Below are 72,089 nucleotides of genomic sequence, written 5' to 3'. Positions count from 1 at the left end.
AACTTTATTATTAGGCTTAAATAGACATTCTTCTGCCAAGGAGCACTATAACACTCTGTCTTTAACCTTCCTCACCCAAGCACCGGCTACCTGTCTAGGTCGTCAGTCTAGCGGGACAAATTAATACAAAATCTCTATGCACAGAAGTTGTTAAGTTTCTTTGTTACTTCTCAAAGCATTTTATAAAAAATTATTAATATATTATTATGAGTAAAACGCTTAGTAAAAAATCACACCATGTTTTTTCAAACCTCTTCAAATACACAAAAACATTTCCATTTCCATCAGCGAAATTAAAATATACCTGGAAAAGCGTTGTTTTTATAACTGTACCTACCTAGGTCACCACCCTCGTTGCCATGGCAACAGAACCAACAACATAGCCAGCATTCCACGAACTGACGTGCCATTAAATATTAAACTGTATTACGTAGCGCCATAACGTCCAGTTTAGTAGTGTGCGTTTAGTTTGGAGCTATTAGGGTGCTAGTGTTATCGGTCGGTAAAAGGTTTTCACAATAAAACACTTTTGAATATGAAGGTACCTACGTACTGGGGGGTTACTACCAAAGTCGAACGAACGAACGAGAGCGGTCATGCAATCGGAACGCTTAAAACAACGCAATAGGGTCATGGTTAGCGCTACGCTCCAAAGCTTATATGTATAGGAACAACACAATACTTACACATGAATTGTGAGCCTCCTCCTTTTTTCGAAGTCGGTTAAAAACTGCTGTGCTAACTACGGCTCTATCCCATTGAATTAAAGGTATCGATTGCGTGACAATTCTGGTTCGTTCGTTAGTCAATTAAAATTTAGAGAGTGTCCCCCTGATCTATAGGTATTAGTAGTAGTTACTGTTCTTATCTCGTAGTAAAAAATAGTAACTATATAGTTACTTACTTCATACCTTTTTTAGAAATGTAAAAAAGTGTCGTTACTTTCCCTGTTATCAAACTCTTACCTACTTTTATGTTATTTTATGTTAACCTTATATTATCAATACATATCAATACAACATGGTGTGTCACATACAAATACACATACAAAAACAAAATTCCGTAAAGTCTCTAAGCACGAAAAAAACAGTATATCAGATACTTCGACTACTTGACTAACTTCAACTGTTTCACTAATAAAATGCAATATTTTAGCATGAGTACTGAATATTTTAGCTCAAAACTTGAATAGATATAAATCATATTAATTATTGCAAATGCATTCGTTTAGTTAGACGTTAATAACCGTATAAGTTTTAACATCATGAATTATGCAAAAGTATTTAATGTGCATTAAAATACAGTACAAATGTGTGTTACTTATAAATGTGTTAACAAGGCAATTTCAGAACATGGGTGTTTGGTATTTACCATATAACACTCGCGAGCAATGAAAAAGTTCCACCTGCCATTGCCGTTTCATATGACGACCGAATGGCGTAGTGGTTAGTGACCCTGACTACTGAGCCGATGGTCCCGGGTTCGATTCCCGGCTGGGGCAGATATTTGTTTAAACACAGATATTTGTTCTTGGGTCTTGGATGTGCCCGTAAAATGGCAATAGGCCCGCCCCCTATTACATTGGCGAAAAGTGGGTGCAGCAATGCACCTCTGCCTACCCCGCAAGGGAGTACATTAGTACAAGGCGTGAGTGCGTGTTTTTTTTTTTTGTGAGAGTCACAAGCAATGAAAAAGTTCCAGTTACAAAATGTCGACACCAAAATTACTCTTTAGGAGTAATTTCGGTGCTGTGGAACTTTTTCATTGCTCGCAAGTGTAATATGTGTTATGTAGCTGTTGTTAAGTCTATGCTCTATGGATTTCAGTTGGATAAAATTTCCAAAACTTTTTTGACCTTTCTAGGCCTTCTATTTACTTTAAACCATCTTTAAACTAATTACAGTATTTTGTTGTTACAGATGAGAATACATTATCACTGAAGATTCTTCAGCACAAGACACACGTATGAAGGTATGTTTATTAAGCAAGATCTTAATGCAAATTTAAATTTAAATTGTGCATTATAAGTACCTAGGTATTAATATGTCCCAACCAACGTTTAAAACCGTATCTAAAAATGATTTTTAAACGTCATATAAATTAAATTTATATGACATTTAAAAATGACGTATAAATGTTGTACTGATTACTGATTTTCATGAGACATGGTTAAGAAAAGTCAGCGTAACATTACCTACCTACGACCTTAAAAAAACAAAACGAAAATCGGTTCAGCCGTTTGGAATCTACGATGCTATAGGCAGATACACATATACGTTATCTTATATACTTACTTACTTACTTAAATTATTCCACAATAATTAACATTGACCAACAAAAAAAATATAATACTTAGGTACTTAAGTTCTTTTGACAATTTGCTAAAGTAGGTAAGTAATAAGTAAGTAAACTATTTTCTAACGGGACTGGTTCATAATAAACTTTTTAAGAATGATATTCAAGCTTCAATGGTTTTGAAATAAAAACCCCTTACAGTTTGTGGTTAGCGGATGGGATTTATCAGAATAACTGGAGCATGTTCCTTTCGATTTTATACATCCGATTCGATTCGATTAATCCTAACTAATATTATAAAATGCGAAAGTAACTATGTCTGTCTGTTATTCTTTCACGCCAAAATCACTGAACAGATTTGAATGAAATTTGGTACACATATGGTATAGACCCTGGGAAAGAACAAAGGCTACTTTTTATCCCGGAATTCCCACGGGAAAACTTTTTAAGGCGAAGCAAAGCTCGCGGGAACAGTTAGTTAACAATATGCGAAAAGATGTTGTGTCACATACATAAACAAAGCAAAAAAACTCTCCGCGTTTACTGTAAGATCTAAGTTCAAAGTAATGACAACTTGTACAAATGTATAAAGTTACAAATCATCTAACCGTACTAGGTAATTCAAAAAAAATAAGATCTCAATGGTAGAAGTGGGGTATTATTTATCGGAAAAAAGCTTTTGCACTGACACTCCGTCTTTTTCATATATTGTTAATCTAAGAATCCAGAGGCATACTCTGGACTTAAATGTCAGTTATGAAAATTTTCCATATTGGCGGTAATGCGCCCATTTCCGCCTCTAAAGTTAGCTATAAAGAGTACAGCTACGTTGTATCGTGACTATTGGATGGTCTACTCTAACTTTATGACAAAACGGTGTCTAATTGCTAATTTTGCTAAATGACTGCTTAGTCTTCTCATGAAAAAAAAATAGTCTTATCTACTATGATCTACGAAATAAGTACTTATAATTTATCATCAGCATATATTTGTCCACTACTGGACGTAGGCCTCTCCCAAAGCACGCCGCGTGCTGAGCTGGTGTCTTTTCGACGCTCTGGACAGCAACCTTTAACCAATAACTAAAAGGTATTGGTGTCACTGGTACAGCCTATGAGATGTTCCAATCATATCTTACTAATAGGTATCAAATAGTTAAGATCGACAACTTTGAAAGTAATGCTCAACTCATCAAGTGTGGAGTGCCACAAGGATCCATTTTGGGACCTTTACTTTTCCTTATTTACATAAATAACATAAAGGATATTGGGCTTACAGGACAAACTTATCTATATGCTGATGACACATGTCTTTTTTATTTCGGCAGTTCTATTGACAGTATTATCAAAGAGGCTCAGGAAGACTTAGATAAACTTTCCATATGGTTTCAGTGCAACCTTCTAACTGTGAATACCTCCAAAACGAATTATATGATATTCTCAGCCAAAAATAAGAAAATTCCAGATCATGAACCATTAACCATCAACGGGGAAACCATTACTAAATCCAACCAGGAAAAATATTTGGGTCTAATTCTAGATCCTAAACTAACATGGAAACCTCATCTAGACCGAATAAAAACGAAACTGTCTTCAGTAAGAGGGGCTATACGAGGAATTGTGGGGTGTTTACCAACTAGTGTCCGGTACACAATCTACAATTCTTTGGTTAAACCTCACTTAGAATACCTGATAGAAATTTGGGGAGCAGCTGCCAGAACGAATCTTAAACAAATACAAATTGCTCAAAACAAACTTGTCAAAACTTTGTTCAATTTTGATTATTTAGAAGCAACACAAATTATCTACGAAAAAACTAAATTGATGCACATTAATCAACTATACACTTTTAAAACATGCATTTTCATTCATAAAGTACTTAATAAAACTACACATTCACAACTATCTTTCACTAAAAAACAACAAAAATACAACACAAGAAATGCAAATAATTTAAAGTTAATCTCCCACCGGACTTTGTATGGCAAGAAAAGTATAGCTTATGAGGGAGCACAGCTATACAACAAATTACCTAAAGACATCAAAAATGTAAAATCGCCATTTATATTTAAAAAATTGCTAAAGGGTTATATTTATAAAAATGTCACTGTTATAAAATAGTAATATAGCTGCTAAGTACTTATTATTTGTTTAGCCACGTAACCTACACAATATAATACAAAAATATTTAACTATAACTACAACTATTGTATAACTTTCAACAACTTGCATGCGCAAAAAATGTAAATATTATTAGTTAAGGACTAACATAGATACTTAAGTTAATTAATTAACATCTCATTTTAAGTGAACAAATGTATATTATGTTCTTATGAGAATAAACGTTTAAACCTAAACCTAACCTTTTATGTTATTCTTTGTTCTGTATTGTTGCTTCCTGTATTTTTGTTGTTGTCAGTGTGATAAGGCTGTATTTAACAGCGTGCGGGTTTTATCACGCATGCGGGATTGGCGCGGTCATACGTATGACAGAATACGAATTACCAATATGCACGCGAGTCGCGGGAAAATGGCGGACACCGCGCGTTCGTGATAAAATCCGCATGCTATTAAAACAGCCTAATTAAATATTTCTTTATCTTTAACTTTGAAAGCATTTTTTTATGTTATTCTTTGATCTGTATTGTTTCCTAATTTTTTTGTCGTCAGTCATATGTCAAATGAATCTTTAAGTTTTGTTAAGATTGTCGCAAAACCAGAGTAGGTCCGTTGTACCGTATGGCTAGTAGGTAACTGGTATTGCAGCTACTTGCGATTTAGCTCCGAATGACCGTGGTATAACGTAACGGTCTCTTTACACCTCTACAGTTTCATAGCATCGGAATTAGCCAGTCATGGCAACGACAGCCGGGCGGTGGCTAAACTGTTTCTAGTTTAAGCTGTTAATGTACAGACAGCAAAAGAGATATGCGTGATGAGACTTAGTGCCGATTTCTCCATAGTTGATTATCTAACCAACCAGGGTTGGTTCGTGAATTATACGTCATCTCCATAGTAAATTCTTCACAGATGTGTCAAAAGTCAACCATTAATACCTGGTTATGCTCTAACCGATCATGGAGAAATTGGCACTAAGGCGATCTTCACACTGCCCCGCATCATGCTGCATATTGCGTGTCGACGCACCTGCGCGCGTTCCTGCGGGAGTGCAGATCTGCATCATCGTGCGGGTTTTTTGCGCACTCACGCGTGTAGGTGCGTTTTGTAGATTTACGCACGGCGGCTCTCATTTATTCGCCGTTCTCTGTGGTGGTCGTGCAGTACTGAGCATCACGATAGTTTTGATAAAAATGGTTAATAGTGTGGAACTCATTCAGGACGCTGCCATTATACTAACTGTTTGGTTTTTGTACGGTCGAATTAAAAGAAATCGTGCCTATAGAAGATACTGGGTACAACCTTATTTACAAACAAGATCTTTAAATGGGTCATTTGTTCAAAATTATTGGGACCTAAATAATAAATCGATCGATATCGAGATCCATTTTCAAACACACACGTCACGCCCATTCAAAATCACGCGCGGCACTGCGGGATTCGGTGTGCCATACCTTGCGTCTCGCCCCGCACCTACGCGCGGGGGTGCATGTTTCTCCGCGTGTATGCGCGTGATCCGCATGAACGCGCGTGCATGCATTTTCTGTGTGTTAGACTGTGCGTGTTTTCCATACAAACGGAGATACTTACAAGCAACGGTAGAACACGCATCCACGCGCTACGCTGCATCATGCGGGGCAGTGTGAGAATCGCCTAAACCCTCTTAGCGCAAATAGTTAAAGTAATTTAAAAGATCCACTGATGCGTGGCAGGTGACATAAAACATATTTAATCAATAGAGCATTTGATTTTATCTACACTCAATAATAATACCCTGTAGTGCTGCTATTTTTTTAATGATTTATACTTTTTAGAGCACCTATTTTAGTTATATTTATATGTCTTAATTCAACAAAATTGTGAAAATACTGCAAGCTCCAAAGAAAAACCAGGAGAGAAAGAGAGAGAAACCTGAAGATGAAGAGTGGCAACCCTGTCCCTTGGCACTGGGAGAATTCACAGGAGTTATAAGAAATACCCGTGAATTTCCTGATGCCTTAGCTCAGGGTTACCAGTTTCTACGGGGGACAACAATCAAAGAAGAAAAATGAGAAGAAGATAATTAAATGCAAATTTACTATGACGATTTTATAATTTACTTATGTGTTTGTATGACTGTATGTAACTAATAATAATGATAAGATATAAATAAGATAAAAATAAAAGGCCTTACCACAAAAACTTAGACAGTATTTAACAGGTGTTTAGCGCTGCCAAACGCCTACAAAATCTGTCAAATTTTGTTTTAAACACTTGTTAAACAGTGTCTAATTTTTTTTGTGGTAGTACAGAAAAAGTCAAAATTGAAATTCGATCACAACGTCATTTGTAAACCTATTTTAAATTGACAAAAAGCTTTATGAATTCGGGTTTAGCAGTAACTTTTTTCAGTTACAATTAAATTACAATAATATGTATAATTATAGATTATCATGGTGGCGGTAGCTAAAATTACGAAATTCTTTTATTCTTACCGTTATTTTTATGAAGATTGTGTTAAACAATAGATAGATAAACTCTTCCGTAATAATTGCTAACTCTTACATAAGTGCCTACCTTTACCTATACTCTGTAATCATATCTGTATTGGATTACCCATGTATCCGTTACTGCTACTGTTACATTTATCTTATTGTCATGATGTACTATACATTCACTAGCTATGACAAATTTGTTATACCTTTAATTTGAATTTTGACCACTACTAAAGAGCAATGAAAAAGTTCGACTTTTAATAAACGTTTTATTTTAAATTTGAACACAGTATTTACTTTTTAGGGCTGAATGGTCAGATAAACCTTATCTGAGGAATACATTTGTTGCTTTCACTGTGTAATACAAACATTCAGATGCGACAGCATCAGAATTATTCCTCAGATAACCCTTATCTGACCATTGAAAAATCAGCCCTTAGTTGCGAATATTCTGATGCGCTGTTAAATGTATAAATTTCACTTCAATATTGCACAGTCATTAAGGTAGCTTTTTCTATTGCTATTATCAATGGAACTTTTTCATTGCTCGCAAGTATATTATTATAGCAGCAGTCGAGGCCATCTAAGTCAGACATAGGGGAGATAGGTCTCATATGTCTAATTAGACGTGAACCAGACTTACACAATAGCCTATTCTATCCCTGATAGCACTTTGATTAAGATTACCGTTTCTAAGGGAGATCAGATAGAGTATTGTGTAATATTTCTCATAACTACGCGGGTGAACTATCGCAAAAACGGTTCTGATATGTATTATAATATGTGGGGACATCTCACACACACGGCCATCCGACCCCAAACTAGGCAGACTAGGCAGGCTAGGCATTATTGTCATAAAATGCTCGTAGGGTCGGAAGTCAGTAAAATGTTCCTGTTATAATGTCGGTGACTAATACAGGAGCTAGACTAGTATTTAGGGCAATTTGTATTTTTTTTGTTCATAGCTAATTTAATGTTCAACCGAGTGGTACTACTATACTTACAAAAAGTTATGCGACTTTTTGTCTTGTATGTCGGGGTTTTTTATCGTTGGTTATATATTATAGCTAGTAAACCATGCTTTTACTCTTACAGCATTGACGAATGGAAGAAACATTGAACCAACACATTCTAGACGCTCTATTTACACATTTTAACATACTTAACTGATGAGATCGTACCTACAAAGTACTTCCACGCTTGGGAGTTAACCACCCAAAACGATATTAGAACCTCCAAACATTAAAGTGCTATTAGCTGCTATCAGAATATAACGGTTCTTAAGTGCATAGTTAGACAAAAACAGTGGATAAGTTACGGAAATCTCACGGTATTGTTCAGATGTTAGACTGTCTCCCATCCGTCAGCTATCATAGCTGGTACAGTGTGAAACAGTAGAGAAACGTGGAGGTAAACTAACTTTGCTGTTTTAACCCCCGACACGGAAAAAGGGGAGTTTACTATGCCTGTGTATCTGTGTGTGTGCATCTGTCTGGTAGCGTAGCTCTCTACTGAACTGATTTTCGTTTTGTTTTTCTACGGTCATATATAGGTAGGTTAAATTCATCACTAAAAGTCACATAACTTTTGAATGGCAAAACCGATTTTGATAAAATACGGCAAAGAACACTTGGAGTAACAGTCATTACCAATAACCTTAAAAACAAAACAAAAATACTTCAACACCCCTCTTTTTCCGTCGAGTGTTAATTAATTAAAACTGCAGAACATTCACTGTCTACCATTGTACTGTACTATTATGTGAGCAGAGCATATTCAACATGAAACTGTACAAGGTGAAAAAACTGCTAAATGTTAATAACGAGTTCTTGTGTCAGCCGCTGACAATGTATCGTTGTCATTCTCTTCCGGTTCTCGCTAGAAAAGTGTTGCTTTGATTTCTTATTGAGTACTTCGATTAAATAGTTGATATTTGCAATAGGTAGATACATTATTGTGATTAAATTGTAAATTGTAAATTTTTTCTTGTTAATTAATATTATGTCTTAATTATATTTGATTGTTATGAACATTAAATTTTATGTTATTATATTTAAGTTAAAATTCAAACACAATGTAATTTGTTTCTGAATAAATATACAATACAAAATGCAACTTTATTAGAAGTTGGGTAGGTAGTTATATCCGGCGTTAAATGGGACAAATATTTCAACTGTAGCTAGGTGATTGGCATTGAGCCTTTGCTGATGTTATTTTTTTTAAATAACTAAATAATTTATTAAAAAGAGATTGATTGATTTTAAACACGAATAAAATTTTCCTAACCTATAATAATATCTACATGCAGTTTCCTTGGAAAAAATATAAGGGTTATGTAGGAAGTTGATAGGTAGGTACATTTTTTTACAACTTGATTAAAAAAACAAAAGCATGCTTTAAACTGCTTAATTAACTTATATTTTGGTGTTCAGCCCGCGAACAAATTAGCATTTTGAAGAAATTGCTTCTGCTTCTAAGAAGACCTAATGGGTCAGCAATTTGACTCGTGCCGACCTACCTAAATGATAATTATACGGTTTAGATTCAGAGGAAACTGGCTTCTAGTGTTGCCAGTTACTTTGTTTTACCTTTTTCATTTAAGAAAATAGGTCGTACATACCAGCTAAATGCTCAGATTTGTAAATAAAAACTATATATTACCTTCATGCAATAAAAAATAAAGGAAAACTGCACATATTTAATAATAACTCGGTGTCAAGCACAGATCACCCCCAATAGATTCCGCCTAATGCGACATTTGCACTGGACCGAACTCACCAAATTTAGAGGAAGGAAGGGTGTGCGGGGAACAAACAAGCGGGCGTGTGATTGGCTAATTCAGAATCGCGCTAGAACGCATCCACGATCTAGTGATGCGACACCGAAATCACAGAGTTAGCAACTAATCGATAGATAGTCATAGCGAATCAATTCCAACGAAAGACCTGTGATTTTCCGAACTACAAATTTAAAGTCACAAAAATTATATAACAGTAAAGTAAGGTTAAATAATTTTTTTTTAAATTAGAAAATAAAAATGTTTTACTTGAGAAAATTATTTATTTACATAATCTTAATAATCTATATAATAAAAATGAATTGCTGTTCAATGGGTAGAAATTGTCTTCACTAAAATGCTTTGAGCAAATTACGCTGAACTTTGAGGGGAACCAAAGGTCGCCACGATGTGCTGCATCTATCCATTTGCTTTTTCTTTCAGGTCATTGCGGAAACCTAAAACAAACGATTACAATAATGTTCCGCATTAATCTTGCACTTTAAAAATAAGAAAATTTGCCGTGTAAAATCCCAACATCATTTTTATAAAAAACCCCCGACCCAATAAATATACTCTATAAACTAACAAGTTGTATTTTGAAGCTATAATTATTATTATTATCTTTACATGTTAATTGAAATATGTTAAAATGATCGATAAAAACTTGAGCGCGGAACTCGGCGCTACACAACACTAGTAGTGTCGCGTGATTTTGATAAAAAAGGACAGGTAATACTCATTACCGCAGGTGAGAAAGAGACATTTTCAAAAGACATCAACGCATAGCGTAAGTTCTATTATTAATAAACCATTATATATTGACCTTTGCTTCACTAACATAATAAAATATTTTTTTATGATTTCACTTACCGGTGGAAAGTAATTCCATCTTTTTGGAAGTTTGAAGTCTTAGAAGACTTCCCACACCACTTTACACCACAAAACGGCATTAAAATGTCATATGTTTTCGTTGGAAAAGATTTTTAACAGTTTATTATTCCACACTACGCGCGGGTCTGAATTTTGGTCAGAACTGAAGGAGCGCTGTCAAGCTTTGTTTCTATATTACTTATTGAGCTAATGCGTGGTGCGCGTCGCTTGCCTTGTAGGCGGAATCTATTGGGGGTGATCTGTGGTGTCAAGACACTTTATGGGATTATAAGTGCCAATTTCCCCAAAGTCGGTTATCTAACCGACAGGGATTCATTTATAAATTAAACGCCATCTCCATTTATAATTCATAACAGATGTGTCAAAAGTCAACCACTACTCCCTGGTTATGCTCCTAACCGACTATGGATAAATTGGCACTAAAGGAAGTAGTTTTCTTTCAATTAACAACTTACACAATCCTCATGTCAATACCCCGACCAGCTGTGAACCTCCCTGGCTCCAGCTGACAAGATTAGAGGATATCCGTCACACTCCGTGTAATTAGAGAACAAAACCAATCCTGTATCCATGGATACAAAGCTAATACACCAACATCCGCTCTGAACAACAGCAAAAAACTAACCAGAACTTTTCGCCCGTATTTCCAACGAACAAGGTGGTTTTTGTGCAGGTAACCAGTGTAATTTGGTTCGTCCTTGCGTGCTTTTTGCTCATAGCCGACGGCTCCGCAATTACTGGGTGGGCTACTGATAATTTGCGTAGTTAATAGGGTTGGCTGTTGTGTTATCGATAAAAGGTTTTCCTGTTCATCAAAGTTTGTATAATGAAGAATGATGCCGCTGGTGAGATCGGCTAAACTACTCTCCGTAGCGTATTAATTCTGTAGGGCAATTTAGTCTGCGCATTAATATTTCTGATCATCTTAGATTGATGCAGAAGGTTGCAAGTTGTTTTAAACTCAGGAAACTGAGATTTTTTCAGTGTCGAGAAACTATTAAATACATCCAATTTAACATTAGAGCTAGACTTGACTTTGGCACCGTGGTCCAATGATTAGCCAGTCAGATTCGCCTTAGTCGCTGACGAAGCAGGGAGCAAAAACCTATTTAAAGGAACAGGAGAAAATCCAGGAGGCTCCCCGGTTAGGTAATAGTATCTACCTAATTATAAAAATTATCGATATCGATAAATCTTTTCCACACGACTGTTCGGAGTATTCTGAAGGCATCGCGTGTCGCGGCGATAAAGCAAAGAAGTTAATAATAATAGTTAAACTTACACCGAGCTTAGAACTGGCACTAAGTATTCGACATGCTGCGAGTTGGCTGGCAACCCTCGACAGGTTGCCTGGAAGAAATTGTTCACGATCATTACATTGTCAATTTTAAACTAAGTATATGTCTCTGAGCAATGAAACCGTCTGTCTACAAGTATACAAAGTGAACTAAAAATGACTAAGAGACGTTTAATTTTGACTCTACCTTCAAGATGACCATGTAACTATTTAAAATATATTTAAAAACATGTTTAATAGGCTACTTATAAGAAATCTAAAGGAATTATTTTAAGGATTTTTTCAGGAATAATTAATTCATATTTTAGTGCCTTTCTATAAATTATCACAATCGGTTTGTCTTGCCTATCGTTCTAACTGAATCGGTCCATTGCATTTAACTAATTCAGAAGGGCTAGTACGGGGTGCATTTAAGACGTGACAAGAGTTTTGCATCGCGCTCACTCACATCGCGCAGCCTCAAGAGCGAGCGCGACGGAGAACTCTTGTCACGTCTTAATAGCGCCCCGTGCTACAGGGCCAGCTGGCACCTACCTACTTAGTAGCGTGACTTGAAAACGAACAAGTGTGGTCAGTTGAACTATTTCCCTAACACTAAGAGCTACTTAACTGCCTCATTACATGTTAAACACGGGTCTAATTTCAACCATAGCCTGTGGTTTTTATGCCAAGTGTAGCAGATTCGCCTTAGGCTTTCTTAACTATCCACCTTTAAGTCTCGAACCTATAGTGAAGCCAGGTATTTCTACTTATTACTTTGTTAAATTCAATAATACATAAGTATTATGCAGTATAATACACTCACGGGAAATGAAAAAGTTCCACTCACAAAATTCCGACGCCAAACAAACAATTTTATTTCAAACATTTAATTTAAAATTTGAATAAAATATTACCGTTTTTAGTTGGATGCCTAGTTACCTAATGCTTTGTTAAATGTACTTCAATGTTGCAAAGTTTAGAAGTAATTTGGTGCTTGGTGAAACTTTTTCATTGCCCGTGAGTGTATGTATCATAATAGGTAGGTACATATACTGGCCCGTCACCAAATAGTTAGGTACGTCCGTAACTACAAGATAAGTTTTGTCTAGACAAATTAACTTAATTCCCATACTATTAGGCTGAAAACTTTTGTCTACGCATAGAGCAAAGTAGTTTAATAGTCACGAAATGGGTATCATGAAAAATACAAGTTGCAAAAGTAAGTTCGTCCTCTTTGCAATTTGGAGGCGGGCGGCGCCTGGCACCCCGGGTAACTTTCAGGGCTAGACGTGTAAGAGAGGGGGTGGTTGATATGTAAAAATTTATAAGTACATACCTAAATATATAAAACTATAATAAGTACCTAGACCAAGAAGTCGTTCTAGCACATTAATTTAAAAAGTAGCTAAGGCGGTAGTGAAGCTGCTTCCGAAGCTGGGGGCCGCGGGTTCGAATCCCGCCCAGGGCAAACATTTGTGTGATGAGCATTTGTGTTTGTCTTGTGTCTGGTTGTCGTTTATATATTCAATATGTACCTATCTATCTATGTATATGGATATATCAGCTATCCGACACCCATAACCCATAACACAGGTTCTGCCTAACTTGGGGTCGGATGGCCGTGTGTGAGATGTCCCCACATATTTATTTATTAAATCAATCTTATAGTTGAACGGTATGACGTATACTTTCCAGGTTTACCATTATAATATCCAAAGTGTAAAGTTAAAGCGTAGGTGTACGTTTGTTCAGTAGGTGGAACACAATAATATACTGTCTACTGTTGCTTATAAACAATTAAGGGGAGGAAATAACCAGCTATAAAATCCGGGAGCGCGGATATTTGCATCGCCTTTGCAGTTCGCGTAATGCAGTTGCAATTTAGTAAATTTATGGTGGCGCAGAATTAAGGGTATAAACGGGGCGGGACTTGGCAACATCGGGAAGGCTCGCCCCGCGGCCTATTTCTTATAACAGTAAGGTGTTTCACTCTGTTATATCAGCCTACCTGCGTTGTGGCCGGGTTTTCTACTATGCAATAAATGGGCTTTGAATATAACCAACTTGCAACAAAAAAATATAAGGGCACCAAATTCATATGATAGAGTGGACGAATAGAGCCTCTGGACTCCAGGAAAAGCTAGTAGTTCATCATCATCATCATCATCTCAGCCATAGGACGTCCACTGCTGAATATAAGGCCTCCCCCAAGCTTAGCTATGTCGATTGCTTTGGTTCGTCTACGGATCTCTTTATTTCGTAGTTAGGTACAAACATTTTATAAATATAAATGTGAGCTTCATATCAGTATTCATTTCATAACTATAGCTGTATGTAACATATTCTATTCTGTCGCAAGAAACCGATCGTTCCACTACGTCCATAACAAAACAGCCAATCCTTTTTCGGCATTCCTCATTTTATAGGAGTGTCGAACATTAGCACGGCAGTAATTTGAGTGATACGAAATTCGTGTCTACCCGCCATTACGAGTTTCCGTAGCGCCCCCTACCGCGCCCCTGTAGCATTTGCGCCCCCTCGGGGCGCGGGGGTGGCGTTTGAGCTTTGTGCATCCCCTTAATATAGGTCGGTTTCGGTGTTCGCATAATGCCGTTTGTTTAGGAGCGTTGGATAGAATCACCTTACACTAGTTAGGTACACTATATTTTTTTTTTACATAAAAAGAGAGGTCGGTACCTACCTAGGTACCTATCTGAAAATCAGTCAAGTCTGTCTTATTGTGGATCTGTTTATTCCGTTTATTCTCACAAGTGACTTAATGAGTTTCTTGTCTTTCACATTTCATGCTTCCTTTTGTTACTATATAAGCAAGTTGCTTCTAAACCCCTTTAAATAATATCTTCATACAATTTAAACCTGCAAATAACCTAAATTCATTACGAAAAGACTCGAACTTATACATATGTTACTGCACACTAGAAAGAACCTTAACTTATGCGCAGAAGACACTTTTAGGTCCCCTTTCGCAACACCCTGTACCTATTATGAAAATGTGACTAACCTAACCCCCCTTTGCCCGCAGTTACCATGGAAGCATCATCATCGTCAGAATACAGCGACGAGGAGGTGGAAGTGCTGGCGCGGGGCCAGCGGCTGTGGGTGCGCGGCGTGCGGCCCGCCACCACCTGCGCCGACGTGGTCAGAGCCCTGCAGGGCGCTCCGGAAGGTAGACCCTTACACTGGTGACTTTAGGCCCTAACAGTCATGGCTCCCTGGTAGGAGCGGCGTGGTGCTTAAATATTTGGACGAAAGGCTTTTTCTTCTAAGGGCGGTCTGAATGCTGGAAAAACCGCCCCAACACTCATGTCTCCCTGGTAGGAGCGGGGTAAACACATAAATGCAGCGAGGCTGAAAAGACTAGCCTCCTTAGGTTAGGGCTGTATGAATGTTGGAAAGACCTCCCTAACACTCATGACTTCCTGGTAGGAGCGGCGTAGTTGCAGAGATACATCGACCCTGTAAAGGCTATTTTCTTTTAAGGTAAGGGCGGTATGGATGCTGGAAAGACGTTTGCTCCTGTTTCTCCAGTCCAGAAACCTGGTCTTTCTGGGGTTTCAGAGACAAATAGCTGACTAGGCCTAAATAAACCATACCTCGTTAGGATAATAGCCATAAGGCAGTATGTAGGCAATAGGCATAATAGCCTCATCAAAAGTTATCAATTCATCAGATTACTAAAATTTTGCCGTGACTCATCAAAGAAATCACGAAGATGACTACATAAGTACTACTTATACTTAGTTACAGGGTGTGTGATTTTATAGTTTTGAGGCGTGGGAGTCATAACTTTATTGTAGGTCAAACCCGACATTAAAAACTGAAACGCTACCTCGTAATGCCCGTTTTAAATAAGTAAGTAATAAAAGACATAAAATACGTTTAATGAGGCCATCAGAACCGATTTCACCCCTACTAACTATAACTGAATGTTCTTGGTCCTGTTATGATGTGAACTGTCTTCAAAAGGTGATCACGATGAGTTGAGAATTTCTTTCAAAATAAGCTTTAAAATAATTAGGGTCTTCAGTGCAATGATCAGTTTCTATAACAGCTGTGATACCCACCAAAGTACCTACCATCAGTAGCTTCCCAGAATCCTCACCTAAAACCACAAACATTGTCCACAGCAGGCGGCAGCGTAGTGGAAGGAGAGTGGGTGCTGGCCGAGCGATGGCGAGGCGTGGAGCGCCCCCTGCCGCCCGACGTGCCCGTGCTGGATGTGCTGGCGGCGTGGGGCGACGCTCGGCATGAGGTAAATATCCTTATTCATCATCGGGAAATAAAGGGTCTACAGCTGGAGACAGCCTGTGTATTGTGTAAGCTGCCAGCTCAAAGTTGATTCAATTTTGGTTCCGATGCCAAGCTATCAAATTGATAAAAGGTGAATAGTTGTTGGACCCATAGGTTGGACCTAAGCAGCATCCTTACTTAGTGTTACTTACTGCCAAAAGCCTCTGAATACTTTAATACTATTCATCTATCTACAATAACTATTTATTCATTACATATTTTCTATATTTTTGTTACATCCGGCGCAGATCGTCTAACAATAAATACATTCATGCAATATTAATACTATGGTGGGTGTTCTGTCATCCACTGAGTACGACCCTGTGTCTCTTGCTGGTTAGCTGCACACCTTTACAACATTATCAAACTAAAATAGGTAATTTTTCTTCAAAACAATATATTTTAAGTAGTTTTTTTTTTTTTGCTCACAATTTATGTAATTCGGCACCCTTGGAACAATTAAATGGGAGGTAACTGAAAATCAGCGGTTTGCTCCTGGAGTAAACATCCACGCTGAGTTACTTCACCCTTTTGGTCCGCTTCAACACACAACCTGCTAAGTACAAACCTGTCTTTATCATAGCTACTATTTACCTAGTTATAAGTACAAATGTGTATATATATCTGTAATTGTGATTTGTTGTGTATGTAAGAAAGTGGATCAAATAAACGCTTTATCTATCTATCTATCTATCTTCCAATCTGCCTTTCCAAGCCAAATACCCTAAATGACCATAGAATGAGCGGAGCATTTCGACATAATCCCATTCCCAAACCCGTTAACCATAAACGAAAGGCCCTATAAATTCCCCATCAACCAACCAGGTCCGCCTATCCCTGCGGCGTTTATCCAGCGGCGGCGAAGACGACAGCGGCCGCGACAGTGACGCGGGCTCCCGCACCCGCCGGCGGCGCCGCCGAGGCCTCCGCACCTCCACCCCTCCCCCGCCCACCAAGGATCCAGCAGCCAGGCTGGTGTCCGTGATACAGCACCAGACCAGAACTATACACCAACAGCTGGATAAGCTGAGGTAATTGAGTGTTTTTCTGTGTTTGGGGAGTTTTGGTTTGGGTCAATGATTTGTAAGAATAAATATGCGTGTTTTGTTACGAATACTTACGTATAGCGTCGGTAGGAGTAGGTACATTTGGGAAGGAGATATACATAGATACGTTATTTATGTTATCTATTCTACTACGCACACTAAATAGAACAGAATAATATGTTTTAGTTTACTCACAGTCCTCAGTCCATGCATCCCCGCAACAATCCCGTTAACAGGTCAAACATATTGAAATTAGCCATTTCGTTTCCAGGGAACAGGAGAAGATGATTGACCAGCTGGAGGACCAAACGCATAAGAGCCGAATGGAAAAACACGGGACCAACTACCTCCTGGAATCGTACCTTCGAGACTTGGGACGAGCCAACGAGGTCCAGGACAGCCAAGCTGGCAACAGCGACAGCGGAGTCGGCGTCGGCAGCGGCACGCCTCCCAGGAGACACACCAAACACAAATCAAGAAGAGAACGACATCTCATGAGGGAACACTACTTCACTAAGGAACTCACCGACATATGCCAAGTCAACTCCGAAAGGCTCATGCAGGCCCCGACAGACACGGATTCCGAAGCGTCCACCGACGAGCTAGCCAGAATAAGAGAAGAGATCGAAATGCTGGAGAAACTCGCAATCATAAACAAAAGACTACACAGAGAGGAAGAACTGGTTGTGAGACTGACGGCAAAAGTGAAACGATATATGGACGAGAACAAAGCAAACAGTTGCGAGAACGTATCTCAAGTGACAATGCTGATAGACAAGATAGAGCAGGAGTTAGAAATGTCTGCGAAAGAGATGAAAGACAACGCGGAAGAAATATCCAAGTCTGATCAAGAGATTGAACTCCGGCTAAAGTTACTGGAAGAGTTGACGCTAGAGTTTGAACAGGAGGAGTTGCAACATGTAGTTCTGGAAAAGCAACTGAATGAAACGTCTAGTAGACAACCGATAGCTCTGCAAGACAGTTATGTACCCATATTAGAGCCAGAAAACTCAGTTTTATCCCCCGAGCCAGTATTTCAGTACAGCGGTTCAACTTATGTTTTAGACACTCTTGTATGACACATTTTTAACCCGAAAGCAAATTTGAATCCAAAGAGTTTATATACGAAAATTACCATGCGACTAAGATTAAATTTGAAAGACAAAAGTGTTCGACTGTTCGTGCATGTTTTTTTCTTAGACTGAATGCATCTCACGATTATTTTGTAAGGCAATCATCATCGAACTTAAAATAAGCTATACAGTTGACTGTAAAGCACATAATTATTACCTAATACTTTTAAACATAAATTTTATAATATTATATTTAATATGTATTACCATAACGGTATATATCACCTGCAATTTAAACTAACTGGTGCTCTGTTTTATAACTTTACGTGTATAATTTTAGCTTTACATAGATAGGTATTATAATACTTAATCATTTTGAAATCATTAGTTTGATACCAAATATGGAATATCATACCACCAAGATCCGTTTTTAAGTTAGGCCTAGTCAAATTGCATCTTCCATTGTAAGTATCAACAATATGTAATTTTCCAAGCAATTCATGAATAAAAATATTTATTTGTTTTTATAAAAGAATGATGAATCTGATTGGTAGATAAATCTGATTGCAATAATTGAAGTGTAAATATAAAATTTTCTTGGCAAAATCTAAGTATAAAAAAATCTTGGTAGTGCCAAAGTTTGTACCTTAATAAATGTTTAAGATACTATCAAAACATTACGTTACGTATGTTAAATTTTACATATTATGTACCTACTTAATCTTAAGAAATGTTTTTATATGAATGTACAGTATAAATAATAAAATATATGGTTTAAATACTTTTTAAATTGTTTTATTTTGAAGAAATTATATAAAATAAGAATACCGCATATTATACACTTTCATAATACTGCCCTGGCCAGTACTCGGTCATTTTAAACTATTCTGAGAAAAAATATGAAAAGCCAAGCTTACTACATAAAGCACGAGTATTTGGATTAGGTAGCGATGCTAATTTATATCGGAAATAATAACATTAAAAGGCTTTGTTAATTGATTCAAGCAACCAAACGTGTACTCTGCCATTCTGAACATAAAGGTTGATTATGGATAGGGATTGATTAGTATTACTAATTTCCTCAGTCAGTATACTCATTGTTTCGCTATGATGATGCAACCCTATAGTTCAAAGCTTGCTTTCAACCCTCGATGAAAATAGGGGGAATAACAATGTAGTTTTTTGGCGAAATGGCTCTAATATATACTCATAGTTTGCCTCAAATTTTATCAAATCCCTTATAGCACAAAAGAACCAAGCACTGGCCAAGGCGAATCTTTAGGACACAAGACGGAAAGGGTGGAAATCCAGTAATGCGTATTCATAAACATACAGGGTGTGAAAGCCGATTTTTTCTTAGTAGATCTCCCTTCAGACGCGGCTTTATCCATTTCTGCAGCACCCTGTAGTCTATCGTCATCGCTTACTCCGTTTCCATGGCAACCTGAAACAAACAAACAAATGTTAGGTTTCATACGGTGAGGCAATATTGACTTTTAACTACGGGCAGTTTTGAATGTGTGTTTAATAAAGGTGGCAATTGGCTTCGAACGATAGGACGCAACGTCGCTACTGGTTTCTATGTATTTCTTGATTTGGTGGCTATCGGCATAACTTTTGAAGACACATGCGAAGCCTGTATTTGGAGTTTTGCAATTAACGTAAAGGAAAAAGTTTATGTGTTCTTCTGTCATCTACATACATTATACATTATCTGTCAAAAGTTTCAGAGAAAACTTTAACTTTCAAACGTAGGTATACTAGACGATCATAAATACGTAGAAACCAATAGTAAAGTTGCGACACGTCGCGTCGCTTGCTGCAACCTGATGTCGTCGGCAGCCAATTGGTACCTTAATGTATGTTAACATTAGTGCCAGTAAAAGTCCGATGCCGGACATAGATTGGGAATCTATTTTAGTCTATCGATTGGTGTTGTACATTTTTGATGATTGTGTGTTACTGTGTTGGACTTTTGATAGTTAGGTAGATGCCATGCCGATGCCATATCAGATCAGTAGGTACCTACTTTGAGGTATTTTTAATGACAGCAAATACGTTTGAAATTTCAATGTTTGCATTACGTAATTACCAGACAAGTTTCCACCACTATTTACTCAACAGTCGGTAGAAACCCTATTTCAATTTGCATCGTAGAAAATCTGTTTCTTTCTAATACATTTTTAATTAACCTCCATCGCCCGCTGCCGTCGGTGATAAATGTAAAGGCCACTGGCCTTGGGCCAGGCTTCTATTCTATTATTTATGAGGGTGTCAGTTCTTGCACCTTGTTCACCCGATTGGAACCTATGAGCATAACCCTAACGCTGTAAACTTTTCTATTTTAGAAAATAGACCCAAGACCTTGGACCATTCCGCGGGTCTAATGTGGATTTATGCATGAAGCTTATCTAGACTAGACTCCTCAAGATGTCTGATGTATTACCTTGATACATAAACCCCGAATTAATTATTTGTAATACACATGTCTATGAATATAGGACCTGCATATCTTATGTGAATATGAGTGCTCACAACACAACTAACGACGCAACTCACACTACATAGTGATTAGTAGCGACATCTACTCGCAAATTTGTTCATTTGCAGTTACTATCTACAACTCAGCTCGTCTCAGTACTGCCGTCAACCAATAGATGGCGCTAAAGAGACAGGCAGAGGGCCTAGTGTAGGTTTTGCTGAACCGTTCGCACAGTAAAAATCAGAGCATATTTGTATGATGCGGAGCTAGTGCAGCGCGTGTATCGCTAGATGGCGACTCCTCTCCCACCACCATCAGTTCCGCGCTATACAAACTCGTATATTGTAGAAAATGTTTATAGCATTAAGTCCACCCTTTGTACACTTATGTTTGTATTTGTGCAATAAAGGATTCAATAAGTATATTCGCATCTAATTCGAATGTTATACGAAGCGATGCATGTTTTCAACAACATCAGCTTCCTCCGTGTTTTCTGACTTTGACTGAAAATATAATTTGGTAAGTATACTTTGTAAAAGCATAAGCCCATTGACAAATCCTTATTCCAGGTAAAAAAAGTTGGCGTTCCTTTGATAACAATAAAAAAACTACAAATACAATGTATTTTTTTGACAGCCATAGGACTCATGCTATACAGGTTGTGCCAAAAAGGGTATTCTAAGCGGAAAGGGGCCAAATTTTCGTGAATTTTCAAAACTCGTAGAACAAAAGTGGTTCAGAATGACCCCCTGAGCCCCTGAGTCACCCTCTTTTTGTAACACCCTATATTTTACAGTATTCCACCTAGTAGCTATACCTGCGGCACCGCCGGCTCCTGGTCCGGCGGCGTGCTGCCCTCGCCCCCCGCGCCCCCCGCCGCCGCCCCGCGCCGCTCCTCACCCTCCACCAGCGCCAGGTAGCGAGCGAGAGTGTCCTCGTCGGCTAAGCGGAGAGGAGTGTCGGGGCCCACGATGGCTATGGACACGTTCTGTGGATGGGATAGGGGTGGTGGTTATTGGTTGGTGGTTAGATGGTACAGCAACGTGAAGATACTCTGATAAAAGAGCCAAAGGCCGCTGATTTATATGTAGAGACATTTTGTCTCAGGTCTTGAATGTGTCAGAAGAATAGACTCACATCCTATTCCCTGGGAAGTCAAAAGAATAGAAATTGCAACATTGATTGTTCTTCTTTACATTGGGACAAACATAAAACTGACTAAGAGACATTTGGTATATTCTGCTAGGGAATAAAGCACAATTTTGTGTGGTTTATATAAATATGAAAGATGATAAAAAATTACATACATTAGCCATAACGATAACTCAAGTTTTTAAAACGTGAAAGCAGGGAATCAGTACGATTTTACTCATACTTTAGCAATGTGAAGTAGCCATAATAATAGGTTATCAGTACCTTAGTGTTCAGATCCACTTCATTAGGCAGCGTGTCCCTCAGAGCCCTCAGCCCGTGGGCCACCAGCTCATTCAGGTCACAGTCGGGGAACGTGTTCAGGTGCTTCTCCATGTATGTGCGGGCGGACTGCGAGCGCGCCCCGATGGCCATGGCTCGGCAGTCGAAGTAGTTGGCAGACGGGCACGTCTGGTAGATGTGGGGGCCTTGGTCCTGGAATCAGGAGTTGATTTGTTGGTTATATGGTATTTGTTAGAATTTTTTTCAAAATATACCACAGCAAGTAAAGTCTAGGGTAAGTAAATATGTCCCCTTCAGATTGACAATGCCACTGAAGAAGTATAAAGTTTCTTTGCACCAGAATTTAATAGAGGGATCAGGAATGCTTTACAACCCCAGTAAAACAGGAGGCAACAGAGCTTGTGTATAATATCTATAGTTCTATACCATATTCTTCAGCTCTACCTTTCACCTGTAACTCTCAAGATCATATAGTTAGTTTTACTAGGCGTGTATGTATATGCTGTGTATGTATCCTATCCCTATTACAAAGGTAAGATAACCCCTAAGTAAATCAATATTGAAAAGACACAAAACTGCTTACATCATAACCAGCAACCAGCAGGCCGACTCCGAGTGGGCGCTTGTCGTATCTCTGCGTGCAGATCTGCATCTTGTTGCCCACCATGGTGATGAGGCGGCCCACCGGCAGCAGCGAGTCGTGCGCGTAGCTGTAGTTCAGGCACTCGGTGCGCATGAAACGGCTGGGAAACGTAAAGTTGGGTATTTTAGATTTATGGACTGACTTTGCAATGAGTAAGTATAGTCAAAGGAATAATTATCCATTCTCATCTTTATATTGACAACAACTATAGAATAGATATCTCTTTTGTCACTGACACAAAGTGATAAACACAAGACCTGGTTTTCTCAAGTGTTTATTTAGAACAGTGTCAGTTGATGCCTGCCATGGATAATGTCACTCAAGGAGGCTCTTTTCGTGTGTCCAATAGATATATTAGATACTCATAAGGTAAGACTATGAGGTAGTATTAACCATAAACTTACCTCAACATTCGAGCATCAGCAGTCAGCCCCGAGATGGAGATGCCAATGTGCTCATCAATAGGAATGATCTTCTTCTGGTAAGCAGACAGCTCGCTCACGGCCCGCTTCAGGGCAATCAGAACTGCAAACTGTTTGTTCTTGAGACCAACAGTCGCTGAGCCGAGCTTTACAGCCTCCATGGCATACTCCACCTGGTGCAGGCGGCCCTGGGGGCTCCACACCGTGACGTCACTGTCGTACTGGTTGCGGAACTGGAAGAATCATGACTCCTTTTGTTATTCATTTGTCTTTTTGAGGTTAGCATTTTATGATTTTTGTTGTTTGGTGATGAAATACGTTGAGGTATTTGGTAGGTGAAATGAGTATTAAAAGGCAATAGCTTGTTTTATAGTTTAAAACTTGGAGCAACTGTAAAAACAGCTAGAATCCTGTTTATGCACAGCAATGACTGTGCAAATAATGATACGCCGAAAACGCAAGAAAACTGTAGGGACAGATTTTATACACTAAGCGGAATGTATTATTTCACACATGCTTACCATTTTAGATTAGTTTTAGGGGTAATTTCACTAAAATCTAAAAAGAGTTGGATGAAAATGCAAAAAACCGGAATCAAAATCACAGAGTATGAAACTGACAGTTGAGCAGTTGACTAACACCCATTGACAAAGGAATAAAGAGAATAATACCGGTCGCAATGTTGTAATTTTAGGCAAAGACAAAACTACTGTTGTCCTTTTTTACGTAGGATAACACCAATAAGTTAAAAAGAAACGACGATATATTTTTAAATACCGATTTTTATGCCAAGTCCTCTCTTTATTCCTTTGTCATTGCTAACACCACAAACACTGAATGTCACTCGAATGTCATGACTGTGACAGTGACAAAAGAAATCGAGCGCTCGAATATAACTCAGAATAATAACAGTCATGAATCTCATGAAAAGTCACTTTTGAAAACCACCGTGCTCGCACCATAATACATATTATAAGTTTTCATTATTTTCTAGGGTTTTGTAGGTACCTAGGTACCTCAAAATTTAGGTACCTACCTAAAAAAAGTGCATTTCTGAGTGAACGTAGGTTAACTAACTAGTTATACCTATAGTTAAATAGGTAAGTACCTGTAAAGTACTTACTTACGTACCTTGTATAAACTCAGTAAGATATAGCATGAGATATTATTTTACGTAGGTAGTTAAGTAACTTTTATTTTTTACAAAATATAAAAAGTTAAGAGTAAAAATTATACAGGGTGTTGCAAAAAGGGTATATTAAGCCGAAACCTACATGTGCAGCATGGTAGGTATATCTAAGCCTGAAACTGATTTCAGAATTTGAAAATTCGCGAAAAAAAATATTAATTTTCCATAGAAACTATGTAGGTCACGTGACTTTTTACTATGGAGAATGAATATTTTTTTTCGCGAATTTCCAAATTCTGATTTCAGTTTTGGGCTTAGATATACCATGCTGCACATGTAGGTTTCGGCTTAGTATACCAATATTTTACCAAAGTAAGTACCTACCTACTTACTTACTTACTTACTTAACAGTTTGATCAGCAAACCATGTAACTACCTATCTGACTAGTGATAATAAATATGATAATACCTACTATAAGTACCTTGAACAAAAAACTTTGGTCCATTGTATTTAAAATCCTATATTATTCTCGTCACACATTTTCCTATCCACGCGCGCATCACAACTCTCGACGCCATTGTATCGTTGTTCCTTTATCTGACAAGCCATCGGTCATGTGGAGACAGGCCGAGATCCTGAGGAATGAGCCAGGATTAACTGGCAACGGCTGGGCACGTAGTCACGCGACGAGAGTCAAGAATTAATAACTTAGGTAGTTACAATTTTTTGGAGTGAAACTTACAAAACACTTATTAATTCAAGTAAGTAAGTACCTATACCTATTAATTGTTTGTTACCTACTTTGAAAAGGGACAAAAGTGTATCGTTAGCTGCTTATGAAGTTGCATTAGCATTCACGTAACTCTGGTACATGTCAGCGACTACGGGATTTGAATCCTCATATCCGGTGTGAGAGACGAGCGCTTAGGTACCCGACTGAGCTCCCACCGCTCTGCTTACAATGCAATGCATCTCATCGTAGAATAAAACAAAAGTATAACTTAAGAGCCATTAGACAACCGTTAAGTACCTAAAGAATAATAAAATGCAACAAAATGACCTAGATTTATTTATAGTCGTCATCCACACATAAAACTTAACGACGTCAAAGCTTAAAGTTTAAAGCATAATTTTATTGTAATGTGATTTCTGTATAAAATGCAAACGCTCATGCCGTGATAATCCACTGCGGCTACCGTACCACCAAAGACACATTAGCTATCAATAATCCTTAAACACTTCAATGACACACACATACACACATACACACACACACACACACACACACACACACACACACACACACACACACAAATCCCAATGTCTGTCAGATTCACAGAAGTTAAGTCAGATTTGACATATAAGCGATGCTTCTTATGAATTATTAATTGCTAATGTGCGATGGTGGTAAGGCAGTAGGCAGAACATAGGTTCTCAACAAGCTGGAATCCCGGGTATACAGGGTTTTTGGTAAGTAGACCGGATCCTTTCAGGAGGTGATAGAGGAAGGCATTTCCAGTCGATTGAACCCAATAATGCATTATCCTAAACTTTACCATTTCTAAGATATTTAAGGTTTTTTAATTTTTTTGCCAAAATTTTATGCTAATATTAAGGTGTTACTTATGCAAAACAACCAAAAAAATTATTGAAATATGATTGATTTTTTTTATTTTTGGTTTTAAGCATAAAATTTTGGCAAAAAAATTAAAAAACCTTAAATATTAAATATCTTAGAAATGGTAAAGTTTAGGATAATGCATTATTGGGTTCAATCGACTGGAAATGCCTTCCTCTATCACCTCCTGAAAGGATCCGGTCTACTTACCAATAACCCTGTATAGGTAATCTCCGCGGGTTCCCCTCATCTCGCCTAATCTTTATTGCCCTAAACTCGTTTCGCATAACTCGTAAGGTCTAAACTTTTTTGGTAGAATAATCACTTCGCCAAGACTTGTGTGGCATAAGACTCGTTTCGTCTAAAACTGTTTTGGCACAAACTTGAAACACCTAAGTCTCGTTTGCTCAAATTGTTCGTATTGGTATAATCTTGTTTCGCATAATAAATACATAAATACTAAGTAGGTAGGTATATTAAGTATGTTGTAAATATGCAAATTGTGGTATTTTTCTCCTACATCCCGAAATCACGATATTGAATGATCAAAATAACGAAAGTGAATGACCATTATAATGAAATACAAACGCCATTAAACCCCATGGGATCGAAACCTAAAAATAGGTGCGACGACGAGCAAAGCGAGGAGGAGCGTGTTAGGCTGTTAGGTGCACATTATCGTCAAAAGCAAAGCGGAGCGGAGCGTTTCCTACATAGCGGCCACAATACAATAAGGCACCATTTTGCGCTATGTAGGGAGACGCTCCATCAAAGTTAAAGCCAAAGTTATATTATTACTTTGTATAACCTATGCCATAGCATTATTAGGCTATTCAAGATTTGGCCATACCATTATTAGGCTAAACAAGATTATGCGATATTAAGATAACCTATTATTAAGATAACCTGTGTAAATTTTTTGGTTAAATAAACATTTTTTCATTTTTTTTCAAGATTATGGGAAATAACTTTTTACTAAAAGAGATTTATGCCATACGATTTTCGGCGAAACGAGACTTTGACCAAACGTTACTATGCAATATGAGATTAGGCAAATAAATCTTAGGCCAAAAAAGGTAGAACCATGATTCGCATAACATAGTAATTACTAACAAAAAATATATATGCTTAGTGGTGTTTCCGTAAAAAGTGGACCTTTCGCAAATATTATGGAAGAGGTTGGTTTAAGCTATACTTAACTACATAAACGGTCACATTCAAAAGGGTGATATCTGGCGCTGACCACATACCTATAAGATTGTCACAACGGCACTAATATTATATATGTATAAGTAGGTAACTAGCCTTTCCAGTGAGCTTTGTTTCACCGTAAAATGTTTTTCCATGGGAATACCGATAAAAATTAGACTAACTGTTAGTCCAGAGTCCCGCGGTGGCCATACATGCCAAATTCATAAAAAGTATAACTATTTTGTTTGTTAAGCTTAGAGTGACAGTGATGTGACAGTATCGCAAACTTCCATCCAAATAAAAATTTAGGTACAATTTTCACATCAGGCTAATGACGCTCGACAACATCGACAATGTAAGGCAATGAGCAACGCAACGTCACGTAGTCGGCCGCCAAATATCACCTTTATAGTCAAGAGCAGTAACCTTCGGAGACCTAACATAGCACTCCAACACTCCAACTTTTACCAGACACAAATGTTATGTTACTCTATGGTGCAAAAAGAAATATGATGATGGAAAAGTTTCGATAAAGTTTGTAGAAACACAGGAAAAGTTGCTTAGAAATATATTCGAATAGTGGCAATACAGGGTGAGAATTTTGTAATACAGGGTGTATGTAGTATTATCTAAAGTCACAAGAAATTGTGCTCTAAATACGGCTTGACATATAGGTACTGACTACACAATATAACTATGTATGTATATGACATGCAGATTGCAGCAATGGCTCAATTAAAATGATACTCTTTTAATTAAATCTAATGGAATTTCATGAAGAGAAAAACTCGGCAAAAGTATTTTAGAACATACCTATTATATAAGGTAATCATGACTACGACTATAGATAGGTACCTAATCTCCGAATGGTTAGTCAGGAGGTGGCTTAAATTAATTAATTTAGTACATGGCAGGATTTGAATCCACATCCTTTCGAATGAGAGGACTAGTCATTATCCATTACGGCACAAAAAAAATCTTCCTAATACATTTTCCATTCGCACTGATAAAAAGCTACTCTTATCAGGCGCCTGCAAGTCGTTACACTATACCCAATAACTTGTAAATTAAACACCATACAAGATTGTCTAGCCTGGCACCCTACAATTAACTGCTATAAACTATGTGATATTGTCCTAGGTTACAATTTCATGTGTTATTTGAGCTTGACCTCTACTTTATAGGTAGGTATTAATTTAATATAGGGGTTGAAAATAGATAGAGTATGTACTGACTGATTCTTTGTTTTTGCACCAACGAAAAAATTTAATCACCAAATATTTACTAAAACTTTATTAGTGTACAAGCATTAAAAAACTAAATAAATAAAAGACATTCACCGATTTCACCACCAGTCATCAAAGAGATAAGGATCCACCCGTAGTTTGATCTTAGGTCTGGCATAGACTAATATTAGTCTATGGGTCTGGTGAAGAAAGAAAGACAAAGTTCAAGATCATCTATTACTCGATTTTAATATGAAAGTGTTTGCTCTAGTGCAGGATACCTATCTCTTTTAGTGACTGCAAGTATCATCCATGAATACTTGCCATTCATAAAACAGACGACCGATCGCTACAGGGGGTCACTCTCTTAAATCTACGAACGAACGAACGAGAACTTGCACACAATCTTCGCGCTTAATACAACGAGATAGAGCCGCAGTTAGAACAGCGATCCGAAGGATAGGAAAAATAAAACTGCAGCTAACCACGACTCCATCTCGTATATCATCATCATCATCATCATCATCATCAGCCTATAGCAGTCCACTGCTGGACATTGGCCTCTCCCAAAGCACGCCACTGGATGCGAGCTTTAGCTTTCCGTATACATAATAGTATAAGCGTGCGGATTGCGTGATGATTTTCCTTTATTCGTCAATTTAGAGAGTGACCCCCAGTAACGGTTAAATCTTGAATGTGAACGTGTATGAAAAAGTACCTGGACATCCATCAACCCCAACACACGGTACAAGTTGTAAATACCATTGGCCACATAGTAACTTATAATTACTTACCTTTCACAAAGTCTTAGACAATGTTTAACAACACAAATGCCTTATAGGTGTTGCAAAAGTATTAATTCTTATAGTAAGCCGAAGCCATAGGGCCAACCACTGCTCAGCTCGTCATTCTGAACAACTTTTGTTTTAGTCCTTTTCACAGATACATTAAAACTCATGTGACCAAAGTTACTATGAAGAAGCATCAATATTGTTTTCATAAATGTGTCCAATTTCATTTTAAATACCTGTTCAACATTATTTAATCTTTTTGTAAATTCTTAATACAACAAGTTAGTAGAATATAACAAGTAGTAGAACATTGCGGAGTCAAGTTATAAAAAAATAAGTGTTTTAGGGCAATTTGTCGTTGAACTCTTTTACACGGCAAAGAGGCCTGAATAAATGAGGGTTTTCTTAATTGCAGCAAAAAAACATACGCTTACACTTAAATTAAGCCGAAACATTAGCCTATTTCTCTATGAATAGAAGAACTTTTCAAGAGTTTTTTTTATAACTGTGCAACCACCCCTGAATCATCCGTATCTAGATGCAGGTACCTACGCCGAAGCTAGGCACTACCCACATTATACACTGTTGCTGAAATACATAACAGACAATAACAACCCCATACGTTCACCATCTGCCCACAGCTTTCCGCACCCGTGACGTCACGCAAGCGAAGCTTAAAAGAAGTGGCGGCGCACCGCTCCTCTCAAAGCTCGATCTCTGCCGCTACGCCGTAGTCGTGCGAGCTTTCGCGCCGCAACTTGCTACGAAAGTTCACGCTACGAAGTGCTACGAAACTTTTTGCTACGGCTGTTGTGGTTCCTGTTTTTTAGTAAGTACGTAACTATTTTTTTTTGTGGTGTTTGGGCTTATGATTAGGACAAAAATAATAATAGGGAAGCGACTGTGTTTTTGTTTTAAATTAGGGTATAACGCCCTAGATTACAAATTTTACAACGAAGAAGTTTATAAAATATCTTAAAACACAGGCATAGTTCTTTATTTTGATAAGTAAACATACCTTTACAGGTCATTTATAGTTACAATTAAAAGTTTGGAGAATTTTATTCAAACTTTCAATAACATAGACGGCCGAATGGCGTAGTGGTTAGTGACCCTGACTACTGAGCCGATGGTCCCGGGTTCGATTCCCGGCTGGGCCAGATATTTGTTTAAACACATATATTTGTTCTCGGGTCTAAGATGCGCCCGTTAAATAGCAATAGGCCCGCCCCCTATTACATTGGGACTAACATAACACTCTGGTGAAAAGTGGGTGCAGCAATGCACCTCTGCCTACCCCGCAAGGGAATACATTAGTACAAGGCGTGAGTGCGTGTTTTTTAAAATTTATTTTTCAATAACATTAACTTATACCTTTCAACTGTCTTAATTTTAAGTGCCTAATATAAAACAAAATATATCATGCAATTACTTTGAAAAATAAGGCTTTCATTGCACAAGGACAAAGAAAGTGAAAAAAGCCACTGCAGTTAAAAAATCACGTAAAAATAATAATATACCTAGGTACCTCCTGATCCTTAACTAAAATTGCGATGTTTTTTTTTCACGACTGTTTTGTCTGTTCTTAAATTAAACAGTACGTAGTTTCAGAATTTGTGGCAGGTAAATGTTTACTATCATATACACTGAATACCTATAATAATTGTTTTAACTGCTCCTAAAACAGATTTAAAACTTTACTAAGCTCTAAGCTTAAATAACTTTATTGTGTACTCACTAAACTGAAAACTACAACTAATAAAGAAGCAAGTATATGTTTAATATTTATACGTACTAAGGATTTAATATTAGACTCATTTGACTGCGGAGTTATTCCCAATATTTATGTTTTTCGAAAGATTCTAGCCCGTTTTAGTGCGCTGAGGTAGTTTTACAGTTTCTACTCATCAGCTAATTATTCCCTTGGTACCTAGGTTTTCAATCCTGATTACACCTATGCAGTATGCATATAAAATTACTAAGAATACCTTAAAGTAATAAGTATTTAATCAAGTCACCACTAAACCTTCAATTTGGTCAAACAGTTGATCCGTTTAAAAAATAAAAAAACAACATGAGAAAAACCTTCTGTTTCGACGCATAAGATTGGAAACGTATAGAAAAAAATACCAAAAGGCCAGGAGACTAGATCGTTTGCAAAGTATTAACCGGCGTTGTTTAAAAAATCGAATACCTACTTATGTGTTAGGTTTTAAAAAACACTATTCAATATTTTTAACTGGCATCATTTCCGGTACGGTCCACATAAAAAAATCTGTATTTAGAATTTCCGCCCAATGTAACATCATAATACAGCCGTCAGATTTTAGTTTCACCGACTTCGAAAACAGAAATTTCACGTGTCTGTTCAGGATTATCCCGTTGTATTTGGAGCACTTTCCAGCTTTCCACTTTATACATACATTCATGGAAACAAGTTTGTCTTCCAAAGGCGTATTGTAACGGCTATAACATTGGCTTGAAGTAGAATTGGAGATTTTCAAGTTTCGGTCTTGCTAAAAATACTAGGCACGCAGTAACGGTTTACGCTTGTAAGTCAAAGTCAAAGTCAAATTTTTTTATTCATCGTACAAATATAAAATTTTCTGATGAACGTCAATTTTTACAAATTACTCTCCGTTCGGATAAGGGGGGGCTCCTTCTGTCTAACGGCTATACCAGTCTTTCCACAAACTAGAGACGTGATTAACAGCTGTCGAATACCTTCTTCGTAATCTTAATTACCTATGTAAAAAGTTTAACCAACATCTTATATAATATATATATTATCAAAGTACTAGGTGCCACTTCGGAATGAACTGTAATATTCTGATGCACTGATAAATGTACTGCAATATTGAAGACGGCGTCATTAAGCTAGTCTGTTCCGTTTAGGACTAATTTGGTCATGTAGTAAGGTGATGGTCTTCTTATTTTTGGCGTAGGTATCGGTATACTAGAGCTGGACAAGGATTTGTGACCAGCGTGGTGAAAGGTTTATCAGTCAGTCTCTGTCTACTCAGGGTGTACCAGGGGTGCAGCAAAGGTATGTAGGTAGGTAGAAGGCTTCTTTCGTGCCCAATCGGAGTCATATATTCTAATCTACAGTTTTCAAAGTTTGGCACACTACTGTACAATGTAGGTACAATGAGAAAATACTTTCTACCGTGCATTCTTATCTTTCTTTCAAACCCAGAATTAGATGACATATGCAAACCTTGGAATACTGCCAGAATGGGAACACTGTAGAAAGTTTTGTCATGGTTAACTGCTTGGTTTCAGTGAAATCCAATCTGTTTTGAATCTCCCACGCAGTAAAAAAACATAATTTGAAAGTAAAAAAATGAAAGTTCTGTATACTTACATAAAAAAATAGTTTTATGTGTTCCTACCTAATCAAATCTTGGACAACGTATTTGAACAAAACCACAAATTATATTATTTTTCATTTAAACCTAAAGCGAGAATTCTAGACAATTTCTACATATTCAAAAATTCGTATGGCGTATTGATTTTATTATTGAGATTCATCTTCAACAACCCACCGATGATGTTGCACACTTACCCGACAACTCTCTCAGCACAAGCTTGCTTGTGTTGGGGTCCACCAACCCGAAGTAGGCCAGCGTGGTGGACTAGGTCTAAAACCCTTCCTTCATTGGAAGGAGATCCGTGCCCCAGCAGTGGGGCGTAATCGGGTCGTGATGAACCCACCGATGAATCTCTGACAGAATAATACCTATAATTCGGACTCTATTCTGATACAATATATTTTAAGGCGTTTTATCTCTACTACTCTTATCCCTTAGTTATCCTACACAAACATAACGTGTTGATGTTTCATCGGTCACGCAAAAATTATACAGGTTATGTTATTTCTTGTCTCTTCGGGTCTTCGTTAACCAACAACAACAAAAACGTATTTCAGACAATTTCAGTTGTGTCTCTAAGTAAGTAAGTACTGTTTTTATAAATGTTGGATAAAGTATAACTTTAGTGCTGGCGATTTATATATAGAATTTTTCTTGTGAAATCGGGTCTACAATGTCTGATGATGATGATTGGTCCGACCGATTTCGGCCATGGCGACCACTTCGACCCCTAGTTCTGTTGGCGCGCGTGCACCCTAAGATGGCTTATATAGCCGATCTTTGCGGCGAACCCCCTTGCACAGTGTGGGCATGTGAGTACGCCGCCGACATAATTATACAATGTCTACGCGTATAGTGACTCGAATGCGACTCATCCAAATATTGATCATCATTTTATATGTATGTCCTTTTCGGACGAAACTCTTATAGGCTACAGTATAGCATGCCCATTTACAGTACATAACATACTGTAAATGGGCAATGATAATTTTTAATATATTGGTGCTATGTCATGTCTCCTGAAAATAGTTTATTCAGAAATGTTCAACCCTGAAAACTTTGAATTACTCTTATTACTGCCACACCTCATGGTGATCGAATTACTGCGAAATTCTGATTAATTACGGCACTCCAATTTATGTCCTGAAAAACGCTTCCTTAAGGTGCTTGGAAAACCGAGACTAGAGCCTAGCTAGAGCCTCTTTCTTTTCAGTTTATACCCGATTTCAATATTGAAGAATAATATGCAATTCCTAGAATTCATTTATTTACTCGAGATTCTCGAGAGTAAGCAACGACATACGGCAACTTAGCCAATTTCTTCATTCTCGGCTAGAGCATAACCAGGGAGTAGTGGTTAACTTTTGACACATCTGTCGTGAATTTTATATGGAGATGACGTTTAATTTATAAATCAATCCCTGTCGGTTAGATAACTGACAATGGAGAAATTGGCACTTATTCTCGGAATAAGCATCATTATTCAATGGTGAAATCGGGCCTTAATGTTTTTACACGGCGCCATATAATGTATAGGCAGGCCTGTTTTACATTTTAGAGTTCGCCTGCAAAAGGCTTGGAATGCCAAGAACGGTTTGCAGGATTTTAGCTGAAGGGCACCCTGAGAATTTACTTTGATTACATGCAATACACATTACAAGCTCCGAGATTTCTTGCCACGTTAATTTTACAGACCAACTAACAAAATAAAAGCATGTAGGTAGGTATAGCGGGGGAATCACAAACGGAAACGTACAGAACAGACATAGAGCAATGTTCCCTTTTCTCTAGTAGTTTTTTTTTTTTTAGTTATACCGTGAGTTAATTTTGCTGACTTTAAGAAAGTGCCACATCACACTGTCCTTGGCCTTCCTCATCCAGCCTATGCTATGGTCCAGCCAGGTCTATGGTCCAGCTGACTGCTGGTACGTTTTTTATTATTCAATTTAATTTAGTCGATGGTTTCAAATATATGGTTTCAAAGTATAATAAGCTATTTGAGGCATATTATTAATAATATGCTGCAATCTGCGGTGGTCATCTTTTAATTAATGTGCTTATTAATTTTCCAATACAAATGGCTATTCTAATATTTAATTAATATGAATAATTAGAAATCATGTGTATCAACCGAATATAATTTTCTATTAATACTGAAACCGATGTTTTTGTTCAAAAAGTTGTTATGTTTCTAAGGATTGTAATTGTAAAACTTATTCCCTTTTACGATACATTATGTATAGTCATGTTACCATTGCCTCCTCTCTAATTGTAGTAGGTACTTTGTATTATACTACATAGTATAACTACCTTGATAACAACTGCAGACGACAAGGCACCTTATTATCCCCAGCCCGAGGGCTCAATGTTGTCAGAAGCACACGTTGCATTTCTCAGTTGCTTACTCGGTCTTCATCAAATAAATATCTCCTAGTTTTGTGCCTGTTATTAACATACAGATAGATATTCTTTATTTGTGCTTATCCAAACAAGGGCACGTATATCTTAATATAATTATTAGAAAGAAACGGCGGTATATTCACTTAAAGTGATTTATTCCAGACAAATGAAAAAGATATGCAAATTTTATAGGATTAATAATGAAAATTAGAGATTATTGCTATATTGCAGGCACATCTTTGACCAATAAGATACTTAATCTTTGATATGCCCAACTCGGGATTCGAATCTCATAACGCATCAAAGACTGGTCTACTTAAATAATTATTTCTATTATTTATTCATTCAGTACCTTTACAAAACGATGGTCAACGCGGACATAATAATATATTTACTACTGTAAACATGGATTTAAAGCCGGCTGCCATCACAATTAAAATGAAATTAACTTGTGTATGTAGGTATATGTAATGGATGTGTGTACCTTAACCGCTAAACAGATTACCTACACATAATGACTAGAACATTAACAAAATAATTAACCTTTGGCGTCCGTAGTCGTGATATCGCGCGAAACACAATAGATTTTCTAGATTTTCTATTGTGTCAGTTTTTTGATAATGTGAAGCTGCAAACGAAACCTGACCCCCTCTCAGTAGCAATGTCATTTAAGATATAGGTATGTAGATCAGGTTTCTGTGACCTAAGTAATTCAATCGAACTATACCTATACATTGATGATCGTAGGATTCAATCTATACTAACTTACATAAGTAGTTTTCATTTGGTATCATCTGTTCCAAAAACGCATGAGGTAATTTATCTTCAACTGAAAAGTTAAGTTGATATGTTAAATTGTTAAATAAATAAATATTGTCTACATATTTTATAAAAGATGTATGTAGGTGTATATTCCTACATAAGATTTTCACATTTAGGTAGAGAAAAGTTAAGGGGATTAACACAACTACTTATGTATTTCTAATAATAAATTGTTATAACCTACCTTTTTAGGTTTCGTGTCAAAATGTTAAATAAATTTAAGTTTTTTTTCGTTGTGCTATATATATATAATAAATTAAAAAAAAAATTTTTTTGCTGTAGGTACTTACCACAACACTACAACTCTCTCTACTGAGAAATTGGAATACTGTATGATTGAAATTCATAGCATTGTGAAAAATTCACGTCTGTGAATGTGAAATGTGGTCAAACAGTTGCGTAGAATTTAATATCTGTGCTGTGAATGGGCAGAATATAAAAATAAAATAAGATATACAATTTGTACATCTCGCATAAAAAAATTAAGTATACAGAATGTTAATAAATAAGAAAGGTTATATAACTCCAAATGCAAGTGACTAAACTTTATAGGACTAGTGAAAAAAATAAAATTACATAGGTTGTTTGTTGGCCGAGTGCCTTTTTGCTTTATATCAATGTTCACAAAACAGGATGACACGTGAAATACATATGAGTATAAAAGAGAATAGGAAGAAACTAAAAACTCGTATACACGGCAAAAAAATACATACCTAAAGACGAATTGAGATCCTCCTCTTTTTTTCAAAGTGTATTTCTCAAAATTTCTCTTTAAAAGAATCAATTAAAAGTAAAAACCCATAACAGGAAAATATGACTAAATGATAGATATGAAACTGAAATATACACAGTCATACGTCGTCTAAAAACCATCCACAAAAAAAAAAAAACAAGAATTCGGATACTTATTTACCATGGCAGAGCCATGAATCAAACGCGAAGCTCAAGACAGGTTGCGATGGAGAGTCACTGTGGACGCCCTCTGCCCCATCCAGGGGACATAGGATACTAAGTAAGTAAGTATTTACCATGGCGAATCTATTGAAAAGACAAGCTTTTGTAGCTCATATAAAAGGTGACTAGTAATTTAAACAATTGAAAACCATAATAATATACTTACCATTAACTTAATCTCGTATCTAGAAATGACAGTCATAAAGTATTGTGCGTTAAACGTTATGGCCTGACATTAAGCTGTCATTGTTTCATCTGTAACTTTGTCTGTCTTTTTGGGTTTAGGGATGGGGTATTTTTTAGTGTATCTCTCTCGGTATAAAACATCTCGGTGACCTAAGTTTTACACTATGTATTATATCCATTTAATTGACTTGAGCGCTTATTTACTTTATTATTTAGGTATTTATAAACACTTATTGCACACAAAATGGAAAATTTACAAAACACAGGTTTACAAACAGACTTAAATTATACCTATACATACAAAGGACGGCTTAATGCCAAAAAGCAAATGGTTCCATCCAACCTGTTTCCAATATTCATCCCCTCCAAACCACCAGCATCCAAGAAACATATTTTTATACGCTTAATAAAAGATACATAATCATATTTATTACAATGGTAAAATCGTGTTCGGTAAAGATTTCCCCATTTCCCGAGATACTCCGATATTTGCGCTCGAGAGATGCTGGTAAATCTAATAATGTTCATTGTTCTAGATATATTCAGCGATCATGTTAGGTAAAAAAAAAAAAAAACACGCACTCACGCCTTGTTCTAATGTACTCCCTTGCGGGGTAGGCAGAGGTGCATTGCTGCACCCACTTTTCGCCAGAGTGTTATGTTAGTCCCAATGTAATAGGGGGCGGGCCTTTTGCCATTTTACGGGCACATCCAAGACCTGTGAACAAATATCTGTGTTTAAACAAATATCTGCCCCAGCCGGGAATCGAACCCGGGACCATCGGCTCAGTCAGGGTCACTAACCACTACGCCATTCGGTCGTCATTTCAGGTATTTTATGGGAAATCCAATAAGTACTTATTATACATAGGTAACGTAATGTAAACTAGTTTTTAGGGTTCCGTAGCCAAAATGGCAAAAACGGAACCCTTATAGTTTCGTCATGTCCGTCTGTCCGTCTGTCCGTCTGTCACAGCCGATTTACTCGGAAACTATAAGTACTACAGTGATGAAATTTGATGGGAATATGTGTTGTATGAACCGCTACAAAAATATGACACTAAATAGTAAAAAAAAGAATTGGGGGTGGGGCCCCCCATACATGTAACTGAGGGATGAAATTTTTTTTTTCGATGTACATACCCGTGTGGGGTATCAATGGAAAGGTCTTTTAAAATGATATAAAGTTTTTTAAAAAACATTTTTCTTAAAGTGAACGGTTTTTGAGATATCAGCTCTCAAAGTCGTAAAAAGTATGTCCCCCCCCCTCTATTTTTATAACTACGGGGTATAAAATTCTAAAAAAAATAGAGGTGATGCATGCTAATTAACTCTTTCAACGATTTTTGGTTTGATCAAAGTATCTCTTATAGTTTTTGAGATAGGTTGATTTAACCATACAGACGGAAATATTTACAATGCATTCCTTCAATTTGGCAAGCTGCTATAATAGACATGAAGAAAAACGTGGAGGTGCTTGCATACTAGTAAAAAAAGGGATTCAATATAGAGATATACCTGAAATTGCTAAGCTCTCTGTAAATGGAATCTTTGAATGCTGTGCAGTAGAACTTACTCACTCAAAAACAATTATTGTATGTATATATAGAGTTCCTAAGTCCCGTAACAAAAAGAGCTATCTACAATTATTTTTTGAAAAGTTAGAAAATCTTCTTAAAATTGTTACCAAGAAATCTAAAGAAAATCTTATATTGTGTGGAGATTTTAATATTAACACTCTAGCTAGAAATAATGTAACCTTAGAATTTGAGAGCCTACTAATGACTTACAATTTAAAATTACAAATCAATCAACCGACAAGACTGAAAAGTGGAACATGTCTCGACAACATTGCAGTATATGAAAGTCATAAACATGTATCTGAGGTTGTAGAGCTAGCTCTGTCAGACCATACGGCACAAATCATTAAACTCCCAGTGAAAAAAACTTTCTTAATAAACCAATGGAAAACGGCTAGGCGTGACTTTAGCTTAGAAAATATACTAAAATTTCAAGAATGTCTACAAAATTATTCATTTTCTAATATTTATTCAGAGGACGACATTAACACAGCATACAATACATTTATTGATGATTTTTCGTTGTTCTATAACTTATGTTTTCCCGTTAACATAAAAACAATAAAAATAAATGGAAAACCAAAATGGGTATCTCGTGGGATTATCAGATGTAGCAAAAGAAAAAGACAATTACTATGGCAATATAGAGTCAATCGTACAGACACTAATAAACTTACACTTAAAAACTATACCAAAAAATTCAAGAAAATTATAAAGCTGACTCAAAGAGCACAGAACTCGCATAGAATTAACACATCGTCAAACAAATCTAGAACTACTTGGGCTATCATCAATGCGTCAAAAAATCAATTACCTAAAGAACCAATCTCTAAGATCAAAGTTGGGGATACATGCATCACAAATCCGCAAACGATAGCGACATGTTTTAATAATCACTTCATTGACAAAATACAATTATCATCCAACTGTCAGCCAAGAGAAAACTTAAATATCTCCACCGTAACAAAATCTATGTTCATGGCACCTTGCCTACCAGTTGACATTATAAGAATAGTAAAATCTCTTAGAAACACAAATAGTGTTGGCCATGACGGAATTGCAACAAAAGTACTAAAATCCGTTGTAGAGTTTATATCTGTACCTCTTAGTTACTTAATAAACTTAAGTATAGAAAGTGGAATATTCCCTGATGCGCTCAAAACTACGATAGTGACGCCAATTCATAAAAAAGGCGACACAGAAACATTGGATTACTACAGACCCATTGCACTGATAAGTATAATAGCAAAAATTTTTGAGAAATATATCAATCTTTGTCTCTATAACTATTTGGAACATAATAATATATTAGCCAGCGTACAGCATGGGTTCCGTAAAAACCACAGAATTGACCAAGCAATTTATAATTTTTTGTATACTGTCATGAAAAACGTAGACAAGACTAATCCATGTTGTGCACTATTTATGGATATGACCCAGGCCTTTGACTGTGTAGAGCATAATATTCTATTAAATAAACTCCATGCTTATGGTATACGAGGCAATATATTAAAACTAATCAAATCTTACCTTTCTGACAGGAAACAAATAACACAAATAACAAAAATAAACATGACATCAAAACTGGTAGAGACCTTTACATCGACTGAAAGAACCATCATCCATGGGGTCCCGCAGGGCAGTATTCTCGGACCATTATTATTTTTAGTTTATATTAATGACCTACCTAAAGTGACTGAGCATAAAATGACATTATTTGCTGATGATAGCACGATAACTATTGAATGTAAAGATAAAAATCAATACGAAAATGACATAAATGATACCCTTAAGGAAATAATTACTTGGTTAAACAAAAATAACTTGTGCGCAAACCTAACTAAAACTAAACTTATGCAATTTAGCCAAAGAATTACGCAAAATCCGCTATACATTCGCTATGATGGCAACGAAATAGAATCTGTTGAAACGACAAAGTTTTTAGGGTTAATAATAGATAAAGCGTTGACATGGAAGCCACACATAGAGGAACTAAATAAAAAACTTAACAAAAATGCATATGCCCTACACAAACTGTCAGACATAGCAAATATTCAGTCATGTTTGACAGCATATCATGGTTTAGTATCCTCGATAATACGCTATGGAATAATCTTTTGGGGTAATTCAACCAACCGAAACATAGCGTTTAAAGGACAGAAAAGGTGTGTCAGGGCTCTGTTTGGACTAAAATCAAGAGAAAGCTGTAAACCATATTTTATTAAACATAAACTGTTAAGTCTTCCCTCAACCTACATATATGAAGTAGCACTATTTGTTAAATCAAATCCCTCACTATTTGAAACAGCAGAAATAAAAAATAAACGGCTACAACGAGATCCAAAGCGACTCTACCTACCCAAATCAAAAACGGCTCTCATGAAGAAAAGCATATTTCTTATGAGTATAAAAATATTTAATAAACTACCGTTAAGAATAAGGAATCTAAACCTAAATACGTTTAAGATTGCACTTAAAAAAATGCTAGTGCAAAAGTGCTATTATGATTTGACAGAGTTTTTAAATGACAAATTCTAAGGTAATTAGCATTTGAATTAATAATTATAGTTGTAATTGTAAGTATAGTTGATATTAATTTATTTTTACTTTTGACATTTCTTTTAACTTTTGACATTACTTGTAAATTTATGCTTAATTTTTATATTTTATTGTGAATTTGTATGTTATAAATGAATAACTAAACATGCAGAACTAAAATGATTATGTTACCAACTAAATGTAAATGTATACCTACTCATGTTTAACAAATAAAGAAATCTTATCTTATCTTATCTTAACTGTAAATTATATTTGCTGCTACGGAACCCTTTGTGCGCGAGCCCGACTCGCACTTGGCCGGTTTTTCTTTTTCTATTACCAATTTACATTGGTAGTGGTAGGTACACAAACCAAATTGCTTTGTGGGTAGGTATTCAAAGATAGCCTAGAAATATAAAAACAATCGCCTGCTGCTGCTACACGGGTTCGTTATGACGTAAATAAACGTCACTATACTATATCACGATTCGCCATAAACACAGCGCTGTGATTGGTGGAACTCGCATTAAACGAGTTTATCGACGTCGATAAAGAACCGGTGTTACGGCCGCTGAACTAATTTTCATGAAACACGTAGGTACCTACTTATGCAAGTCTGTTTTACTTTGAAAATTACCATCTGTTTCTATAATATCTCGTCACTACCGTAGGATCATGGCCTTAAGTCCCCATTGTTCCTTAATAATAACTTTACTTAATAATGCTGCAGCGGCTGTCACTTTACTTAATTATACTTAAGCCGACCTGATGGCGTGAACTGTGGGTAGATACTCTAGCTTAAACAGAAGAACACATTTGAATATGAAATGGGAGTTAAAAATACATCCTGTGTAGTTAGGTACATATTTATACTCCAGTGACTGTAATCCCCATTTTGCATTGGTACAAATGTCTAGATAGATTGAAAAGGCTTAGGATGAACCTAATTTTACACATAATATTGATTCATTTGCCTGACTAAAGCTCTCAGTAGCTCAGTCGGGTAAGCGCCCGCTTCTCACGCAAGAGATGCGGGTTCGAATCCCGGCGCTGACATGTACCAATGAGTTCTTTTAACTTAAGTACAATGTATACCATCGCTCTTACGGTGAAGGAAAACATCGTGAGGAAACCTGCATATCTAGATTTAGCACATCTAGATATGTGAACCCACCAACCCGCAGTGGACCAGCGTGGTGGGAAATGGTCCAAGCTTAAGAAGGCAGTTTAGACCTTGGGGATATGCACAAAGGTTCCACTCGAGAGAGCCAGGTGCAGGTACTAACACCCCCACAGAGAATAGAATAGAATAGAATGTTCTCATATCTATAGGTATACACATGATGCGGATCTATTTATGTGCGTAAGACCACAGAATAATATAACTTGTAACTAGTAAGATATAGACTCCAGTAGACTTAATAGCGTATAAGTTTTTAAGTTTACATAAAGGGAAATACTTAGTAAGTCGTATGGCCACGGAGTGTGTTAGTCATTATTTACCTTACAATAAGTCAAACTCGATTTAACTTCGTTTTCCTGCCTTCTAAACTTTATTTACAACGTTTAGCTTTCAACAAATCTTTGTAGGATTTGGTTGAAGAACTTTCTGTAACCATAATTTAAGTAACAACTGTAAGATTGTCACTCACGAGCAATGAAAAAGTTGCTCTTACAAATTGTCTCAATTTACAATGAAAACATTTGATTTAGAATATTTTTTCAAAATATTTACTGATGCGTTGTTAAATGTACTCCAGTATTGCAGACGGCAGTCTTTTCCGCTTAAGAATAATTTAGTGGTATTGTAACGGGAACTTTTTATTTCTCGTGAGTGTACGTATTATTGCGTTCAATGTTAATGTTCTCCTGTCGTCCTTGTCTTGCACATGAATTCCAATAAGCACAGCCACACGTGTTAAAGCGAGATATAAACACAACTTATTAGCACTTGCTTCTTGTCTGTGGACCACTATATTCTACTCTGTGGTCAGAAGTTCACACAAGGTCAGCTTTGAGATAAAACAGGTAGAAAGCGTTTACGGTAAGAAAGCTCGGAATAAACGTGAAAAATAACCTGAAAGTTTTACCAGTTTTATACAACTATTTGGTAAACCCAAAAGGTTTTTTTTATCAGTGGCCAGTTCAAGACAGATTCAAAATTATTTACAGTGCTCCAAAATTGATAATGCGCATAGAAGTCTTTGACAGATCGGTTGTTTTCGATTATGTGACACATGATATTGACTCCTATTTCTTTCGAACAAGGTGCAAAATGCACGTGTTTTTTTAAGGCTCTTACGATTAAATGATTCGGGTGTGAAGATCTGCATGTGCATTATTAATTTTGGACAAGTGTACATATTTATATAAAAATGTGTGTACAAAAAAGTTTAATTACATACATAGTAAGTAATTTAGTTTAAATTTATTATCAATCCGCGAAAGCGTAGTCAGAAGTAACTCGCAAGCGAGCCACCCACTTTTGGCTGTAAGTATATTGGTACTCACATTAACATGTAGTGAGCTAACGGTCGCGAGCTGTATTCAGTTTGCTAGAATTTCTTTTCGATAAAATTTATATTGCCTATCGAATGTACGGTGTGTTTTTATGAAGCGCAGAGTGACTCAGGTTAAAAAAAAGATCAAAAACGAAATTCATACAACGACGAAGCGCAGCAGAGCTTTTATTAATTAAAACTTAGTTTTTGCTATTACTAGAGTGACCCCTTGGCCTCTTATTACAGTTTTCTATAATGTACCTACCGTTTTGTGAATTTTTCATGTAATTGAGTCACCGTTAGATAGGGTCTCACATATTTTCTTTATAAAGTTGGCCCCTCAGATATCTGCCCTGTGATTACTTTTACCCGAAATTCGTCGTCGATAATACGTCTGAGGGATTAATAAGATTAGGATTGCAGTGATTGCTGTAAAAATATAGAAAAATGTGAATGGAAATAGCTATCTATACCTTTACGCATTGCTAAATAACTCTGACTGTTCTGCGGCGGGTTTTTTTTAATGTTCCTAAACCAAGCCCTGTAATCCTTTTGCAACATCCTGTAAAATAAATATGTTTATTAGTTTTACCTCTTTTAGCCTAAGATTTATTTCTCTAATCTCGTATTGCATCGTAACGTTTGGCCAAAGTATCGTTTGGCTAAAAAAATTATGGCATAATCTCGTTATCTTCGTTCTAAAATAGCATTACTTTTCACGAAAGTCCGAAATAAACTACTCCGTATTTGGACAGGGCTCTTATACCTGGCACATTGCTGAGGTGGGTAGATTTGTGGGGTTTGAGATTGTGAGTTACATTAAACGATGTAACAAGACTTTTTACCTTCAGGATTTCAACCTTATGAAAACAAGTGAGGTGTATTTTCTGTGTAGGAAGGCCGACCTACAATCTTTTACGGAAATAAATATCTACAAAAAATATTTTCTTTATTTTGTGATTTGTTTGTTCTTATACTGAATTTTTTTGCCGCTTTTTGCGCCAATGATGATAACATTAATTGAAATTATTCAAATTGTTTATATTGTTGAACCGTTAATAATAATTATTAGAAACCTATTTTAGCCATAATTCAAACAATTATGACAGATATATGAGATTTTGATGCCATAGGGCGAGGTGCCTTTTTCTTGAGCGGTTGGCCCTGTTCTTACGCTAGTAATATATAAGTAAATGCTAATATACGACTAGTTTGATAAAGGGATCAATAAAAGATAAAATGACCAGCAACTTTATATTTGACAACTTTATACAACATTGAATATCCATCATAAATAACAACCGCATTTAACAAAGCTAGGAACTGTCGTTTTTCGCCAGTCACAGTCAATTCCGTTACCGCCAACGCCGAATATTTTTAATCATTGCTTTGATTATCTGCTTATTTGACGTAACTTGTATGGGTCTTATTACAGATATTTTAAAGATAAGCGATGCTTCAGCATTGTTGATTGCTAATGACACGTGTCGGTGGGTGGTACGGCAGTAGCTTCTAATACGGATAAAAAGACTAGCCCTTAGATTTAGCCCTTATCTCATTCGGGGATACTGGGAATCCCCTAATTTAACCACAAGAGGGTTAAGGAACTAGTAAGCCTGCTTAGTTAATTGTGCCTGTTAAGCCACTAACAACAAATTACCTTCATACATCCTTATAATTGACAAAAACTTGAGACAAGCAATGTTCAATAGATTTGCCGTTTTCAAATTAAAATTTTGTATGTATTAACACCGATTAACCTGGTTTTTATGTTTATTATATTTTTGTGATCAGACCATTCGAGTCTACTTAGGGCCTGCATGTAATTTATTGATTGACTTTAAATGTTTGTATCCTACTACCAACTTTCAAGTTTTTTTTAGTAAGTTTTTGCATATTTTGGACATGGAACTCCCAAAAAACTTGTCGAATTAAAACAAACTACTATCGATATACCTTATTCCATTGATAGAAAAGGTCAGTAAAGAAAGTTGCTAATGGAAAATGAAACACAGCAAATCACTTTTGGGATTTGGCGCAGTCAGAATGGCCATTTCATCGCCCCCCACACCCCCATTTTAAAATAAACGAGGATCATGATAGAATGGGAAACAATTTTACAAATAAACAATTTGTTGAAAGACGAAGAGGCATTATGTTTTTATGACGACGCTTTTGTCATATTTCTTCTTTTTTATTTTTAAATATAAAATTTGGCTAAGTGGTGTCATTTCTGTAAGTAATTAACATTTTTAGAACAAGATTTCACTTTTCATAATGTACGATTATGATAAGTATTTTTTTCAGAATAATCTCTTGAGTCATCTCTTTTTGGCTTACTATAAGTACCAAATTTTGGAACATATCGTATAAGTGATAAATTAGAGATCATCACAACGTTTTGTACGTTTTAAGGGTATGTAATAATTGGAAGAAAATTATTCTATCCCTCAGAAACAATTTGGCCATTTTAAATTAAAGTAGGACACACGATAATTACGACAATTAGCATAAAATGAATATTTTTAACCTCGGGCTGACCAGCAACCCCTATAGGGTTTTGTTGGAACTTTAAAAGAGTATTTTCAGGGTTCCGCTCATCTGGCATAATCTTTATTGACCAAAACTCATTTCGCATAACTCGTATGGTCTAAACTTTTTTGGCCGAACCATCACTTTGCCAAGACTTATGTGGCATAAGGCTCGTTTCGTCTAAAACTCTTTAGGCACAATCTTTAAACACCTAACTTTCGTTTGCTCAAATTTATGTTCGTCTATACCTATGTATAATCTTGTTTCTCCTAATGTTATCTTAATAAATAATATATTAAGTATGTAGTAAATGTACAAATTGTGGTATTTTTCTCCTACATCCCGAAAATCACGATATTGTATGATCAAAAAATCGAAAGTTAACGAACAATATAATTATTACAAACCCCATGAGATCGAAACCTAATAATAGGTGCGACGACGAGCAAAGCGAGGAGGAGCGTGTTAGGTGCACATGTTCATCAAAACCAAAGCGGAGCGCAGCGAAGCGGAGCGGAGCGTTTTCCAAACAGCGGAAATAATACAAGGCACCAGTTTGCGCTATGTAGGGAGACGCTCCGTCAAAGTTAAAGCCAAATGAATATTATTACTTTGTATAAACCTATGCCATAGCATTATTAGGCTATTCAAGATTTGGCCATACCATTATTAGGCTAAACAATGTTATGCGAAATAACTTTTTACTAAACGAGATTTATGCCATACGATTTTCGGCGTAACGAGACTTTGACCAAACGTTACTATGCAATACGAGACTAGGCAAAAAAATCTTATGCCAAAAAAGGTAGAACCGTATTTTCAGGCACTATGTTTTATTCTTCAAGAACATCCATAATGTATACTTGTTTTGAGCTATGTTATGTTTACGATAAAAATCTAGATATTATTTATATTCCTTTTCGTAATTTGGGTGTTTCTCTCAACTTGTAAAATGATTGAGATTTCTAATGAATCTGAATTTATATTATACTTCATACCTCTTTACTAGGACGCCTTTGCCCAGCAGTGGGACACAAACTAGGCTATATAAAAAAAAACCTCTATACTCCATACCATCTACATATATTCCGATGAAATGGTTTTTACGTAGTTTAACATTCAAAACATAATTTTCATACGTTCCAAAAATGTTGTTGGGGTGGATTGAAAACACCCTGTACCATGCGTCTACCTTCAATTAACTTTTTGTACCACCCCTTGTGTGTCCTATAGGATATATACTATAGTGCCCTCACGTATCTGGAGGGTTACTTTAGTTTAACATAAAAAATACGAACGAACGAGAGTTGCAATTGAGTCATATTGGGGGCTACCCCCCCATTGGGGACTACCGTTTTTTTGCTCACCAGTTGGCGCCACTGTCGACTGAGGTAAAGAGGTACCATAGCTGTCAAATTTATCAAAGGCGACTTTATCAAATTGGCGCCAAATAAAGTTTTTAAATCTTGAATCTTATAAGCTTATTAATTATAAAATAACTATCATCATATCGAGTTACTATGCCGCAATGTTGTTCAGATCCGTTATATTGGGAAAGAAAAGGAAGACATATGTTACCAAGTGATAAAACTGTTCTAAAACAGTGGCTTGTGAAATAATTATTATCCGATAATCTCGTGTTTGTGAAAATCATTATAACCAATTTCAGAAAGAACATAATGTAAATAAGGATTAGGCATTTAATAAATACACTAAAAATAAAAGAATTACACACTGATTTAACTTTTATTTATCCTCTCCGTTTAAACACACTGCTATACAAAAAATATAACACATTAGTAATCCACACAATGAATGCTGGTTGAGTTGTTAGTTGAAACTTAATAATGGTAGTATAGTATACTGTATTCTATTATTTGTGGGGGTGTCAGTACCTGCACCTGGCTCACTCGAATGGAGCCTTTGTCCATGTCCGCCTTAAGGTCTAAACTCCACTCCTAAGCTTGGACCATTTCCTACCACACTGGTCCTCTGCAGGTTGGTGGGTTCGAAAATCTAGATATGCAGGTTTTATCACGATGTTTTCATTCACCGTAAGAGCGATGGTATGTACGGTGGCCTGCGCCTAAAAGTATACAGGCGGCGATTTTAAAATAGCGATCTCAAGCTCACATGCTGCTCAAGCACATCCACATAAACACCACTGCTACACACATCACACACAACACATCCCCGGATTTATAACAGATGTAGCTGGTCCCTTCATCATCAGGGATCGCTATTTTAAAAACTCCGCCTGTATACTTTTAGGCGCAGGCCACCGTACACTGTACATAAATTCCAAAGTAGTTACTCATTGGTGACAATATCTAGATCTGGAGTTTCATTTTTAGTGTTTACACTGCTATACAAAGTTTCTTAAGGCCACTCAACAGTATACACTGAATCATTTTGTTGTATGATGCTGTCCTCTACGTTAACAACCAAGTTACTGTTACGGTCATAGTCTTGGTGTCTGTAAAAAGCAAAAACATAGCTGTTACCTAAGCAAACAAGCATACATTTCGTAAAAAATAAGTTTGTAAACAGTAAACAAACTAACCTCTGAATTAGCTGCTCTTTGAGACCGCTTATTTATGCGCCTCTTTTCCTTAATTCAGCTTTCAAAGCGTGCACATTCATCGATAAATAATCCATATTTGCGATAATTTCGCGAAAAGAGATCACTTTTCAACAGGGAAATGAACGAAAATATAATTTATCACGAAGCCCGCCAAACAAATTATATGAAAAGTAAAATGTCACTTAACCTCAGTCGACACCAGCGCCCCTAGCGGCAAATTCACACGCGTTACTCCCCATTGGCACGTTTAATGGTACAAAATTGTATTATGCTATATTGTCCTAATGGGCCAAGTCCACTCCTATCGAATAATTTAAAAGTAAATATCTCAGTCGTCCACCAACCCGCACTAGGCCAGCGTGGTAGACTAGGCCTAAACCCTTCCTTCATTGGAAGGAGACCCGTGCCCCAGAAGTGGGAACGTTATGGGCCGTGATGATGATGATGATGATCACACTCGACCAAAACTATAATCTAAAGAAAGACGAGCTCACAACTACACTTTTTAGGGTTCCGTAGCCAAAATGGCAAAAACGGAACCCTTATAGTTTCGTCATGTCCGTCTGTCCGTCTGTCCGTCTGTCCGTCTGTCACAGCCGATTTACTCGGAAACTATAAGTACTACAGTGATGAAATTTGATGGGAATATGTGTTGTATGAACCGCTACAAAAATATGACACTAAATAGTAAAAAAAAGAATTGGGGGTGGGGCCCCCCATACATGTAACTGAGGGATGAAATTTTTTTTTTCGATGTACATACCCGTGTGGGGTATCAATGGAAAGGTCTTTTAAAATGATATAAAGTTTTCTAAAAAACATTTTTCTTAAAGTGAACGGTTTTTGAGATATCAGCTCTCAAAGTCGTAAAAAGTATGTCCCCCCCCCTCTATTTTTATAACTACGGGGTATAAAATTCTAAAAAAAATAGAGGTGATGCATGCTAATTAACTCTTTCAACGATTTTTGGTTTGAGCAAAGTATCTCTTATAGTTTTTGAGATAGGTTGATTTAACTGTAATTTTGGTTAAGTTATTGTGCTTACTACGGAACCCTTTGTGCGCGAGCCCGACTCGCACTTGGCCGGTTTTTTCTGCAGTAGTTGAGTTGTCCATGGTCCTAGTTTCACGAGGGTGAGTTGCCCCCTTGCCCTGCGGCCCTTGTTAGAGTGACCCCTGGTCTCGTTTGTGAAAGGCGATCTAGTGATTTGTTCTCCGTTCCACGTCGATACACGTGACTGCCGTACGTCCGCCATATTGTAATAAAAAATATGCAAACTGACTGCCGTTTCAGTTTTGAAACGTAAAATCGAATAGATTAGTTTTGAAACTTACGTAAGTTGTAGCTTAAAAATTTTAAAAAAATATTTGCGTGGTATATGATGGTTCATTTTAGTTAGATGCATAGAATAATCATAGAACAACGCCGACTCGGGTATGGCTGCAATAAATAAAAAAAAGGAAGGATTCAAAAGAACCGCACGAACAGAAACTTTATTTTTTTCTGAGAACGTCTGTTTTCAGGAATGTCTTGTAAATCGCTTACGTAAACGACTTTGAGATTGTTTCAGCTGAAAATAAATATTGCTCCTTCTTCCCTGTGGATCCGCAAACGTTTTGACATATTCAATTACTTATTTAAACAAAAAGGCACGTTTTCTGTATCAAGGTAAAAAAAAACGTAGGATAATCGAAAGCCATATTTGAGGAGGATGTTATCTTGAATCTGATTTCAACTATCTTATGAAAATGAAAAAGTCCGTGTTTACTTTTATGTAGGGATACAAGGGTTTCATATACCTACATACATATTACACTCGCGAGCAATGAAAAAGCGTTAAAAAGCTCTACAGTCGTCGAAATCGTAATAGGCCCGTTTGGACAGCTACACAAATTTGCTATTTACTCTTGATGAAATACATAAATATACACATAAACTGGCTTATTTTTTAATGGCTGAAAGAAAATAAATACTTTTGAAGCACCAAAAGTTACTTATTGCGTAGATTTTTTATGATTTAGATTTGACACCAGCTGTCATCCCATACATTTTCGAGCTTTCCAAACGGGACTACCATATTTCGACGACTGTATAGTGCCACAAACTTATCTGTTCCGGTGAGAGCTCACGTAAATGTCTAATATTTCTTCATTCCATAAGATTTTAAGTCTGTCAGTAGTGGTAATTCGCTCTTGTGGTTTTAATAAACCCATCTAATCTATATCAATATATAATCCATAAGTAAGTAATGAGATATGGATCAATTTAGTTCGATCTCACCGGAACAGATAAGTTTGTCGCACTGTAAGCGCTGTTATTAATACTATGATCCCTTATACCTTGTCTGAAAGTGAACAATGAAATCTCGAATCTACTAAATGGCGTACAAGATGATAAATAGAGAACAAGAGCGAAACACTTACCACTACGTCATAAATATGTAAATAAGTCAAGGATTTGGCAGTCCGCCATTACTCGCGCACCCGCTGGAACAAATCAGAAGGACATGCTGTATTTAGTGCTCAAATATCATATTGAAATAAACGATTCATGTATTACCTATAGGTTTGGTTGTATAATTTAGGTAGTTGCAATAAAATATGCTATTGCTTAAGGTCGCATTAACTAATTAGTGGCCCCATTAAAGTTATGATTGTTACTAAATAAGTAAACAATTCGATGAGAAATTTATATTTATTTATTTGTTAGTGAGTGTGGGCTATTTTCACCGTAGGTAATTTCACTTTGTGTAGATATGTAAATATTCGAAAGTCATAAACTTGAATTTTACTATTGACTGAATAAGATTATTTGCCACAAAAGTATCAGAAACGCATCTATTTTATAGCGAATTATGCCCGAATCCGATTCACGATTTCTTTATCGACGTAGATAAACGTCACTATATAGGGATTTGCTGTAAACACGGCGCTGATGGAACACGCATTAAACAAGTTTATCGAAATCAATAATGAAACTGTGTACCTAGCGACCGCAGAAACTCTTATTTTATAGCAATTGTTTTATTATACCTATATCAATATGGAAAATAAAACAAAGCTGAGCAAACAAAAAGGAGTATTAAGTATGAACGCATTATAGTGAACATCATCTACTTACATTTGCTTAACTTATGCGCCTGTAGGTTAAATAATGTTACAATGTACAAATAAATAAATAAAATATAAATACTTAAATAACCACACGGCTGCAAATTATGCTGATTGTTATTCTAAGAAAACAGCATTACTACATAACATTGTGTTTCCATGTTAACGCCCCGGGAAAATGACGGTTAGACAGCCGCTAGATAAGGCTTTCTAGGTCCAGCCTGGCCTCTTTACTTTGTTTCAAGAATATTCCAAGTCGTTGTAGGAATAACCTATTGATCTCAACATAGAAGCGTCAAAGATATGCTTGTTTTATCTTTGAAGATTAATATACAGTAGAGAATAGATTTCGTAATGATGAAAGTATAAGAAAATTGTTGTTATGGACATTGTTTTTTTAATGTTAGACTTAAGTATGTAGTTATCCTAACTAATATTATAAATGCGAAAGTAACTGTGTCTGTCTGTTACGCTTTCATGCCAAAACTAATGAACGGATTAGAATTAAATTTGGTAGACAGATGGTCTAGACTCTGGAAAAGAACATAGGCTACTTTTTATCCCGGAATTTCCACGAGAAAACTTTTTAAGGGGAAGTGAAGCTCGCGGGAACAGCTAGTATTTTATAAGTTTTAAACATCTTGTTAAGATATATCAGAATTTTCAAAAGGCAATACACGGTGGAATGGGTTGGATGAAAGAAGTCTCCTTGATTGACTTACGAACAGCCCAGGGGCCCTATCACGAAGTCAAAACGAAATGAAATATTAATGAAGTAGTAATAATCATAATAACTGTCAAAACAAGTTCGAGATAAAATGACTACTATCGAAGTATTGAGTTCAAATTCTCGGTGGTAGGTATATATGCTTACTGGGGACAAATAATATAAATAATATGTCAGCTATACGACAGCCCTTCAAGCCGAATGAATCGAGTAACCGTTAGACTTCTGAAATAAACCGACGCGCCACCGGCGTTGACCACACGTCGTTAAATTTTGACAAACGAATAAATAAGGGTCGAACCGAAATACGAAAACGATACCTCACTTTGTTAGAACCTGACTATCATCTATGAGTACGAATAGATAGTATAAGAAAGACTAGAAGTAGCGAATGTTTCAGAATGTCTGTATAACGGCTACCTGTGGGATAAAATGCATGCTTTCTCTGCAATTATACATATTTTACAGGTAGCATCTATGCAGACATTGTGAAACAGGCCCCTAGCATTTCATTCTCAATTTCATGCCATCATCTCAGCGGGACATTAAATTAACGAGAGGTATTATAGGCTATATTTACATAAAAACGTACGAAATAACGATTTCCATAACGACATGTCACAACTGACACAACGGTGTCCGTAGCAGGAAAATCTGACAGGAGTCAGATCATTACATGTCATAATTAGGAATGTATTTGGCATATGTCAGAATTCCTAAATATAGCTTCGAAATACGTCACACAAAATAAAATATAGAAGTTGGGTATTTATCGGTAGGTTAACAATACTTAACATACTTGTTGAGATTTTGATAGACATGTAGGTACGTATTTAGGTACTTAAATCTGTGTATATAGTGTTTAATGAAATGAAATTCCTTAAGATAAAGTTTATTAATATATTCGTTAAATATAATAGATATCTACAATATTTTTGTGTTTATTTTAAATTCACACGTTCGATGCATAAAGTTGAAAGGGTACACAAGTAATATAAGAAACGTACACAGAAAATTGATATTTCGATATAAAGTATTATTGGTTTCTCCTTGCACTGCACCTTATTGAATAACAATGGCCATGCCATCATTACGTTTTGACATCATCTATGAAAAGGAGCGGTGGTGGCTTAATGGATAGGGCCTCGTCCTCTCAATCAAGTGGCCGTAGTTTCAAATCCTGGCCTGTACCAATGAATTCTTTCAATTGTTTAAGTACAATAATACCACGTGCTTTTACGGTAATGGAAAACATCGTGAGGAAACCTGCACATCTAGATTCTAGATGTGTATCGTAAGTGCATTGTACTTATTCCAAAACGGCGATATGGTTCGCAACCTACCGCGTGAGTACAAATGTGCTGCGAAAAGTGGGTGGCACGCTTGTGAGACAACATTATAGGTACTATGAAAAGAACCTGATGTATTACAACGAACACATAATTTAAGACTCATGTACATACATATATTATGTATAGCAATTATTATGTACCTATCTCGCCAACCATGAATAAAATGAATGCAGTAAGTTTGACATGTCTATGATACAGCTGTCTGTTTTGTTTCCGTAAATCTCCAAATTGTAAATTTTCCAAGCAGTCAGGAGCTGACCTGGTGCGCTTCCATTCTTCTGGAAAGCAAGTTTGATTGTAATAACTAAAATAAAATGTTGTGTCTTCAGTAAATAGGTACTTAAATATTATATTCTATCCCCTCAATGCATAGAGCTTTTTGACACTTTAAAATAGGTTTACAATTATTATCGTGGTGATATACGCAAAAATACAGATACAAGGTAGATCCATTCTTCAAATTTTTTTTAGAATCGCTATTAAAAATATTTTTATCGGTAGCTGGACGGGAAATATTATACTATCGCCACGGACAGGACACCTCGTTAGAGCGCCGGCTGACACTATACATGAATACAGATAGCAAAAGAGCTAGATTGGCTAATCCAGCGTAAAAAAAACACTTTATGATTCACTGATGGGTAATAAGATTTATCTATCATCCACCTTTGAGTCTCAGGATCAAACTGTTTGTGCTGGGGTGCCACACAAATTTCTTTTGATGACTGTACAAGTGTACTATCGAACAAAAAAGTGAGTTGCCACTTTTAAAACAAATCCTTTGCAATCCCAAATTTGCCTTTGCCTGTCTTTTTAACCAACCCCATTATTTTATTTTTCTCCCTTTGTATTATTTATTGCTTTCGGACTTTCGCACCTTTAAGACAATGCAATGTTGTTTTGTGTTTACACATCTGGTGGCAATAGAGACAGTAACTTTTGGTCAACTTGTTCCCCATTGGTCAAGACCGAGTCATTGATGGCTGATGCCTGCAAAGGAATATGATCCTTAAGGGGGTCCACACTTTTTTGTTCGATAGTACATAAAAGTACAGCACGTAGACACAAACTTATGTAAATAAATATTAAATAATATTTAGGTACTTGTAGGTATATAAGACGATTCGATGGGGCAGCTGTTAAAGTAAAACATAATATAAGTTTTTATGCATCGCACAATAATGTAGTGTTAGTACCTACTACGTACTAACTGTAACAAAAATGCGATAGTGCGTGTTTTATATACAGGATGTTGCAAAAAAGGTATACTAAGCCGAAACCGAAACCTACATGGTATATCTAAGCCTGAAACTGAAATCAGAAATTGAAAATTCGCGAAAAAAAAAATCATTTTCCATAGAAACTTTGTTGGTCACGTGACTTTTACTGTGGATTTTTTTTCAGTTTCGGGCTTAGATATACCATGCTGCACATGTAGTTTACGGCTTAGTATACCAATTTTGCAACACCCTGTATACAAACGGAGATACACGCAACGTTCGGACTCGCATTCACGGAACACGCAGCGTGTTGCGTGGCTGTGAGAACGCCATAACATAACGTAAAATTAATTGATGTTATTAAATTATAATATAATTAATATGTTTTTTCTGATATTAATTATTTTGCACCATGCTGTGTGATCTATTCAGAGGGCAGGAAGCTTCCGCATGAATTAATAACTTCTGAGAAATACAGTTTTTTCCATATCGTTGATGTTTACTTATTAAAAGTTAAAGTTATGCGCTTGACAGCTATACACGTGGCAAGTTTGTTAATTCGTGTTATCTTCTCGAGGTATTCACATATTTTACATGTACATCATAAGGTAACTAATAGTTACCTTAATAGTTACTAACTATATCTGACAGCGCTTAACATATGTTTAAGGAATGTTTAGTTTTTTTTGTGGTTAGACATAATGTAGGTAGCTTAGATTACAACTTAGGTATAATTAAGTTATGGCTAACGTAAGCTGTGAAGATAAACTAAAGTTTAACCACTCCTTCCGGTTGTAAATTATTGAGTTTAATTGAATGCTAATCTTAAGATTGTCAGCACATCTAACAATAGCCGTAAAATCATGAAGGCGTTGGATACTTTAGAATATTTTTACGTAAATAAAAAAAAACATAGGTAACATAACATAATTATTATTACTTATGTCTCGCCGACATTACAAGACGTACCTACCAAAATTACAACTTTTTAACTACATCATTTTTGTACAAATTCCAAATCTTGCTCATAATATTTTATTTTCAACAAACTAGGTGTATTTTTAACGAGCCATGTTTTCTATGCGGAGTCTGAGTCACTAGAGGTCACAGTTCAGTAGCAAGTGGCTGGGGGGTCACACCTGCTTGACAAAAAACGAACGAACGAGAGCTGTCGTGCAATCGGCACGTTTAATACAATGAGATAGAGACCTGGGTCGCGCAGCAGCGCTTCGAAACTTAGTTTTTCGTAATATGAAGTGACCCCCTGCTTCGCAATGTTGTTAGCTACGTTTTAATTAGGTTGTACCATATTGTACGGTTAGTAGTAACATGACAACATACAGTATTATACACATTGTACAGGGTGGAAAAGAAAAATGGACCATAGAAGGCTTTGCTTTTTCTTTACCACTTCGCCCATTATTTTGTTTTAATTTATGGACTCATAGGAAAATCTCTTAACTTTAATACATAGGTAATTTTAAGCTTTGGGATTTTTACCGTTCGGTCGGTCTAATGAACTTTTAGTATTTCCAAGTTTCGGTCAAACAAACTCGGTATTTTATGAACTTCGGAATCATATCACATTTCGCCTTCTGTTCGTGTCCTTGCCATATGTTAAAGAGGAACAAATAAATGTTTTATCTATCTAATAATCTGTGTACGACCACAGATTATTCACACAGCCATTTAAGATGTCCATAGTCTACCCACGCCACAGGGGGGTCACTTTATATTTTCGCTACTGCGCGAGCTACGACTCTATCTCGTTGTATTAAGCGTGTAGTTTTCACGATAGCTCCCGTTATAAATAAATAAATATGTGGGGACATCTCACACACGGCCATGCAACCCCAAACTAGGCAGAGCCATGGGTGTCGGACAGCTGATATATCTACACAGATAGATACAAACATATAGATAAATGACGAATTTTTGCCCTCGGCGGGATTCGAACCCGCGGGCCCAAGCTTCGGAAGCAGCATCACTACCGCCTAAGCTACGCTACGTTCGTTCGTTTTTCGTCAGTATAGAGTGACCCTCCATATCACAGGCGCCTTGCAGTCTGCGACCCACAACCTTGTCCCATACGCACGCTTCAGCGTATAAATACTACGACCTTTTGGGAAATTTCATAGCCATTGGTCATCGTAAAAGTTGGGGAAATGTACAGTATTTAAGTAGTAATGGGAAGTAGGTTTTGCAACAGTTTATTAACTAAGTATCTATAAATATTTAAGAGTTGAACACGCTTTAATTTTAAAAATGTTGTTACTCGAATTTCAGACCTTAAGCATTATGTTACCTACTTATCATTGCATGTTTCATATCTGTAGTGTGATGCAAATAAATAAATAAACAGTAAGTACCTAATACTGAGTGGTATTTAAATGAAAAAAAAATCGAAAACCGGATTAGCCGTTTTGGAGCTACGCTATAGCAAGTACTCTGTGACTCTGTGTCTAAGCGCGCTGCAACAGACACTTTAACTCATAACACCCCTGTTTTTTCCGTCGCGGGTATAAAATCATTGAATATGATTACCTACACGAATTTACCAATAATGTTTTTTATTTGGGAAGGCACGAAGAAATTGCTGTACCTAACTTGTATATTAATTCACCTTGAAAAACTTCACATACAACCGTAAATTAGGCAAGAATTCAGTATTCGGAATCCGTACAACTAATTATCTGTATCTTCAGCCAACGAAATTCACGTAGCTAGTTAGTCCAGCTACCGACAGACATACATCGATACTCTCTGATATTTTACTACTCATGGAAAACTATTTGTCGATATGTATTTTAACTATGTGGCGATTAAGAAGTAATAATCGCATCCCTTTAAATATTATGCTCTAAACCATAACTACCTTTAGCCTACATTTTATAATAAGATGTATCACTCACGGACACTGAAAAAGTTCCACTCACGAAATGCTGATGCCAAACAAACCAATTTCTTCAAACTTTTATATTAAAATTTGAACAAAATTTGAAAAAAGTTTTTAGTTGGTAATATTCTGATTTTCTTTTAAATGTACTTAAATGTTGCAAAAGGCGTCGTTAAGCTAGCCTTTTCCGTTTAGAAAGGCGTAATTTGCTACTTTTCTCAGTGGAACCTTTTCATTGCCTAATTATGAAATTGTACATCAAATAAGTTTTTTAATTTCACCGCATCATGCACTTTCAGCAGAAAGTTCATGTTTCAGAAGGCAAAGCCGCACACGTAGCTAGTCCTCACTTTCAAGTAGATACAAACACACGGATTAATCGACTAATCTGATTTACTGGTACAAGGGTGAATATTTGAAAACGAGTGTTTTTGCCTCATTTACCTGGCATTTTTCAAAATTGAACTCTAGCCCTTTTGCTGTAAACTCGTGCTTAGGGGAATCGAAGATTACCTATATAATGTGATTTGCCTCATGTTTTGACGAGTAGTTTGTGAGATACGGTAAGTGAATTAATGAGCCTGCCAAACGAATGAGGAATAAGCCAGAACAATGAGAACATGCAGACATATAAATTAGGCTCGGCCAGATCAATTATAAATTGTTCATTACCTCGTAATAAATAAAGTCTAATTCAAAAAATGTTTATTCAATCAAGTTAAGTAAAAAATGGTTTTAAACATAAAATCAAATACAGATCTTCTAACATTATTTTAAACACAACCAGCATTTTTTTAAATAAATCAGTCAGGATAATTAAAAATAATATGAGATAGTTAGGTAACATGCTCTTAAAAATAACACAATATTTAATCGTTTCGAGGTAAATTAAATTCTTTACAATACTCAGTCTTTTAACACAAACTCAACGTCACTCAATCAAATTTAATCTTCTCAACCCATTGGAAATTAAAAACAAATGTAATACTCGAAGAATCTAAAGCGAAGAAGGTAAGTGATTATCTATCAACATTGAGTACGACCGAGTCCGCGTTGTTCTATGTCTATCAATCTAAAACAGTCTCTTAAATATACAAGGTGTTGCAAAAAGGGTATACTAAGCCGAAACCTACATGTGCAGCATGGTATATCTAAGCCCGAAACTGTAATCAGAATTTCAAAATTCGTGAAAAAAATTATTAATTTTTCATAAAAACTTTGTTGGTCACGTGACTTTTACTATGGAAGAAAAAATATTTTTTTCGCGAATTTCCAAATTCTGATTTCAGTTTCGGGCTTAGATATACCATGCTGCACATGTAGGTTTCGGCTTAGTATACCAATTTTGCAACACCCTGTATTTATTACCAAGAAATAATTATATTATGTATTACCAAGAAATAAATATATTTAAGAGACTGTTATTGTAAGCAGCATGTTAATATAAAAAATAGCAAACATTGGAATGTACGAATAGGAACTTTCATTGGTCTTAACAAAATAAATAACAATCTTCAGAGATGAGAAAGTGCAGGGATGACGACAGGGATTCACGATGCAGAAACATTATGTAAAAATATTTAAATCATGGTCAGAGTCATCGTCATCAAGCAAATAAGATTTTATGTTTTGGAGGTCAACACTAACATGGTCTTCCCCGATATCATAATTTTCCGTGAGATTTCCTGTGGTTTTTGCACTTTGCGCTTCTATTGTTTCTGTCGTGGATGAATTTTTGTTTTTTCCATATGGTAATCGCATATTTCTGAGTAAATTCCATCGACCTCTGATTATTTGTGGGCTATTAGCATCAACTTTCGTGATTGTTCGTTCTTTCATAATACCTCGGTTTTTTTTAGTTGTTTTATTCTCTTCGTCTAGTTTTCTATTTTGCACTTCCCCTGTCCAAAAAGATGCTCCCACTTCTACATTTCGTGCTTCACTTAATGGCGTTACATCAACTTCTTTCTGTTTAGTGGTATCCATGCGATAGTATCCAAGATGCTTATTATGCTTACACATTACTGGTGTGTACAGACATTCCTTTTGTGTGCAACTCTGTTTTCTGACAGCCAGTACATCAGAATTCTTGTTCCAAATAATTTGATGCATTTTCATACAGCCCGGGAAGCATTTTACTTCTTGGGGAAAAAGTAAGTCTTTTTCATTAACATCATACTCAGATACTGTTTTCAGTATAATGTTTTTTATGTTTTGTTCTAGTACTTCCATAAAATCAGTTATAGTTTTAATATCTTTACCTTGAGATACAGCTCGATCAGCAGTACGTTTTAGTACAGCACCAACACCGTCTGGTGCACCTTTTCCGTGTCCTGCTTCACTATAATTCCAAGTGATAGTTTTCACAGATTTTATGTATATGTGCAGGAATGAAATCACGTGGAATATTTTCTTGTTTCGGTACTGACTGGACGGAGAATCAGAAATGAAATGCAGTGTTCGAATGTCTGGTTTGATTTCGGATAAGTACTCAAGAATAGGAATTATATGAGCACAAACCGCAGAAATGTTATGCCTCAAGCAGTCACTTATTGTGCATAAAGATTGCGCTTGCTTCTCCTGTGTCATATTTAGGAAATATAATACAGCCGTATGCAAAGTGATTTGTTTCCGACTACCACCAAAATGGTAGGACTGTATTTCTTGGTTGCACTTGACAGCATAGTTCTTGCTGAAATCTATGTGAATAATTGCTTCATCATCATGCAAATCTGTTTTTAAAGCTTTAAAAGCTTGCTGCTGAGCTGCGATGTTAGCACAATGAATAAAATATTCACTCAGAATTAATTCCAATTTATCAATGCAAATCAAAGCTGCTTGACTTATTTTCTGTTTTTCCGCCGAGTCTTCGTTTACCGCCTTCGAGATGCCATGTCAGTGCTTCCTTTGGGACGTTTTCAGTACGCTGAGTACGTGTCCAAACCAGCCTAGCGTAGACATAAGTCTTTAATTATAATTGGTCTGGCATCAACAAATTCATCTGGCATTATGTACCAGACAAAAACAGACAAATGAGTGGCAGATAAATGAGTTTTTACATAAAAACAATAAATTATTAATAAAATTGTGAACTTAATCATCTACCTTGTTATGGAAAAAGGTAGAATACAGTGTGATCACGTATGTGGTTAAGTAACGAAACAGAAGTATCATCAGCAAGCATGTAGGGCAGGACATATAAATTAGGACACTTACCGTACAAAGTCCAGATTATCTGCTTGCTATCACAATTTATCGTCGTCACAAATCGCACGCGGACGGTGCACTCTGCCGGCAGACGGGCGGTGGACTGACCTGATTGAACTCGAACGCAAGTTCAAAAATATTCAACCCTTCAATGGTGGCGTTCGTGAAAAGACACGGCCAGACAAATTAGTTTTTATGGTGCGGACGTTTTGAAAAGCTTAATAACTTTTATTGTATTATATTTAGAGGACAATGAATATTAAGGACTTCACGAGTATATATTGAAATATAAAGGATTTATATTTTAATGTTTTCAAAGCGAACATTGTAAGACTTATGAACTAAAATGTATACGAAATTGGAGTTTGGACGCGCCATATAAATGGGATTTGAGTGTTATCTGGTCATACATTTTTTTAATTTTATATGAATCGTTGTAAAACTGTAAATAGGCCTTGATAGAGAATTTCATTTTACATGTACCATACAAATATAGCCTCAAAATTCGAAAAAATAAGTAGATTCTCCCGATGAAAACTGACAAATTTAGCGCTCCAAATATTCACCCACAAGGTTTTTTTGCACTGATATTCCGATACATTATTCTGGAAAACACAACGATTGTTGACTTACGTCGACGATGGTAAAGAAATGCTATTTTTTATACTCGTAACGCCATTTTGCCTGTAATAAGTACCAAAGATAAAAGCCATAAATAAATTTTGGATCATCACCTTATCTTTAAGGGTTTTCATTAATTTCAACTTCGAGATATTAGGTATAGTGATAAGACCGCCTTTTTTGTACCTATGTGTTTATATTTAAGCTTTGTATAATCTATTCTTGTGTACAAATAAAGAATATTCTATCTATCTATATATCTATAGTTTGATGACAAATCTAAAAGACTCGATCACGAAGGCAAAACAATTCGCACAACTTTATATTACCCCATACATAATAATAAATAACTAAAACACATCAAACTTTCAGTATCGAAATCAGAAAGAAATATAAAATGATTTGCTGTAGCGTATTATTTCAAGGAAACTTGTTTATGTGATAAAATAACACAAATTGGGTCACATTCACTCTGTACATAACGTTATGTATTATTTCCTAGATCACATAATGATATTTTGCGGTAATTTCGTGTTTGGTAGCCTGACAATTTTATTTTGTTAAGTTCATTGTGTGGTTAATATTTTTTAGCATCAAATTATTTTGATTTTATAGGACATGCTTTCTTGCATTTCCTATAAGTTTCTGGCGTTTGGCGACCGAATGGCGTAGTGGTTAGTGACCCTGACAACTGAGCCGATGGGGCTGCGGCAGATATTTGTTTAAACACAGATATTTGTTCTCGGGTCTTGGATGTGCCCGTAAAATGGCAATAGGCCCGCCCCCTATTACATTGGGACTAACATAACACTCTGGCGAAAAGTGGGTGCAGCAATGCACCTACCCCGCAAGGGAGTACATTAGTACAAGGCGTGTGTGCGTGTTTTTTTTTTCTGGCCTTTGAATTCAAATCCAAGTTTATAACTTATCTATTCATAAAAACATATAAGTCACAAACATGCATTATATCCACTAGAAGTTTCGTCAAAAAAAAAATAATAATTATAATATACCTACCTACAAATATACTTACTACTTACTTATTATAACTAACTAATCAAAAATACCCCTCCGAGCCACACCCGACCCAAAGGTACCCATGACACTGGCAGCGTTACCACGCTGCACAGCCAGGGATAGCCTCTGCATCAGGTGAGCCCCGGAAGAAGATCCCAGACCACGACTCCTCAAGCGTCTGGTGATTTCCCTTAAGAAGGCCCTGCCCTCTTCTCCCCACACCCCCATCGTCTCCACAGCCAAGGGCACAAACAGATACCGCTGTATTAGCTGGCTATATTTAAGTTTTTTTAACTTATCCAGAAAGATCTTATGTTTTAACCACTGTTTAACGATTCTGCAACTAGTTTAAAAGGGTCTAACAAAATTAAGTGTGTTTCTAAAAATAGTTAGTTTCATGCTATTCATATGAGTTATTTTACACACAAAAATCTACAAGGAATGAAATTATAGCATGTACGTGTAGTATGTCGAACGATGCTTAGGTAAAAAATCTTCATGCATTTTTTATATTTACAGCTCTTCTTGTGTATTCTTAGGATAAATTTAAATTTAGCTAAGAAAGTTTGTGCGTATATCTTGATCCCACGAGGTTTAGTGGGTGACTTTCATAGGAAGATATATATTAGTTTAAGCAAACAAATACAACCTTTAGCTGTCTAAAGCGTGAAGTTAAAGTCTATTTATAAAGTAGGTGAACAATTTTAAACTCCAGACGGAGATTTCTTGGATGCGAAATGTACGCGTCTGTTGGTATTTTGCTTCAAAATGCCATGATCTTGAGTTATTGTATTACCTATTAATTAATTCATCCTTGTTTCTGGACCGACAACCGTAGGGGTGGTGTTCTTTGACAGAAGCACATATCCAACAGTGATCGATAATGATGCATGATGACAATCCAACCTTTCAAATAATATTTTGTGCCAGAGATTGTAACCTAGCAGAAGTGTGTCACTACGTTATTAACTTGCATTGCGCTGATATGCCCATCAACGCAGGCTGCGGCTGGTCATTCTAGTAACATAATTAGCACCTTCCTATTCTTCAAGTGGCATCACATCACCTAGCGGAGGTTGGTAATCATCCTGCTGATTTCTGTCTTGGAGGCTGCTGCGCGGAACATATCTCCAGTGCTCAGCTGGAACCACTGGCGTACATTTTGGACCTCAGACCTCCTCCTACCTTGTATTTTCACCTTATTATTTCATCATCATCATCATCCTCTCCCAAGGAGCACCACAACACACGGTCCTCGGGCGTCCTCATCCAGCCACTACCGGCTACCCGCCTAAGGTCATTTATTAAGTTTAATTAACATGACTCTCATCATTTGTTCCAGAACCCCCATACCCCAGGATGTGGAGCCGGGTGCGCTGCCTGGCGGCGCTGCTGGCGGTGGGCGTGGCGGCGGCCGCGGGGAATCCGGTCCGGCGGTCCCCCGGCGACTTGGAGGCGCGCCGCCGCAGCGCTATCGATAGGAGCATGATTAGGTATGCGTATAGATAATGTATGATGCTCAGAAAGTGCCTTAAACACCTCTTATACAAACCTTAGTTTATTAGTTAATCTTGCACATTATGAAGTCATTATAAATAAGTGGTATGAGCATTGAGCACATAGTCCCTTAGAAGTCAGTTTCTCTCTTCACCTTGACTTTAAAGTACCTACATTGCTACACTAATACCCTACAGAAGAAGATTTTGAGGTGATAATGACACCATATTTAGTCTGAAGTTATAATGATAGTTAAAATGTAGTCTCACCACCTATTCCGTTCGCAGATTCGGCCGCTCCCCGCCCGAAATGACCGCGGCAGACATGCGCGAGGCATACCTGCGTGCCGCGCGCCGAGGCAACACCTTCCTACGCCTCGGCCGCTCACAACCCCTAGACCTCTCCTCCGAAGACCTCATCACCCTACTCCGCACCTACAACGATGACGACTACGACAACCCTATCAACAAACGAGCCCCTAGCTTTATTAGACTAGGACGCGCCCCGCAATTCATACGCCTGGGACGCTCCCCTAACGAAGAAAAGCCAGCAGGATATGAGCAGACGGCTCCAGCTAACTACCCTCAAAGGAAAAACCGAGCTCGCGACCATTTTCTGAGACTTGGACGTGACAGCGAAGAGTTGAACGACACGAGTGCAGAAGAGGAGTTCTCTGATGAGGAACGAAGGAAACGGTCCACGGACTGCCAGGGTTGCCACTGATTCTGCCAGGGTTACCACTGATTCTGCCAGGGTTGCCACTGATTCTGCCGACTCGTGAGTGATATGTTCTGTTCCCGTGGTCTTTTTGTCTCTATATTCTATCTCTTTCGTGCTTGTTGAAGTGAGATGTTAACGAAATACAGTTTGATTCTTCGACTTAGGCAATGGTGGGTTGGTTTTAACGTAAGTGTTTTATTATAAATTTAATATATTTTATTACTTACTACTTACTGTACTTACCTATAATTGACTATGTAAGGGGACTGTTTAAAACTATAGTATAGTAATTAAAGTTGTATTTTTTGTGATTATTCTCAATAGTTGTGGATATGTTAGAGCCCCTTGAGTGAAATATGATTCAATTAAAAGCGAAATGCGCTTCATTACTATAAAAAGTGTAAAAATGCATTACTTAGTAAACGTAGAATGCTTAAAGAATATTAAATGTTTCCTAAGTAAAAAATTATTCTGCATCGTTTTAAAAATACGTGTGCTATACTTACTTATACTTAATCAGGAGTTGTTTTTTTAAGTAGGTACACGTTTGTGTTGGTTTATCATTTGAAAACAGTCAAAATACACATTTCAATAAAATTTTGCTGATTTTATAAAACCCATGTTACTCCCAGCTTACAGGGTCGGCCGTGTAACATAACTCGTTTCAGCAAAAAAATAACATCCCTCATTAATTATAAATTTAATAAAAAATATCATGTGAAAGTAATTTCCTTTATAGTCGTTATCTAGACTTTGTTTAAAACTTATTTTTGAAACCAGAGTTATTTTTAGAAAATTAAAATGTATACTTAATCGTATTATGTGTGAAAGTTTCTGCAAATATAAGGCTGGGTATAATATAATTATGTTTAGACACTTTCACACTGTAATCGTATATTTCACCCTTCCATTAGTAAAATTGTTTGTAATAGTAAATGTATATGTACTGGAAATGTTAAATTAATATTATATATATACCTATAGAGTTGTTGCAATTCATAATAAAGGTATTATGGAATAATTTTAAAAGTTATTGGTTTAAAATGATCTTTGGTTGGAAATAAATTGAAGTTTTAACTATTCTTATGTTATTTTCATAATGCAGTCTTCAGAATACTTATTTGATTTTGGTACAATTTGGGAGATTTAAGAAAATGAGCTTTTGTGGAAATAATGCCCTGGTTTAAAGGTCCAGGTGTAGGAACTAACACCCTCACACAGCTATCATAAAGTTTAAATTTAATTAACATGGTAAGTTATTACTTATCAACAATCGTTAACTAAGAAAATTACAAATTAGGATTAAATTAGAGTAATTTGACTCAGGTGGTGAAGGTAAGTTATCGTAATTTTCTTCTCGTTATACCTACTAACTTACTAGTTATCATAATAATAATTAATAAATTGCAAAGTTCTGCTAAATGCCTTAATAGCAAGATATTGCAAACTAATTCAATAGAAGGAAAGTTTGGATAAACTTAAACACTATTTGACAACTTCGTACGTCAAATACGTGTTCTAGTTAATTTTTCTTCTTCATTTCAGTTTGTAATAACTGACATTTATATTATCTTTACAAAATTCATGTGAAGAATATACCTACGTCTAAAACAAATCAATAATAATAATAAACCTTTATTTCAGGCATCAGTGGCCCATATTATAAACTAAACACATACATTTTAAAATACAAAAATAATAAATAACAAATAGGTATAAGTATATAAACTAACTTAAACTCTAGCACTATTGACAGGGGATTTTATTGTCTGTTTCGCCTCCCTGTAGCGACGGAAAACGATTCCCGCAGGCCAGAAGTTTTTGTTCAGTAGAACCTTGTGCTGGTCGGCGGGAACCCGAAGACGGAAGGACTTGAAGTCCGTCGGCGGCGGCGCCTTTTTTACTACTTTCATTTACGAGAAAACATAAACTGATTTTCTGTAGCACCAACCTTAAGGAATCGATACGCGAACACCATAGTTTTTTTTATCTGTGGGCACATCTCACATACGGCCATCCGACCCCAAGCTAGGCAGAACCTGTGTTATGGGTGTATGACAGCTGATATATCTACACAAATACCTACATAGGTAGATACATACTAAATATAAATAACAAGACCCGAGTACAAATATCTATCTTTAAACAAATATCTGCCCCAGCCGGGAATCGAATCCGGGACCTTCGGCTAAGCAGAAAGGGCCACTAACCACTACAACATTCAGCCGTCAAAAATTAATTTTGAATATACACTGAGTATAGTGATGTGTGGATACTAATCAGCCAGACCTCATGATGTTGTTATCTAGAAACTTGCATTAATTACTCTCCATTAATCATAAGATAACCAATCACCCACGTAATCTGATTTCTAATTTGAAATGCATAGCATATCCACTCAGGCAGGACCTGAATGGATTTATTTAGGTCTGCTAACAAACCCTAGTGTTTATCGCGGAAATAAAGAAGAACACAAGGAGGAAGATTGCTGGCTGATGATGATGATGATAATTGCAATGCACCGCATCAAGGAGTGTGGAAGTCAAAATTCAGGCCTGTGACGAGAAGTGAGAAACCAAATAGATTAAAAAACGTAAGTAACAAGTACATAAGACATAGGGTCAAGAAATATCAACTTCAATCCTACACATGGATTATTTAGCATGTTAATTAAAAGGTTACGCGATCTTACAGTATAGGAAGTCGTAATTTTTGTTTCTTACAAAACATTAGGGTATTCTTCGGATAATTCTATCCGTTTGGACCTTAAAACTGTCGCCATAGGAAGTTGCCTTATTTTTAGATAGGGTCTTGAAAAATGTACTACGCCACTATTGGTAGCACGCGAGATCTCGTAGCATCTTGCGTAGCACCCCGTAGCAGTTTCGTAGCATTGCAATAAATAAGTACTTACAGTATGTACCACCTATAATTTTATCACAACAGTCATTTTCTTACCCCCTTATTCATAGAGAAGTTACAGAACGTTTTAACTAATAAACTGTTATATCCCTCTCCGACAAAGAACAATTTGTTCTTTGACAGAGAGGGACAAAACAGTTTATTAGTTAAAACGTTCTTTAACTTCTCTATGAATAAGGGGGTTAAATTGGCGACTGGTATAGTATTGCTTACAGGCGTATTGGTAAGTATAAGGAATATTTGACGAGTTATTTAAAACACGATATTGTTAGTAGTCATTTAAAAATATTTTATTATGCCAAAAATTAAAATTTTGGTAAAATCCTAATATTACGAGAATAAATATATTTTTTGCCAAATTCTATCTACTACACCATCTAAAATCTAAATACACCCAGCAACAGAGTTGGAGCTCAAATTGCTCCATAAAAGCCAATCCTTTGTGACATAATTCTAAAACAAAGTCTTTACAGCCTTAAAACAGTGTTTTAATTGGTCGTTGCGAAGATAAAGATGGGTTTACATGCAGTTAGTGCGTTAAGGGCCTGAGCGTCGTGTTACAGATTGTTATGAAAGCTCTTAATTTCCATACTAATTATTAATTTCAGTAATTAATTAGTGATTTTCAGTAGATTTCCATTACATTAGTTGGTTGAGTTAGTAAAGTTAACTCGGGGCTGATTTTTCAATGGTCAGATAAGTGTTATCTGAAGAATAAAATTGTTGCTGTCATTGTCTAATACAAACATTCAGATGTGACAGCAACAATTTTATTCCTCAGATAACACTTATCTGACTATTCAAAAATAAGCCCTAAGAGAGATGAACCAAAATGTATCAGCAAAACGATTCCACATCTTTTTATTATTAAGATTTATAAACACTGAGTTCATTTTCTTATAAATGTTGGTAGTAATTTAGCTACAACATACTCTGCTAATGCGGAAGTCGTGCATATGCAACCGGAAATGACGCAGGATGGCTTTGTTGTCCGACAGAAGCATTAAAATAGCAGTAAATATCTTATTTTACCCGCCACCGAAGAGAATGGTGTGGTAAGTTTGACTGGTGTATGTGTGTTTAAATATAATACACTCACGAGCAATGAAAAAGTTGCACATACAAAATGTCATCACCAAATGATTTTCAAAACATTAATTTAGAATTTGATTATTCAAAACATTTTCGTTTTTAGTTAGTAGGTAATATTCTGAAGCGCTGTTAAATGTACCTACTGCAGACGGTATCAATAACTTACCAATGAATTATAATATATTAACATAGATTAGATGGGTTTATTAAAATCGCAAGGGTGAATCACCACTACTGGCAAACTTAAAATCTTATAAATTAAATAAATATTAGATACTAGCTGTTGCCGCGCGCTTCGCTTCGCCTTAAAAAGTTTTCCCGTGGGAATTCCGGGATAAAAAGTAGCCTATGTTCTTTCCCAGGGTCTAGACCGTATGTATACCAAATTTCATTCAAATCCGTTCAGTAGTTTTGGCGTGAAAGAGTAACAGACAGACAGACAGACAGACAGATACAGTTACTTTCGGATTTATAATATTAGTTAGGATTTACGTGAGCTCGCACCGGAACAGATAAGATTGTGGCACTATAATTTGGTGCTTTTGTCACTGGAACATTTTCATGCTCGGGAGTGTATTACTGTCAAATAAACATGGGATAAGCTGAGAATTCGTCGCTTTCCGATTGAATTACGATAAGTATGGAGCAAAGTATCACAGGATTTGGGTTATCACCTTTATGAGCTTCCCATAAGGAAATTTCAATGAAAGCTTCTCAGAGAAATTCTGTAAGAGAAACTGATTAATATTAAAAAAAAATACTCTCTCTTCAATCCAAAGGTTGTCTGGTAGAGATTGCTAAAAGCAATGCGGCTGCCTTTTTGTACTCTGTAGGTCGCCCTCCGGCTAGATGGGTTGGCGACTTGCGAAAGGTGGCTGGTAATGATTGAATGCGGGCTATAGATCGCATCCAGTGGCGTGCCTTGGGAGATGCATACGTCTAGCAGTGCACTGGTATAAGCTGCTGCTGATATTGATTATGATTAATTTTATTAATCTATACACTTTGAAATTACGAAACTAATCATTTTCTGTAAACGGTAAACAGATATAGTACAAGTATGTATATGTCGCAGGCATCTGGTTTAATCTCCTGTTTGATTGAACCGCTAGCCCGTTCATTGGATGACGCTGCTTAGTTGTATGACTAGGCCGAACGTTGATTGCACAAGCGTCACAAAACGTCCAACTAGTTAGCTGACTTAAAATCAGTCAGGTGGTGAACAAAACAAATATGGCGTCTAACAGCTAACAGCTGACACAAAAAGCACCTATATTGTTAGTTTTTTGCAAATAAATTAGCTTTAACGTGCGTTATTTGTGTTAAAATAGTGTGACAACATGGATTTACCTATTATTACGCCGCGGGCGGATAGTTTCAAAGTAAAAATTGTGGCGTAACTGGATAATTATAAACAACAATATATAAGGTACGTTTATTGTTATTTTTTAGTTAATTTGTGAGATAAGAGCTTTGTAACATAGTCTTTTTGTTGACTCTTGTCTGGTCATGTTCACCCTAACCAGACATTACAAAGTTGCTATACTATATCCCATTCAACGACTCCGCTGAATGACGATCAGTCAAGACGTCGAACGTTACAATCAACGACTTGACGAGTTGTCCTTTAGTCATACAACTGAATAGCGCCATCCAATGAACGGGCTAGTGGTCAATCAAACAGGAGATTAAACCAGATGTCTGCGACATATATAGATTTACGGTTAAGATATTGTTACGTGCTTCACGATACAATGATATGTCATTGGTTCAATAATCCGAGTGATTTCACAAACAATACCTCTTTGGACGCCGCAAGCAACTTTTACTCCAGCGAGCCAATTATAGGTACGGATAACCAATCACTGAGCTTTGTGCAGTGTCCATACAACCGCTAGCCAATCACCATACTGGAAACTTGTGAACAGCGGTTCATTACACAAATGTACCCAATACGCAATCAGAGAGTCTATTCTCCATCTTAAAAACAGTCGTATATTTTTACAATCAGACCCCAAAAATACGCAACCTTTTCGAGGGTCGTTAAAACACGTCGGAAGTCACGCCTCTTTATTAATTTTTGTTCAAGTTTCGATGTTGAGAACTGGACAATATTAATGTATATTTGAAAGAAAAGTAAGAGAGAAAGAAAACACTTTATTTGACACTGACAGTAATACTGATAAAGTTAACTAGGTACATAAATTATATTTATACATAAATTATGCTGTCATCGTCAAAAAGGTGTCCACTCAGCTAATGCAGTGCCTATGGCTAGGACAAAGGACACTGCGCTGGTATTTCAGTGGATGCCTTTTTGATGACGTGTAGGTAGTTATACAAAAAAGTAGATAAAAACAAAGTAATTGCTATAAAACATAGTCTCGTTTTAAAAAAACCTTTCTGAGACCTTCGTGGAAATTAATCTGGTTTTAGGGTCACATAATGGTCGCACAGCTGTGTTAGTGACATGAGAATCAGGCTCCTATCTGAGCGTACAATACGCATAACTTGTTTTTGTTATCGACAAGCCTTTGAGTCGGTTCTCTGATATTCTACACTCGGGCACATCACTAATTACTATGATTCTACAATACAAATGAAAATTTGCTAGTATGTTGACCATATAATTATTATATAACGTGGTCCCCTATTTTAGTTTAGAAACCTTGTTTAGCGTAACGTTATGTGGGAAATATTATATAACATTTTTTTGCAAACGGTTTAGTAAATGTGATTGCCATTGGGTGAAACTATACCCAACTAACTAACCTACTTATGTCAATAGTTTATTTTTAAAAAGTCAGTTATAATCTCATTAAAAATATATTTTTTAGCATGAATCATGTTATTCTTAAGCGTTGGTGTAGAAATCATCATGAAGGGGATCCATGGGAATGCAAGTCCGTGGTATTGTACGGTGGATATAGTTGGCTACTTGACTGTGTTTATGGCAGAGGTTAAAACGTAGTATTTATTTCAGCACAACACTATCAAGGTGTAGACGTAAACTCTAAGCACTTTGCAGCTTCCTGCAC

At 36.5% G+C, this 72,089-nt stretch overlaps 3 protein-coding genes across 10 annotated transcripts in view; 2 read left to right on the top strand and 1 right to left on the bottom strand.

Annotated features, from left to right (window-relative positions):
* Positions 1-19,049, top strand: part of LOC105397928 (ras association domain-containing protein 10) — an 88,469-nt gene extending 69,420 nt beyond the window's left edge. For 4 of the 7 annotated variants that reach the window (XM_048625284.1, XM_048625282.1, XM_048625283.1 and 1 more), the window contains 5 exons: positions 1,920-1,971; positions 14,879-15,022; positions 15,984-16,108; positions 16,972-17,177; positions 17,449-19,049. In XM_048625284.1, coding sequence (XP_048481241.1) covers positions 14,884-15,022; positions 15,984-16,108; positions 16,972-17,177; positions 17,449-18,271 — 1,293 coding nt within the window. In that variant the 5' untranslated portion in view covers positions 1,920-1,971; positions 14,879-14,883 and the 3' untranslated portion in view covers positions 18,272-19,049. The remainder of the gene's footprint in view (positions 1-1,919; positions 1,972-14,878; positions 15,023-15,983; positions 16,109-16,971; positions 17,178-17,448) is intronic. The other 3 variants (XM_038120315.2, XM_048625285.1, XM_038120314.2) reach the window with 3 other exon arrangements.
* Positions 19,045-23,887, bottom strand: LOC105397929 (proteasome subunit alpha type-1). The gene is made up of 6 exons (XM_048625286.1): positions 23,768-23,887; positions 23,229-23,479; positions 22,765-22,924; positions 22,164-22,373; positions 21,565-21,735; positions 19,045-19,709 (listed from the first exon to the last, which is right to left on the bottom strand). Exons 1-6 carry the CDS (start codon positions 23,768-23,770, stop codon positions 19,689-19,691), a joined length of 816 nt encoding a protein of 271 aa, XP_048481243.1. The 5' UTR covers positions 23,771-23,887; the 3' UTR covers positions 19,045-19,688.
* Positions 23,888-29,865: 5,978 nt separating this feature from the next.
* LOC119694367 (FMRFamide-related peptides) lies at positions 29,866-66,119 on the top strand. Of its 2 annotated transcripts, none has more exons than XM_038120621.2 (3): positions 29,866-30,031; positions 64,163-64,313; positions 64,605-66,119. In XM_038120621.2, exons 2-3 carry the CDS (start codon positions 64,180-64,182, stop codon positions 65,038-65,040), a joined length of 570 nt encoding a protein of 189 aa, XP_037976549.1. In that variant the 5' UTR covers positions 29,866-30,031; positions 64,163-64,179; the 3' UTR covers positions 65,041-66,119. The 2 variants fall into 2 exon arrangements, with proteins under 2 accessions (XP_037976549.1, XP_037976548.1); XM_038120620.2 differs by having other exon boundaries at positions 29,866-30,035.
* Positions 66,120-72,089: the final 5,970 nt, after the last annotated feature.

The sequence above is a fragment of the Plutella xylostella genome, chromosome 14, assembly GCF_932276165.1.
Source record: "Plutella xylostella chromosome 14, ilPluXylo3.1, whole genome shotgun sequence".
Classification (NCBI taxonomy): Eukaryota; Metazoa; Arthropoda; class Insecta; order Lepidoptera; family Plutellidae; genus Plutella; species Plutella xylostella.
The sequence above is the reverse complement of the archived record's forward strand: the minus strand, read 5'-3'. Positions and strand labels throughout refer to the sequence as shown.

Excerpts from the sequence above, each read along its gene's own strand:
- LOC119694367 (XM_038120621.2), top strand. The coding sequence starts at position 64,180 with ATGTGGAGCCGGGTGCGCTGCCTGGCGGCGCTGCTGGCGGTGGGCGTG. Across the intron at positions 64,314-64,604 it reads ATCGATAGGAGCATGATTAG|ATTCGGCCGCTCCCCGCCCG; the intron begins GTATGCGTATAG and ends TTCCGTTCGCAG.
- LOC105397929 (XM_048625286.1), bottom strand. Across the intron at positions 22,925-23,228 it reads GCTGATGCTCGAATGTTGAG|CCGTTTCATGCGCACCGAGT; the intron begins GTAAGTTTATGG and ends TACGTTTCCCAG. Across the intron at positions 21,736-22,163 it reads AAGTGGATCTGAACACTAAG|AACGTGTCCATAGCCATCGT; the intron begins GTACTGATAACC and ends TCCCATCCACAG.